The 72,089-nt window shown below is 44.7% G+C and overlaps 2 protein-coding genes across 2 annotated transcripts; both read right to left on the bottom strand.

The window, feature by feature from the left end:
• Positions 1-22,632: 22,632 nt before the first annotated feature.
• Positions 22,633-37,479, bottom strand: LOC125125547 (cytochrome P450 4F3-like). The gene is made up of 13 exons (XM_047776725.1): positions 37,353-37,479; positions 36,885-37,083; positions 33,092-33,236; positions 31,983-32,036; positions 31,764-31,891; positions 29,527-29,648; positions 28,466-28,736; positions 27,712-27,778; positions 27,400-27,529; positions 24,162-24,295; positions 24,018-24,082; positions 23,778-23,860; positions 22,633-23,364 (listed from the first exon to the last, which is right to left on the bottom strand). The coding sequence occupies exons 1-13, from the start codon at positions 37,367-37,369 to the stop codon at positions 23,187-23,189; spliced, it is 1,593 nt and encodes a 530-aa protein (XP_047632681.1). The 5' UTR covers positions 37,370-37,479; the 3' UTR covers positions 22,633-23,186.
• A 9,813-nt stretch (positions 37,480-47,292) lies between these two features.
• Positions 47,293-70,245, bottom strand: LOC125125546 (cytochrome P450 4F6-like). The gene is given in 14 exon segments (XM_047776724.1): positions 47,293-47,932; positions 48,142-48,224; positions 48,346-48,410; positions 48,491-48,624; positions 57,198-57,327; positions 57,538-57,604; positions 57,947-58,217; positions 58,963-59,045; positions 59,047-59,085; positions 62,216-62,343; positions 62,437-62,490; positions 64,092-64,236; positions 69,654-69,852; positions 70,143-70,245. Coding segments are annotated over 13 exon segments (1,575 nt in total). The 5' UTR covers position 69,852; positions 70,143-70,245; the 3' UTR covers positions 47,293-47,754.
• Between the last annotated feature and the right edge of the window lie 1,844 nt (positions 70,246-72,089).

The following is a 72,089-nucleotide window of genomic DNA, read 5'->3' on the forward strand; positions in this document are numbered from 1 at the left end:
GCACCTTCTGTCAGGAGCACCTTGTCCCACACAACTTCCCTCCTTTCCTCCTGGAAACTCTTTGCCACTGGCCCCTGACCTAAGGGAAGTTAGCAGGGGCCAGGCTAAGCCAGCCAATCCCCACAGCCTCTTTACCTCCTCCCCACCTGGCCGCTACCCAAATAGAGGGGGAAGGGGAGCCAACTGTTTTATGAGAGAGGGCTGTAAACTAGCTCAGGGTCACACAGTCTGGACACACGATCCTCAGAACACAACACCTCCCAGGTAGACAAGTTGGGGGCAGGCAGAGGTGACTCTGAGCCTGTAAGTTTACAGACACCCCTGCCCTTCCAAGGTCAGGATGCAGCAGGTAAACTTATGAATGTTCAGGTTCAAGATGAGCAGGACAAACATCTCTGGGGCTCTTCTGCACACATGGGCCAGAAGGGTGGCATGCACCATTTCTTGGCACAGAGTCAGGCCAGAGGAAAAAAAGCCTCTGGCTTCCAGGGCACACTGTCTGGCAGGAGTTCAATCCCTACCTCCAGGCCACCCAGAGCTTGGGTTTAGACATAACTGCTGAGAACAGGAATTGAGAAACCAGTCTTACTGGGGATTATGCACATCAGATTCAGTGGGTAAAGAGCGCAGTTGGAAGAGGGCATATGGAGGCATGAAGAGTAAGCCTGCGAGGGGCCCAGAGAAAACAGCGTCCTGACAGAGGAGGAAATCCTGACCACCCTCACTCTTACTATGGGCTGTTCCATCAAATTCGGGAAATGAGATGTTGGATGAGACATTGAGACAGGGACAGAGGAGGAATCCACAGGAAGATAGGAAGGGTCAGGAGACCCACATATGATAGAGTGAAGGGAAAGAGCTGTCAGTTAGTACCTGTGCTACTGTGTACCAGTACGCAGAACAAAGTGAACCTACTCTGTGCAGAGAACTGCATGGAAAGAGTGCCTACTCTGTGCTGACTCCCACAAAAAGCATGCCTACAGTGTGTCAGAAACTACATAAAGCATGCCTACATGAAGGGTACCTACTATGTTCCAAGTGTTCTATATAAAGTGAATTTACTGTGTGCTAGGTAGATGCATAAATCCTGGCTACCATCTGCTGGGTACTGTCCACAAGGCGTGCATACTAAGTGCCAGATGTTTTACATAAAACACACCTACTATTTGCTGGCACTCTATGTAAAGCATACTTATTATGTGTTGGGTGGTCTGTGTACACTATGCCTACAGTGTGCCAGGGGCCCTGCATAAGCGCACCTATTGTGTATCAGGTGCTCAACATAAAATAAACCTTCCCTGAGCAATGTTCATTATGCTGGGTGCTCTACACAAATCCTATCTACTGTATTACAGATTTCTACATATAGCAGGCCTACTGAGTGTCAAACATACCACACAGGGAGCGTCTACAATATGCCAGGTACTCTACATGAAGCAACCTACTATGTGTCAGGTACTCTTTATGTGTGTTAGCTGATCTCCGTAAAGTAAACCCACTGTATGCCAGGAGTTTTGCCAGCAAGATAATACATCACACACTCCCCCAGTGCTCTGGGCCTGCACCCTGGGATCAGGCAGAGAGACCCAAGTGATGGAAGGAGGGAAGAGGCCTGTTTCATAGAAGAGCAAACTGAGGCCCAAAGAGGGCAAGCCTCTAGCTAAGTTGCAGAGCTGGAAGCAACCCACATCTGTCATGCCACCAAGCCCAAGCCTTTTCCTTATGCCACGCTCCTTCATCTGCATTCATAAGGGATGATGCCCTATCAATCCAGGGATAATTCTCATGGTGGAATCTCAGGCAATACGGTGACCCTAGTAGGAAGATATCTTGACCCCCTGTAGCACCACATGGACCATCCTCCCACATCCAGGATACACCACCCAAAGCATCTAGAGCTCCCATCTTGGCCCTCTCTTGAACTTGTCCAGATGTGCCCTGAGGAGAGGTCTCAGGTGACAGAGAACTTGAAGGATGGGACTCCTAGAAGAACTACTGAGCAGGAGACTTGGAGGAACACAGTCTACCTGACACCGGTAGGATATTAGGAAGACCCCTAAACTCCCTCCCCCAAAACTGGCTGGAAGTATCAGGTGGAGGATCCCAAAGCCCTCAGTGGGGTAGGATGCATTCTACCCCCAGAATCTCTTCCCCCTCCACAGGGGTAGACTTTGCCTCCTGGCAGATGCATCCACCTCAGGGCCAGGGGACAAGGCAGACTATGAAAAACCAGGAGAAGTCCTAGGACACAGAGAAAAAACAGCCTCCAGTGCCCAGAGAGGTTCAGCTCACCGCAGACCTACCATGTGCCAGGAATAGGCAGGCAGCCTAGAGCAGGAAGAGCAGCCACCACACCAGCATTTCCCAACATAAGCCAGCTGAGCTGTTTTAAGCACTCTATGTAGATTAACCCCTGTTTTCTCCATTTTACAGATGAAGAAACTGAGAATGAAAACTATGTGAGTGACTTTCTCAAAGTCACACAGCTGGTGGGGCCAGGCTTCACACTTGGTATCCTGAACCACTAAAGTCTCTGCTCCTTCCATATATGTAAAGGGGCATTTCATTAGCACTACCCCCTAAGATGATGGGAATCATTAAAAGAAACAATGCTTACAAAACAATAGGACAGAGGAAGGGCTCAAAAACAAAAAGAAAATTATTATTACTACTGTTGTCATTGTTTTTGTTGTAATCATCAAACAGCTCTGCAAGATAAAATTCATGTGCCCATTTTTACAGAAGAGGTGCTGGAGATTCAGAGAAGTGAAGAACTTGCTCCAGCTCACATACAACACACCCACAGACACCAGGAAAATCAGGTAAATATGACAGGATAGGTGACAGCAAAGATTGGCACATAGTAGATGCTCTTTAAATATTTGAGGAAGAGAAAAAAGTTTTCAACAGTGAATACTAACTCTTGGGCACTAAAAATACGGTCCTCAACATTCCACCATCCCACCATGAGCATCACCTGAGAGACTGCAATAAAAGCAGAATCTCATACCCTTGCCCAGATATATGACTCAGCATTGCATTTAAATAGATCCATGTGGTAGAGAGAAGATGGTAGAGGAGTAGGATATGAGGCTCACCTACTCCCACAAATATTGAAAATCCATCTACATGTGGAACTATTACCTAGAAAATTTGCCAAACACTGAGAAAAGACCTCAGAATTCTGATAGAGCAAGAAAAAATTCACAAACTTGAGCAGGACAGAAGAAAGAAAAAAAGAGAAAATGAAAAAGGAAGCAAGATGGTACTGCACCCCTAAAAGGGAGATGGGAATAGGAAAAGCTCAGAGTGGGGTCAAGATGGTGGAGGAGTATGATGTGGCATTCAACTTCTCCAACAAACACATTAAAAAAAATCTACATGTAGAACGACTCACACAGAACTTCTACTAAACATTGGCAGAGAACTTAAACCTCCAAAAAGGGCAAGATAACCTCTACATAATTAGATAGAACAAAAGGGGAAAAAATAGAGGAGAAAATTAAGGAATCATGATGGGACCAGCACTCCTGAGAGGGAGCTGTGAAAGAGAAAGGAATCCACACCCTGGGAGGACACCTAGATGATGGGGAGATCAACCAAGATGGAGAGGGAAACTCAAAGCCTCGGAGAAAAGCACACCAGCCAGATAAGGGCAAATCAGAGAGACAGTTGCACAAACCATCAGTACCACTACCCCCAGACACCATGGCCTGAGATGCTTGGGTGGGGGCTGGGCACTGAGACTCAGGCTCCAGAGGTAAGTTCCAAGGAGAGGATTAGGATGTGTGAAGACAGCCTGGGGGGCTAGGGATCAGGCTGCCATGGGCTTGGGAGTGGAGTGCTACAGCAGAGGGAAGCTGGGAGGAGGGCTGGGCCCACGGGAGAAGCAAGACGCCATTGTTGGGGAGGGTGAGAGGGGAATAGGCAGGACCACCATAGGAATATCTTTGTCTGTGCATGTGCAGGCTCTCAGTGGCAGAGCACCTCTTGCATGGGCTACAGGTGGCAAGGGCAAACCAATGCAGCCATCTCAGACTCCAGAGGTAGGCATGGCCTGCCACCACTAGCGATCTGTGAACAGGCACCACCTGCGGCCCCAGTCACCTCAATGGTCAGTACAGTGTTTTTGCCCTCTCTCCCCTGGGAATGCACACATCCTGCTGCTGCCACTGCCAAATGTTCTGGGTGCCCCCTACTCCTGCCTGAGAGTCACTGCCACTTCCCATGGCCCTGCAACAAGAAGAAGCCTATACCACCTCCCCACAGGTCCTTGCCACTGTCAAGAGCCCAGCAACAAGGCCCTGGCTAATAGCCCTGCCCATTGCCTCCATCTCCCTGGAAGTAACAGCAGACCATACACCAGCGTACCCCATATCAAAGGGATAACAGCCTGCACACACTGAAGAAAAAGAATAGGGGGTTAAAAATATATGTGAAATGTGTTTAAAAGATACAGAACGCATCCAAACTAAAAGAATCCCTCACACACACACACACACACACACACACACGTAAGCCCTCACAAACTACCCAGGGGCACTCTTGCATATAAATAGCCCTCCAAGACTACAGTAGTTGTTTTCCCTAAACTCATAGAATAGGAAAGATATAAGCAAAATTAAGAAGCTTGGGAATGGTTCACAGTTAAAAGAACAAGAGATTTCCCCTGAAGGGGCAAACAATAGAACAGAACTCTGCAGTCTAACAGACACCGACTTCAAAAAGGAGATAGTGAAAATACTGAAGGAATTAAGAGTGAAGATGAAGGAATTAGGAGCAGATATGAACATTAATAGATTACTTTAGAAAGGAACTAGAAAATATAAGGAGGAACCAAGAAACATTAGAAAATTCATCTGCAGAAACACAACCTGTGTTAAAGGCACTAAAGAGCAGAATGAATAATGCAGAAGAAAGAATTAGTGGCTTGGAAGATAAAATAATGGTGATCACCCAATCAGGACAGCAGACAGAAAACCAAATGAAAAAACATGAAAGCAATATAGGAGATCTATGGGATAACATAAAGCAGGCCAATCTATGCATAATAGGGATTCCAAAAGAAGAAAAAGAAAAGGGGATTGAAAACATATTTCAAGAAACTATGTCTGAAAACTTTCAAAATCTAAAGGAAACAGATATCAAGATACAGGAAGCACCGAGGGCCCCAAACAAGTTGAACACAAACAGGTCCACACCAAGATATATTATAATAAACATGCCAAAATTTAAAGATAAAGAGAGAATTTTAAGGGCAGCAAGAGAAAAACAAACATTAATTATAAGGGAACCTCCATAAGGCTATCAGCTGATTTTTCTACGGAAACACTACAGGCCAGAAGAGAGTGGCAAGATATATTCAAAGTTCTAAAGCAGAAAAATTTGCAACCTAGAATACTCTAGCCATCAAGAATATCATCTAAAATAAGAACATGAGCTCCCATCGTGGTGTAGCAGAAACGAATCTGACTAGGAACCTTGAGGTTGCAGGTTCAATCCCTGGCCTCGCTCAGTGGGTTAAGGATCTGGCATTGCCGTGAGCTGTGGTGTAGGTCACAGATGTGGCTCAGATCTGGCATTGCTGTGGCTCTGGCATAGGCCAGCAGCAACAGTTCTGATTAGACCCCTATCCTGGGAACCTCCATATGCCACAAGTGTGGCCCTAAAAAAAGACCACTAAAATAAAGTAAAATAGAAGGAGAAATAAAGAATTTCCCCAACAAACATCAATGCTAAACCTGTTCTAAAAGAAATACTGAAATGTCTCCTCTAAATAGGAAAGAAATAAGGATGGAGGAAATCACAATTGGAAACCAAGCACTTAAATAAGCAAGCATACAGATAGGAAAGGAAAAAAAAAACCTATTTGTAAAAGAGATGATAAACAAAAGGAAGAGCAAAAAGGTAAACATGAAGATGTTGAAAAAGGACATCAAAATCATAAAATGTGGGGAAGGAAAGTAAGAAAATCTAGACTCTTTGTTTTTTAGAATGTGTTTGGGCCCATACAATTATCAGGCTAGAGCAAGAAGATATAGGAAGGGATTAACGTACTTGAAAAACAGAGCAACCACAAATCAAACCCAAAGAGTACATTCCCAAAACTACACAGGACACAAGCATAAAATAAGAGGAAATCATCCAACCAAAAAATAGAAAGGAACAAAGCAGAAGCATAGAATAAACTGTGTAACAATGTTTAAAACAGCAATAAATACATGTTTATCAATAATTACCTTGAATGTTTGGGGTTTTTGTTTTTGGGGGGTTTTCTTGTTTTGGGGTTTTTGTTTGTTTGTTTGTTTGTTTGCTTTTGCTTTTTCAGACCCATGGCATATGGAGTTTCCCAGGCTAGGAGTCAAATCGGAGCTACAGCTTCTGGCCTACACCACAGCCACAGCAATGCCAGATCTGAACCACATCTGTGACCTACACCACAGCTCACGGCAACTCTGGATCCTGAACCCAATGAGCAAGGCCAGGGATCAAACCCTCAACCTCATGGTTCCTAGTCATATTTGTTACCGCCGCACCACAACAGGAACTCCAATAATTACCTTGAATGTCAATGGACTGAATGCTACAATCTAAAGACACAGAGTGGCAGGCAGACTGGATTTAAAAAATAGCCTACAATATGCTGGCTACAAGAGACTCAAACCTTGGGCAAAGGACACATATAAATTGAAAGTGAGGGGATGGAAAAAGATATTTCATGTGAATGGAAAACACAGGAAAGCAGGAGTGGCAGTACTCATATCATACAAAATAGATGTTAAAACAAAGGCCATAAAGAAGACAAAGGACACTGTTTAATGATAAAAAGATCCATTCAAGAAGAGGATATTGTCAGAGCCTCCTTGCCTGCCCGCTTGCATCTCTCACAAGCGTCCTACCTTAATAAATCTATTTCCCGCCTAAAAAAAAAAAAAAAGAAGAAGAGGATATTACACTCATAAATACATCAATACATATGCCCTTAATATAGTGGCACCCAAGTACATACAACAAAGACTATCAGATGGAAAAGGAGAAATTGATAGGAATACAATAACAGTAAGAGATTTTAACACCCCACCCACATCAATAGAGAGATACTCTAGACAGAAAATCATTAAGGCAACAGAGACCCTAAATGACACAATAGAACAGTTAGACTTCATTGATATTTTCTGGACATTACATCCAAAAAAAAAAAAAAACAGAATATACATTCTTTTCAAGTACATATGGAAGATTCTCGAGGATTGACCACATATTGGGGCACAAAACTAACCTCAACAAATTTAAGAGTATAGAAATTATTTCAGGCACCTTCTCCAAACACAGTGGCATGAAATTAGAAATCAGCCACAGGGGAAAAAAATGAGAACAAAAACTGGCTTCATGGAGACTAAAAAACTGGCTGAATGGAGACTGAAAAAAAAAGTAGAAGAGGGAAAAATGGCAACAGAGGAGTAAGATGTGAGGCTCACCTACTCCCAAAAATACATTGAAAATCCATCTATATGTGGAACTATTCACACAAAAAATTTGCAGAATGCAACAGAAGACCCCAGGACTTCAACAGAGCAAGAAAAATGTCACAAAACTGTGTAGGAAGAAAGAAAAAAGAAGAAAAGCAGAGAAAACAGAGAAATTAAGCTAGTCAGGACTTGTGCCCCTAGGAGGGAGCTGGAAAGAGGAAAAACTCCTGCACCCTGGAAAGTTGCCCACACCAGCAAAGAGACAAGCCAAGGTAGAGAAGGATATTTTGAGCATTGGAGGAGAACACAGCAATTAGTGTAAAGCAGTTGAAATGAAAACGGTCCTCTGCAAAAGGTCAGTCTCAATGCCCTGTACTTCCCAAACATAGGTTAATGCACTCAGGGGCCAGGAACTGAAACTCCAGCTTCAGAGATCAGACTCAGAGAGAGCTGGGGCTGGCTATGTGGGGAAAAACTAGGATTGGTAGCACAGGCACAGCCTGAATGGACTAGAGTCTGGTAGGACCACATTTGAGGCTGGAAGCTAAGGAAGCCCACTTGGGCTTGGAAGTTATATGCCATTGTCAGGGTGGTGCTGGAGGAAAGGGGCGGTATAGCCTTAAGCCCTGCCAGCTCTCTCAGGTTGCAAGACATCAACTATTCCAGCTATAGGATCTACCCTCCAGCAGTGGCTGCTTAGAAACAATTGGGGAGCTCTTAAGGCTACAGAGAAAGTGGAACAAGCAGAGGGAATCTTTAGAGCAGGTGGAGGGAACTTAGGAATAGCATGGGACCTGTGACCCCAAGCAGTGCCATATGGGGGAACACTTAAGCCATTGATATAATAGCACAAACAATCCTGGGAATTGGAAGAGGCCTCCTAAGTGGACAGAAAACTGTCATTTGTCTAGGAGGTGGAAGGTGAATGTGCAAACAGTGGGGATGGTGCAGGAGTCTGCATGGGGGCCCCTTTGGTGGGCAGAGAGCCTCAATTTACCTAGGGGGTGGGAAAAAAAAGTTCCTGAAATAGCACAAACAATCCTGGGTGTTGAAGGGGCCTCCTAGGTGGGCAGAAAGGCACCATTAATCTAGGAAGTGAAAGGTGAATCTGCAAGAGGAGGAGTCTGGAGGCCCCAAGGGTTGGCAGAGAGACTTGATTTGCATAGGAGTGGAAAAAGTTATTTCTGAAACAGCGCAAATGATTCTGGGAATTGGAAGGACATCCTGGGTGGGTGGAAAGAGGAAATTTGTCTAGGGTGTGGAAGGTGAATTTGGAAATAGCATGGAATGTGCAGGAATCCACACAGGGCCCCCTGGGTGTACAGAGAGCCTTGATTTACCTAGGGCATGGAGAAAATTATTTCTGAAACAGCACAAACAATCCTGGGAGTCAGAAGGGGCCTCCTATGCAGGTGGAAAGCCACAATGTGTCTAGGGGGTGAAAGATGAATTTGGAAACAGCCCAGATGGTCCAGGAGTCTGCAGGGGCCCCCCTGGGCAGGCAGAGAGACTAGATTTGCCTAGGGGGGTGGGAAAGTTATTTCTGAGCACAAAGGATCCTCAAGAATAGCACAAGCCCAGTGATCCCAGCCAACAATCAAGTAGTGTACCATTGCATGGCTAGGCAAAGGAGTCTAGAGGGTCCTTCTGGCACATGTTTTACTTTTCAGTGGCTACAGGGAGCACTCTTCCATTGGCCGGGTAGCAGGAGAGACCACCAGAATGGTGCAAGGCTTATAGCAAACAAGCGAGCCTTTTAACAACAGCTAGGGAGCATCCCATGCCCTTGGGGCTACAGACTACGCTCCCTAGTCTGGCCAAAGGAAGTGACTAAGAAGGTCACCTGCTCCTGCAGCTTCAGAGAGCAAACCCAAGAGTCTCCCTGACAAAAGGAGGGACTGCAGGAGCAGCAGATGATGTTGCCAACTGCAGGAAGTTATCCTGAGAGCTACCTGAAAGCAAAAGGTATGTTTCAGGAAGCTGTGCTGCTCCCTGCCGCAAAAGCAATCCTATGAACCATGAACCACTGCCAACTCACAGACCCCATTCCTAGCAGCCACCCAGCTCCAAGGGAGGTAGCATAACACCACAGCTCCCATCACAAGCTCTGGGTATAGGGAGCTGCTATCAACCCTGAGAATTCCAAGACTAGGAACCAGTGGCTATAACTACATACTGGCTGTCAAAAGAACAATAAACATAGAAAGTTAGACATTATAAGAGAATTCAGCACCTCCAAACCAGCTCTACAACAACTACTAAAGGAACTTCTCTAGGAAGAAAAGAAAAAGCCACAATTAGAAACAAAAAAAAAATTTCAGATGAGAAAACTCACAAGTAAAGATGAAGATAATATAAGTGTATAACATCACCTATTGGCAAATATGCTATAAAAACTAGGAAACATGTGAAGACAAATGCAGAACATTGAAATTAGTTCTGAAAATAAGAGAGCTGCAAATCAAAACAATTCTGTACACATATAGTTGGTTATATTCAAATCCCATGGGAACTACAAACCAAAGACTTATAATGGACCAAAACAATTAACAAAATGGAAATAAATACACACTTATCCATAACTACACTGAATGTAAATGGATACAATGTTCTGACCAAAAGACACAGACTGGCTGAATGGATAAAAAAACAAGAACTATATATATATTCTGTTTACAGGATACCCACTTCAGTCCTAAGGACACATACAGACTGAAAGTGAGGGGATGGAAGAAAATATTACATGCAAATGGAAGTCAAAGGAATATGGAAGTAGCAATACTCATATCAGACAAAACAGTCTTTAAAATAAGGTCACAAGAGACAAAGCACACTTAATGACCAAAGCCTCTATCCAAGAAGAAGATATAACAATTGTAAATGTACACCTAACATAGGAGCACCTCAACATATAAGGCAACTGCTGACAGCAATAAAAGGAGAACTCAATAGCAGCACAATAATAGTGGGAGATGTTAACACCCCACTTACATCATTGGATAAATCATCCAGACAGAAAATCAACAAGGAAACACAAGCTTTATTTTATTTTATTTTATTTTATTTTATTTTATTTTATTTTATTTTATTTTATTTTATTTTTGTCTTTTTGCTATTTCTTTGGGCCGCTCCCACGGCATATGGAGGTTCCCAGGCTAGGGGTCGAATCGGAGCTGTAGCCCCTGGCCTACACCAGAGCCACAGCAATGCGGGATCCGAGCTGTGTCTGCAACCTACACCGCGGCTCACGGCAATGCTGGATCATTAACCCACTGAGCAAGGCCAGGGACCGAACCCGAAACCTCATAGTTCCTAGTTGGATTCGTTAACCACTGCGCCACGATGGGAAGTCCCAGGAAACACAGGCTTTAAATGGCACCATAGACCAAATAGATCTAACAGATATTTATGGAACATTCCATCAAAAAGCAGCAGAATATGCATTATTCTAAAGTGCACATGGAGGAGTTCCCGTCGTGGCGCAGTGGTTAACGAATCTAACTAGGAACCATGAGGTTGCGGGTTCGGTCCCTGCCCTTGCTCAGTGGGTTAATGATCCGGTGTTGCCCTGAGCTTCGGTGTAGGTTGCAGACACAGCTCGGATCCCGCATTGCTGTGGCTCTGGTGTAGGACGGTGGCTACAGCTCTGATTCGACCCCTAGCCTGGGAACCTCCATATGCCATGGGAGTGGCCCAAGAAATAGCGAAAAGACCAAAAATAAAATAAAGTGCACATGGAACATTCTCTAGGAGAGAGCACATCTTGGGCCAGAGATCAAGCCTTGGTAAATTTTTAAAACTTGAAATTATTTCAAGCATTTTCTCTGACCACAATGCTATGAGACTAGAAATCGACTACAAGAAATCACATGCAAGGAAAAAGATGTCAATTCATACTTCACATCTTATACAAAATTTAACTTAATATGGACTATAGAAGTAACTGATATGAAAGTGTAAAATTTTTGGAAGAAAATAAGAGAAATTTGTGGACTTAGATGAGACAAAGGGCTCATATATAACACAGCATAATAAGCATTCTCATAAAAAGAAAAATGATCAATTATACTTTATAAAAAAAGATTAAAATTTTGCTCCATGAAAGATAACTAAGATATTATGAATATCAGTCACACAGTAGGAAAAAAGACTCACAAGTCATTTATCTGATAAAGGACTTGTAGGAAAAATATATAAAGAACTCTTATAAATCCAAAAATCAAAAGGCAAACAATTCAAAGAAAATTAATGGGCAGAAGATTTGAGCAGGTACTTTACCAAAGAAGATGTATAAATTGCAAAATGGCATGAGAAAAAATGCTCAATTTACATAGTAATTAGGATATGCAAACTAAAATCATAGTGATGTATCATTGTACGTGCACAAGAGTGGCTGTGGGTAATTGACAGCACCAGATGCCAGTGAGTATAGAGAGCAACTAGAACTCTTATACAGTAATGATAGGAATATTAAATGACACAGACAACTATGAAAAACAGTATGGAGGTTCTTCAAAAAATTAAAAATAAAACTTATCCAGCAATATCACCTCTCGGTATACATCCAAAGGAATAGAAATTGGGATCTTGTAGAGAAATCTACATTCCCACGTACACTGTAGCATTATTTACAATAGTCAATATATGGAAACAACCTAATTGTCCATCAGTTAATGAAAGGATGAAGAAGACATAGTATATAAAACAATGGAATATTTTTCAGCCACAAGAAAGAAGGAAACTTGTCCATCTTTGACAACATCTTAAATGTTCTCACCACAAAAAAAAATTGTGTGAAGGTGGTAAGCTAACATTATAATGCTCATCATATCCTAATTTTATAAATATATCAAATCAACCTGTTGTACGCCTTAAAATTACACAAAGTTTTGTGTCAATTATATTTCAGTGAAGCTGGAAAAACTAGTTAAATTTAAAATTTTTAATTTTTAAATGGCGGACACTTTGGAAATAATTTGCTTGTTTTTTTTCTAATTTAAACATAAACATATATGACTAAGCCATCTCGCTTCAAGAGAAATGAATACTTGTACACAAATATTCATAGTACCTTTATTCATAACATCAAAAAACTGAAAACAATCCTCCAACTGATAAAGAAAATATGTCCCATCCACACTATGGAATATTACTTAGTGAAAAAAAAAGAAACAAAGAATTGGAGTTCCCGTCGTGGCTCAGTGGTTAACGAATCCAACTAGGAACCATGAGGTTGCGGATTGGATCCCTGGCCTCACTCAGTGGGTTAAGGATCTGGCATTGCCATGAGCTGTGGTGTAGTTTCCAGACACAGCTTGGATTCTGCATTACTGCGACTCTGGCATGGGCTGGCAGCTACAGCTCCAATTAGACCCCTAGCCTGGGAACCTCCATATGCCATGGGTGTGGCCATAGAAAAGACAAAAAGACAAAAACAAAAAACAAAGTATTAATGCATGCTGCATGAATGAATTGTAACAGCATTGTTAGGTGAAAGAAGTCAGACTATAGGGTTGGAGAATAGATCAGTCTTTGGCAGGAGTTGGGCTGAAAAGGTTTTTTTGACTACTAAGGGTGATTATGTTAGCAGTGATTACACCACACTAGGCATTTATCAAACTTCATAACTGTACACCAAATAGAGCAAATGTTACTTTGTATAAATTTTGTAAAATGACATACAATTTTAAGATGAGGCAGAGGGTAACTAAGCACATATATTACTTACATAAATATTCCATGAAATAATACACAAAAAGTAAAGTGTTTACTTAAAGACAAGAAAATGTGGAAAACAAAGGAATATGGAAGACCAATATTTGTCACTGAGCATTTATTTTTTACCTGAGTGAATGTATTTCCTGTCAAAATTATTACATTTAAAAATTAAGGGGAGGAAAACAACAAAATTAAAACCAACTGCTAAACAATCATCAACAAAATAAACTGGAAACTACCAAAAAAGAAATCTCACACCAAAAAAAAAAAAAAAAAAGAAGCCAAATCAAGGTGGTAGGAGGGTGGCTATGTCATATAAGCAATCTTATACCCACTGGATGGGCAACCCACAGACTGAAAAGGCTCACCCACAGGAGTAAGAGTTCCAAGCCCATAACAGGTTCCCGCACCCTGGGAGTCTGGCATTGATAGGAGGATTCCCACGAGTATTTGGCACTGAAGATCAGCAAGGCTTGTGCTCAAGAGCTCCACAGGATGGAGGAAACAGAGTCCACTCTTGAAGGGTGCACACAGGATTTCATGTGCACTGGCTCCCAGAGAAAAGCAGAGACTGAATAAGAATCTGGATCAGAGCTACCTGCAGATCTGGGAGGATCTCCTGGGAAAACAGGGCGTGACTGTGACTCATTGCAGGGAAAGGGCAGTGGAGACAAATTTCTTGGGAATAATCATCAGTGTGAACACACCTAGAGGTTGCCATTTTGGGAAAATCTTGCCCCATCCATCAGGATTGACAGGCCCCAGGCCAAACAACAAACCAGGTGGGAACACAGCCCCACCCATAAGCAAAGAGGCTGCTTAAAGACCTCCACACAGCCACCTCTAACCACAACCAGAGACAAAGCCCCACACTCCAGAGGAATAAGAATCAACCATTGGACAGGCACCAGTCCCTTCCATCGGGAAGTTTGCAGCAAGCCCCTGTACCAATTTCAGCCACAAGGGGGAGGACATCAGAAGCAAGAGAGGTTATAACCCTATTGCCTGTGATAAGGAAATCACACCCTCCAAAAATATTCTATACAAAATGAAAAGGCAGACAATTAAAACACAGATAAACAAGGGGGAAAAAAACAGAAAACCAGCTAAGTGATCTGGAGATCAGCAACTTCCATGAAAAGACTTTAGATTAATGATAGTAAAGATGATTCAGATCTTGGAAATAAACTGGAAGCAAAGATTGATAAATTACAGGAAGCACTGAACAAAGAAATAGAAGACTTAAAGATTAAGCAATGCAAAATAAATAACTGAAAGAAATGTAAAATAAAATAAATTATAAAGTCACCAGAAGGAACAAACAGCAGAATAGAGGAGGCAGAAGAACGAATAAGTGATGTGGAAGACAGACTGGTAGAAATCAATGACATGTAACAGAAAAGGGGAAAAAGTTTGAGACATTCTAAGGGAACTCTGGGACAACTTTAAATGTACAAACATCTGCATTATAGGGGTGCCAGAAGGAGAAGAGAGAAAGAAAGGACCAAAGAAAATATTTGAAGAGATAATAGCTGAAAACTTCCCTAAGGAAGGAATGGAATGGGAAAAGAATTGCTCACGCAAATCCAGGAAGCACAATGAGTACCATATAAAATAAACCCAAGGAGGAACACCCCAAGACACATATTAATCAAACTGACCAAAATTAAAGACAAAGAGAAAATACTGAAAGCAGCTAGGGAAAAGAAATAAATAATATACAAGGGAACCTCAATAAAGTTATCAGCTGATTTTTCAGAAGAAACTCTGCAGGCCATAAGGGAATGGCACAATACACTTAAAGTGAGGAAATAAAAAAACCTCCAACCAAGATTGCCCAGCAAGGCTCTCATTCTGATTTGAAGGAGAAATCAAAAGCTTTACAAATAAGTGAAAGCAAGTGATTTGAGTACCACTAAACCAGCTTTACAACAAACACTAAGGGAACTTCTCTAGGTGGAAAAGAAAAGGCCACTACTAGGAACAAAAAAAAAATACAAATGACAAAGCTCACCAGTAAAGGAGTCTATATAGTAAAGGTAGTAAATCATCCACATGCAAATATGCTGCAGGAATTGCAAAACACTGGAGATGCATTTTCAATTAATAACCTGCAACTTTTTTTAAAAAAATCTTATCTATATATAGACTCCTATATCAAAATTTCATGGTAACCACAAACCAAAAATCTACAATAGATACACACACAAATAAAAGAAGTAATCCAAACACAACACTAAAAATAGTCATCAAAACACAAGAGAGCAAGAGAAGAAGGGAAGAAAAAATACCTATAAAAACAAATCCAAAGCAATTATTATTATTATTATTTTGTCTTTTTGTATTTTCTAGGGCCACACCCATGGCAAATGGAGGTTCCCAGGCTAGGGGTCCAATCAGAGCTGTAGCCACTGGCCTACACCAGAGCCACAGCAACACAGGATCCAAGCCACATATGTGACCTATACCACATCTTATGGTAACACCAAATCCTTAACTTACTGAGCAAGGCCAGGGATCGAACCCACAACCTCATGGTTTCTAGTCAGATTCTTAACCACTGTGCCATGACATGAACTCCAAATCCAAAACAGATTAACAAAATGGCAATAAGAGCATACATCTCAATAATAACCTTAAATGTCAATGGACTAAGTGCCTCAACCAAAAAACACAGACTGGCTGAATGGATACAAAAATAAGATCCTTATATATGCTGTCTTCAAGAGACCCACTTCAGTTCTGGGCACACATATAAACTGAAAGTGAGAGGATGGAAGAAAATATCCCATACAAATGGAAATCAAAAGAAAGAGGAGTAGCAGTACTCATATCAGACAAAATAGACCTTAAAATAAAGAATGTTACGAGAGACAAAGAAGGACGTTACATAATGATCAATGGGTCAATCCAAGAAGAAGATATAAAAATTGTAAACATATATGCACCCAACATAGGAGCACCTCAATATATAAGGAAACTGTGAACAACCTTAAAAGGAGAAATCAACAATAACACAATAACAGTAACACAATAATAACACCCCACTTACAGCAATAGGCAGATCATATAGACAGAAAATCAACAAGGAAACACAAGCCTTAAATGATGCATTAGACCAAATAGACTTAGAAGATATTTATAGATTATTCCATTCAAAAGCGTCAGAATACACATTCTTCTCAAGTGCACATGGAACATTCTCTATGATAGATCACATTTTACACCACAAATCAAGCCTCAATAAATTTAAGCAAATTGAAATCCTATCAGGCATCTTTTCCAACCACATTGCTATAAGACAGGAAATCAACAAGAAAAATATCACACAAAAACATGCAAACATGTGGAAATTAAACAACATGCTACTAAACAATCAATGGATCACTGAAGAAATCAAAGAGGAAATTTTAAAATACCAGGAAGTAAATGACAACCAAGACACAAAAATCCAAAATCTATGGGAAACAGCAAAAGAGTTCTAAAAGGGACATTTACAGCAATACAATCTTATGTCCAGAAACAAGAAAAATCTCAAATAACCAACTTTACACGTAAAGCAACTAGAGAAATAAGAACAGGCAAAACCCAAAGTTAGCAGAAGGAAAGAAATTATAAAGATCAAAGTAGAAATAAATGAAATAGAAGCAAATAAAACCATAGAAAATATAAATGAAACTAAAAGCTGATTCTTTGAGAAGATCAACAAAACTGATAAGCCCTTAGTGAGACATCAAGTAAAAGAGAGGGAGGACTCAAATGAATAAATCAATAAATTTAGAAATGAAAAAGTTACAACGCATGTCACAGAAATGCAAAGGATCATAAAAGGCTACTATAAGCAACTATATACCAATAAAAGTGACAACCTAGAAGAAATGGACAAATTCTTAGAAAAGCACAATCTTCCAAGGTGGAACCAAGAAGAAATGGAAAAAAATGAATGGACCAATCACAAGCACTGAAATTGAAACTGTGATTAAAATACTTCCAACAGGGAACCCTTCTGCACTGTTGGTGGGAATGTAAGCTGGTACAGCCACTATGGAGAACAGTTTGGAGATACCTTAGAAATTTATACAGAGAACAAACATATGACCCAGCAATCCCACTCTTGGGCATCTATCCAGACAAAACTTTCCTTAAAAAAGACACATGCACCTGCATGTTCATTGTAGCACTATTCACAATAGCCAAGACGTGGAAACAACCCAAATGTCCAGCAACAGATGATTGGATTAGGAAGATGTGGTATATATACACAATGGAATACTACTCAGCCATAAAAAGGACAAAATAATGGCATTTGCAGCAACATGAATGGAACTAGAGACTCTCATACTGAGTGAAATGCATCAGAAAGAGAAAGACAAATACCATATGATATCACTTAGAACTGGAATCTAATATACAGCACAAATGAACATTTCCACAGAAAAGCAAATCATAGACTTGGAGAAGAGACTTGTGGCTGCCGAGGGGGAGAGGGGGAGAGTAGGAGGGATTGGGAGCTTGGGGTTAATGGATGCAAACTATTGCTCTTGGAATGGATTTACAATGAGATCCTGCTGTGTAGCATTGAAAACTATGTCTAGATACTTACATCACAACACAACAATGGGAGGAAAAAGTATGTATACATGTATGTGTAACTTGGTCCCCATGCTGTACAGCAGAAAAAAATTAAAATAAATAAATAAATAAATAAATAAATAAATAAATAAATAAATAATTAAATCTTCCAACAAACAAAGTTCAGGACCAGACGGCTTCACAGGAGAATTCTACCAAACATTTAGAGAAGAACTAACACCTATCCTTCTGAAACTATTCCAAAAAAAATTGCAGAGGAAGGGACACTCCCAAACTCATCCTACGAGGCCACCATCACCCTGATACCAAAACCAGACAAAAAAAGAAAATTACAGGCCAATTTCACTGATGAAAACAAATGCAAGAATCCTCAACAAAATGTCAGCAAACTGAATCTAACAATACATTAAAAGGATTGTACATCATGATCAAGTGGGATTTATCCCAAAGATGCAAGGATTCTTCAATATCCACAAATCAATGTGATACACCACCTTAACAAAGTGAAGAATACAAATCATATGATCCTCTCAATAGATGCAGAAAAAGCCTTTGATAAAATCCAACACCCATTTCTGATAAAAACCCTTCAGAAAGTGGGCATAGAGGGAACCTACCTCAACATAATAAAGGCCATATATGACAAACCCAGAGTTAATATCATTCTCAATGGTGAAAAGATGAAAGCATTTCCACTAAGATTAGGAGCAAGAAAAGGATGACCGCTTTTGCCACTTCTATACAAGATAGTTTTGGAAGTCCTAGCCATGGCAATCAGGGAAGAAAAAGAAATAAAAGGAATCCAAATTGGAAAGAAAGAAGTAAAACTATCACTGCTGGCATATGACATGATACTATACATAGAAAATCCTTAAGATGCTGCCAGAAAAGCATTAGAGCTCACCAATGAACTTGGTAAAGTTGCAGAATACAAAATTAATACACAGAAATCAACTGCATTTCTATACACTAACAATAAAAGATCAGAAGAGAAATTAGGGAAATAATCCTACTTACCATCGCATCAAAAAAAAAAAACAATATACCTAAAGAGAAACCTACCTAAATAGAAATAAACCTACCTAAAGAGGAAAAGACCTGTACTCTGAAAACTATTAGATGCTAAGGAAAGAAGTCAAAGATGACACAAACAGATGGAAATACATATGATGCTCTTGGATTGGAAGAGTCAAAATTATCAAAATGACTATACTGCCCAAGGCAATCTACAGATTCAATGCAACCCCTATCAAATTACCAAGGACATTTTTCACAGGACTAGAACAAAATATTTTAAAGCTTGTTTGGAAGTACAAAAGACCCAGAATAGCCAAAGTAATCACGGCAAAAACAAAGATAAAGGAATCAGGCTCCTGACTTCAGACAGCACTCTTTTCAATAGCCAACACATGGAAACAACCTAAATGCCCAAATAGACAGAAGAGCAGATAAAGAAGAGGTGGTACATATACACAATGGAATATTACTCAGCCATTAAAAGGAAAGAAATAATAGCATTTGTAGCAACATGGATGGACCTAGAAGTTATCATGCTAAGTGAAGTCAGTCAGAGAGTGAGACACCAACAGTAAATGTTATCACTTACATGTGAAATCTTTAAAAATAAAAAAAGGACACAATTAACTTCTTTACGGAACAGATACTGACTCACAGACTTTGAAAAACTTATGGTTTCCAAATGAGACAGGTTGGGCGGTGGGGGATGTGCTGGGGGTTTGGGATGGAAATGCTATAAAATTTGGTTGTGATGATCATTGTACAACTATAAATGTAATACAATTCATCAAGTAATAAAAAAAATTGGGGTGCCCCTCATCAAAAAGTCTCACATAGGAGTTGCCATAGTGGTGCAGTGGTTAACAAATCCAACTAGGAACTATGAGGTTGCGGGTTGGATCCCTGGCCTTGCTCAGTGGGTTAAAGTTCCGGCATTGCTGTGAGCTGTGGTGTAGGTCACAGACGCACCTTAGATCCCACGTTGCTGTGGCTCTGGTGTAGGCCGGCAGCTATAGCTCTGATTAGACCCCTAGCCTGGGGACCTCCATATGACACAAGAAGCCGCCCTAGAAAAAGCAAAAAGACAAAAAAAAAAGTCTCACATAATAACACTGCAGGGATTCTCTAGGTGATCTGATGCACCTGGGTCTGAGACACAACTTGAAAATCACTTCCTTGGAAGGGAAGGCATGACCTCTGCAGTCATGCTGACAAAACTTATCCCAACTCGACCACTCATCAACTGAGTACCCAATGAGCTAATCTCCCCAATCCAAAAGACTTGTATAAGGATGAAGTCAGTGCTTGCCTAAAGCAGCTGAAGTGTCATTACCTTCTTCTTTTAGCTGTCTACTTCTATTAGGATCAAAAACATCAGTGTCTGTGGAATCACCAAGCATTATGTGTTGTATGAAAAGTGTTTAACAGCACCCACATCTTACATGAATGTATCTGTATCTATTGCTATGAAAATGAAATTTCTACACCAAATGTTATGTGCTAAAGAATAACTCAATTTAAAACAGAATAATTCGGAGTTCCCGTCGTGGCGCAGTGGTTAACGAATCCGACTAGGAACCGTGAGGTTGCGGGTTCGTTCCCTGCCCTTGCTCAGTGGGTTAACCATCCGGCGTTGCCGTGAGCTGTGGTGTAGGTTGCAGACGCGGCTCGGATCCCGCGTTGCTGTGGCTCTGGCGTAGGCCGATGGCTACAGCTCCGATTCAACCCCTAGCCTGGGAACCTCCATATGCCGTGGGAGCGGCCCAAGAAATAGCAACAACAACAACAACAACAATAACAACAAGAAAAGACAAAAAAAATTCAATTTATAATTGGTAGTGATGTCTCAAACAACCAAAGTGCATAAAGAAAATTCTTCAAAGTGAGACAATGTAATTATTTTCAAACATAATTGAAAAAAATAAGAATGCCTGGAATGCTTAACACTTAAAGATTTGAAAGTCCCCCAAGATGATGATTTTATGTTGTGGAAAAATGTTCACAATATAGCATTATAGGAAAACCCAGAGTAACAAGACAAATACATGATAAAATAGCATTTGGGGGGTTGAGGTACAACTCACATAACATAAAATTCACAATTTGGACTATTATAGAGTGTTCAATTCTATGCATCTAGCACATTCACAATGTTTTGCAACCACTAGCTCTATCTACTTCCAAGATATTTTCATCACCTGAAAAGAAAACCTCATACCTATGAGCAGTCACCTTCTATTTCCCCCTCTATCCTCCAGTTCCTGGATCTATTCTCTATAGGTTTATCTATTTCATTTAAATGGAATCACACAATATGTGACATTTTGTGCCTGGCTCCTTTCACCTAACACAACATTTTCAACATTCATTCACATTGTAAGATGTAACAGTGCTTTATTTCTTTATATGGCCCAGTGGTTTTTCTTGTTATGAATGTACCAAGCTCTATTTTACATCCATCTGTTAATGGATATTTGGATTGTTTCCCAAAGATCCAACTTTTGGCAAAATGTGTGTTGTGCCACTATAAACAGTTGTATACAGATTTTTGCTTGAACCCCCGTTTTCAATTCTTTGGGGCACGTACATAGGTGAGAGATGTCTAGGTTATAAGGTAATCTGAGGTTTCACTTACTGAGGAAATAGCAGGCTATTTTCCACAGTGGCTGCACCATTTATATATATTTCCAGAAGTAACATGTGAAGATTCCGATTACCCTACATCTTCACAAACACTTGTTAGTTTCCATTTCTTATATCCTTACCATCCTAGTGGGTGTGAAGTAGTATCACACTGTGGCATTGATTTGCATTTCCATAATGACTAATGATGTTAGAATCTTTTCAGGTGCTTGTTAGTCAGAAAAATAGCATTTTTAAAAGGGGATTACATATAAAAGTAATATATTTAGACGTAAATTCACATTTCTACTTGTTTTATAATTACATATAAACAAAATTTGGCAGCGTGTGTGAGAGAATATGAATGGTGATTAGTTTGACATGTTTGGGTTATGGATATAATTTTTATTTCTTTTTGTTACATGCATTTTCTTCCATGGCAAGGTGGCATTTGGGGGAATGATAAATGAAACAAAATAGAAAATGAAAAACATTTTAAATAAGGTGAAGAAAAACAAATGTGATTTTCAGCTAGAATATATTATTCATTACTCATTTCATGTCACAGGATTTCTTTCTTATTTAGTACCCAGTAAGTCCTCTGGCCCCCAACTTCTGGGCCCCTCAAAGGTTCTGAGACTAGGACTCTATACAGGACACCCTATGCACTGAATGGGGCAAGGCTTGGGGCAGCCACTGTCGTAGGTTCTGAAGGAGCAGCCCCACTCCTGCCCTCTCACTATTCCTCTCACTATTGTAGACCCACTTGACGCCCATTGCCTAGAACACCTAGGTGAAAATGAAGTACTGGCTCATGCCTCTCTGAGGGAAAAATTTTGTTTCAGTTTCTAGCTTCAGGCCATCTTCACATCAAAGCCCCTAACTATGTAACTATGGAGATTTTGAAGTTACTAAATCTTCTAAAGAGAGTTTTTTTCAATAGCAGGTTTCTACATTTCCCGAAACTTATACATAACTTTGAGGTATTTAAAACATTAAGAGTTTGAAAAAGCATGGAGTTCCCATCATGGCTCAGTGGTTAATGAATCTGATTAGGAACCATGAGGTTGTAGGTTCAATCCCTGGCCTTGCTCAGTGAGTTGAGGATCCGGCATTGCTGTGAGCTGTGGTGTAGTTTGCAGGTGCGGCTTGGATCCCACGTTGCTGTGGCTCTGACATAGGATGGTGGCTACAGCTCCGATTAGACCCCTAGCCTGGGAATCTCCATATGCCACAGGAATGGCCCTAGAAAAGGCAAAAAGACAGAAAAAAAAAGGAAGGGAGGAAATTCACCTCTATTGAGTACTGATGCTTACCAGATGTTGAGTCAGTGGTTTTACATGTGCTTGCTTTTTCAATCTCAGCAACAGCAGAAGAATAGCATGGAACTGAAGCTTAGAGACATAAAAGATTTTCTCCAAGTGAAACAGCTAGTAAATGGCAGACTGGGATGGGGACCTTGATAACACAATGGCAAGGAGTGGTGGATCCAGGGTCACCTGACCTTGAGTGCATCTAGCTCTCTGATCCACCTTCCCTAAAGAGTGGTCTTCTCCTCCTGATCCAAGATGGAGCTCCAGCTACCATATCAATATTCCCCCTCTGTCACAGTCCTCCACACTCACAGCTACATCCATCTGCCTGGCCAAAGCACCCCCCACTGGTTGTCTTTGGGTTCAGGCAGGGGGGCAGCACAATTTTATTCTTAGGATTCTGCTAAGTGAGGTGTGTAGGGTCAGGATGGATCCCAGGCCAGGAGGTGGTAGGTCATTGCTGGCCAGTGCTCAGAGGCTCCAGTTGCAGCCAAAGTCCACCCTCCGCCCGCAGGATCAGCTCTGGTTTCCTGCGTGGCTCCTCCTTGTCTGGCAGGACACGGAAACGCAGCAGCGTGAGTGCCAGGACCACCTTCATCTCAGTCATGGCGAACGTCTGCCCAATGCAGTTCCTGTGGCCAGGAGTGGGGTATGACTGCAACTGGGAGCCTTATCCCAGCCCCACTCACCCATAAAATTGTCCACAATCCCCATTCCCACCTAGAGTGATAGAGAAGGCTCACCGCTTCTCAGACTCTCACATGGGCTTGCATAGCCCCTGAGTCTGGCCCAGACTCCAGTCCCCAACTCAGACCTTCAGACAGGGGAACAGGGGATCTCAGCATACTGAGGACCCCTCTGTGGGCCCACCCCTATTCCCTAGACCCTTACCCATAACCCTCAGAGAGAGAAGAGGGGAGGACAGCCAGAACTTTGACCACCTTCAATTTTCTCTCTTCCCTGCCCCCACAGTCATGCTTGGAATCTCTGTCCCAGATCCCCGTCCCACTACCCCATCTCCACCTCAGATGCTTACTTCCCTCACCTGGGCCCTGCTGAGAAGGGGATAAAAGCCAGAGGTGATCTCCCCTTGATGTTTTCTGGGTCGAAGCGGAAGGGATCATAGACCTGAGGGCAAAGCCAAGACACTAGCTGGCCTTGGAGAGGCAGAGATGTTTATCGTGGGTGGAGGTGATGTCTGATATGCCAAATCAGAACCCTATGCCCCCCCCACCAGGTCCCCTAAAGGGAGTGGACAAGGATTGGGGCGGGGGGAGAGAAACACCTCAGGATCTGGCCACACTGATGGATTGTGGTGGGTCCCAAAAATACTGATGAGGCAGATAACACCTGTGGGAGAGGAGGGGCCAGTCAGGACTAGTTCCTCCTTGCCTGTTCAGCCCCTCTTTCTGACCAGCATGTTGTGCACCTTTGGGGATGATCCGGCCATCTGGGAGCACAGTGTCCTGGGTACAGCGACGGGAGATGACAGTGACTGGAGGATGCAACCGCAGACTCTCCTTGATGCACATGGTCAGGAAGGGCAGCTGTGCCAGGTCATCCCTGAGGAAACCCCATAACAATTATCCAGGGAGTAAAAACACATACACACACACCCAACCCTCCTCTTACCCATAAGACCCTCTCTCCCTGTAATGAAAACATAGATCAAATATCTCCAAATTCATTAAGCCTTATACATTAAATTTGCACAGCTTTTTCTTTATCTATCATACCTCAATAAAATGGCTCTTTAAATGAAATAAAGAAAAGCAATAGGACACAGCACCAGACAAAATTTAGCCAGATATTTTTGAAGCTTTTCTGAGCAAAACAAGCCAAAGACAACCATTAAAATGTTTACAATGGACTCGGAAACAGACACGGTTGCCAAGGGGTGGGGGAGGGAGTGGAATGGACTGGGAATTTGGGGTTAATAGATGCAAACTATTGCCTTTGGAATGGATAAGCAATGAGATCCTGCTGTATAGCACTGGGAACTATGTCTAGTCATTTAGGATGGAGCATGATAATGGGAGAAAAAGGAATGTATATGTGTATATGTGACTGGGTCACCTTGCTATACAGTAGAAAAGTGACAAAACACTGTAAATCAGCTATAATGGAAAAAAATTAAAATCATTAAATAAAAAATAAATTTTAAAATGTTTACAAACTTACATAAAAATAAAATATTCTTTATAGTGAGACAGTACAATCAAAAGGCAAATGAGGAGTTCCTGTCGTGGTGCAGTGGTTAACGAATCCGACTAGGAACCATGAGGTTGCGGGTTCGGTCCCTGCCCTTGCTCGGTGGGTTAACGATCCGGCGTTGCCGTGAGCTGTGGTGTAGGTTGCAGATGCGGCTCAGATCCCACGTTGCTGTGGCTCTGGTGTAGGCCGGTGGCTACAGCTCTGATTCGACCCCTAGCCTGGGAATCTCCACATGCCGCGGGAGCGGCCCAAGAAATAGCAAAAAGACCAAAAAATAAAAAAATAAAAATAAATAAAAAAATTTAAAAAAAGGCAAATGAGTAAGAAAAAAATAGATTCAGTGTTCACTCTTATTTATTATGGCACTAGATATAACTAGCTAAGGCAATTAGATGGAGGAGGAAAGTAATGTCCTTTGTTTTTGGTTTTGGGGGTTTTCTTGGGTTTTCATTTTTGTTCTTGTTTTTGGCTCTGCTTTCAGTATAAAAAAGATCCCCAGCCCAGGGCTTGAACTCTCACCACAGCAGAGACCCCAGCCACTGAAGTAACAATGCCAGATCTTTAACCCACTGTGCCACCAGAGAACTCCAAGAGTAGAGTTCTTTGAATTGTGGGGGTAAATGTGTCATTTTTGGCAGATTGCGATTTTGTACTTAGAAAAGAAGAGAATTCCCTGGGAAACGTTTATAAACGTTGAAAATAAGATGCTTTAAGGGTGCTGAATTCTTTTCCTTAAATATCCTTTTTGTGTGATGATTTAAATTTGTTATAGCTGATACAGTTAACTAGGTCAAAATTGGAACACAAATTTTTATAAAACACTACCACTATGGCCCAATAGCACTCACATACTCTTCTCAGAGTTTGCCTTGTGATTATTCATTATGTATCCTTCTAGAGATAATTTTTTGAAGTAAAAATTTATATTTAGCATTATATATACTATATACACTATTCTGTATCTTTTTTCATGTAACGATGTATCAATATCTTGTATATCTCCTGAGACTGTGTCAAGACTAGCCCCTTCACTACACTGGTGCTATAAAGTCATTTCCCATGATTTCCTCCAGAGCCTTTAAGACTCCTTAATTTTTTATTAAATCTTTGACTCGTGTGGGTATTATTTTCTTAGAATACATGAGAAGCGGGTTGAATTAACCTTTTCCCTCTATTTCCCCAGTTGTTCCAAGAGCATTTATTAAGCAATCTTTATTTTTCCTGTTAATGTGAGACTGCATATTTAGCATTTACTATGTTCGCTGGGCAAGAAATTTACAACCGTAAATTATTAGGTTTTTTGGTTAGAGATAACAATCCATAAGGATGATAAAATAAAAACTGATGATGATGATATAAAATACTTGGATTAAAATTAGCAAGAAACGTGAACATCTATATACAAATGAACTTATAAATGTTTCCCAAACCAGATAGAATACATCACTCGGCATAGCAAAAAACAGTACCTAAGAGTTAATTTTTAAAATGTGCATAAGAATGCTACACTAAAATTTGAGACTCTATTAAAAACCTAAAGATGATTTTAATGTCCAAAATTGGATATCCATTCAACACACTGTGATAGTGCATGTTAAAATATGAAGTAGTCTGTGTTCCACAAGCCAATCATATATTCAAGTCAATCTCCTCCCTCCTCTCTCTCTCTCTCTCCCTCTCCCTGCCCCCTCTCCCCCATCTCTTCATTTTTACCCAGATGTCTTCTAGATCTAACCACACCTCAAATGCACCCAAATATCCACTGATTATCATTCACAGTCTCAGCTGAGGCATTTTTTTCCACCCTTGACACTCTCTCTTCCTCCAAACCCCATCCCTGCCCATGTACACTGGTTGTATGTACCCTGGAACTATTCAGGCTGGAAGCTCCTGGAAGGCCAAGGCTAAGTCCAAGTCCTTCCTGAGTCTCTGGGACACAAAATGGGTCTGGGAAGAATTGGAGATGGCATAAAATTGGGGATAGGAAGAGAGTGTGGCTGTGTTTCCTGAAAAGGGACAGTATGGATGGAGCTGCAGGTGTTTCAGGAAAGGAGTTGAATGACTTTAATCCCCATGTATTCCCTGTGAGTCCTGGATAAATAATTTGAGGAACTAGGAGGAAGGAGATGAGCAAACACTTGAGGAGTGAAGATGTTTGAAAATGTGAATTCAGAGAGAAAAGCAACAGAGTTGAAGGGAAGTTCACTTACTGAATATGTGCTGAGTAGCAGCACCTACCTTTGAATTGTCACTAATTCTCTCAAAAGTCCAGGTCTTTCTGTCCCAAAGGCCTGCAAATTTCCCTTGCTATCTATGCTGGGTACAAGACCCTGCCTCTGGGCTCTACTCTTATTCCCACTAAGCAATAATGACAGAATTAAAAAAAAAAGATTTTCTTTCTTCCCCAGCCAATGAGAAGGGCTTAGCAAAAGGTCACGAGGACCTGTACTCACCATTCAATCTCTTTAGGCTCACGGTCCCTCAGGAGCTCATGCACCTCCTGCCGGCAGTGCTCCTGGTATTCTGGGTGCTTTGCCAAGTTGTACAGGACCCAGGAGAGGCCACTGGCTGTGGTGTCATGGCCTGAGAAGCAGCGAGACAGGCTTAGGTCTCTGGGCTACTTCAGCACCAGAGGGTGGACAGCATCCTCCCAGTAAGGCCCATGGGTAGGAACAGAAGGGATGGACTGGTCCAGGGCCTACTTGCCACATCCCTGGGATGAAGAGACCCTTGTGCTCTCTATAGTCGCACACTGGGACCCTTACCCCCAAACATGATAGTGTCAGCTTCAGCTCGGATATCTTCATCTGACAATCTCTTCCCATCTTCATCCTGGAAAGAAAGCAAGATCCCCAGAATCACATCAACTCTGAGAGCCCTCGAGCCTAAACTAAGACAATCTCTGAAGCTCCATTATCCATCCAGAAATCCAAGCCCACCCTAAATTCCTAGACCTCCCTTGCTCACTACCATCAAAAGGCCCCACTCCACAGGCCAACTCCATGACCTCCTTGCCTCCTATGTTGTCTCTGGTGAAAGGAATTCATGGCCCATAAATATTTGCATGTGTCTACATAATGAGGGATTTCTGAGAAAAAATGTGCTGGCAATCTGGGTTACAGGATAACTGGATGGCAACTTGCTTTGGAAGCTAAAGATTGAGCATTGCCCCAAAGACATTTGCTCACAGAGTAGGAGAGCAAATCCAGAGATTCCTTAGCTTAATAAGTGGGCTGTTCTGATACAGGGTCCCAGATATATACACACAGGTATATACAGTCTACCTCCGTGTTAAACTTATTAACTTGTACATACAACCTCAGGCCCTCCAAAGTTTCAGACTTAGCAGTCTCCTTCAGGCTGCATTCCACTCATCTATCTCTAGAACTTATCCCAGACCCATCTCTCCCTTCCCCAAATACCTTCCATGGCTCCTAATACCCTCTGCATCAAGTCCAAGCTCTTTGATAAGGTCACAGTCCATTCTACCTCCTGATCTCAGATCCCAAAGAAGCCCACCTTGGTCAGCAGGAGCACATCAATGAAGTCCAAAGTTTTAGCCTTAGCCTTGGCCTTGAGGAAGTCATCAATACCCTCTTTGGGGAGGGTGCGGCGTCGCTCCTGGATGACGGCATCTGTGAAGTCGTGCACTAGGTGGCAGGCCTTATGGAAGCGCCACCCATCAGGGGTGAGGTAGTACAGGAAGTCCAGGTGCAGGAAGATCTGCTGGTGCCGTTTTGCCACAAGGGCACTGAGCTCCAAGATGGCAGCAATATAGTGACTGGGCTTCCTGCAGGATGAGATCATGAAGGGTAGGAACAACTAAAACACCTGAAGCCCAAAGCCAGGAGCTACCTCCCATCAGGAAACTGAGTGCCTAAGAACACATGGCCCAGATACACATTTGAGATGAGCCAGGAGATGTGATTTTCCAGACACTTCTCTCCTTAAATTCCATCTCTGTGAGCTGCCTCCATGCCCCATGTACCCAGAGCACCTCTTAGATATCATGCTTCTCTCCTCCCTCTCTTTTACACTCTGTATCTGCCCCTTCTCCTTCCCAAAATAGTCCTCTTAGCTCAGACCTTATCCTCTCTCAACTAGTCCATGAGTCTAGCCTCTTCCTGAGTCTCATTACACCCAATGTTAACACTAATCAATGTCTATATAACAGTTGAACTTGTCTCAAGTCAGATACACAAGCTCAGTGTTGACCAAGTCCCTCATCTACTCAAACATCTCCCATAGCTCTCTGGAAAACTCAGGATAAAGTTCATATGCTCTTTGTCTGGCTTCAGAGTGTCCTTAAGAATAACGCTGGCCACTCCTCCAAACTTATTGCCAATGCATCTCCTCACTATTGCACCCATTTTTCTCACATATAGCCTCCTGGCCTTTATCAAACTGTTCTACCTACCTGAAAGGATTTCTCCTTCTCTTTCCTCTTCCTGTATTTCAGTATCAAGCTCTGACTCACTTCTTCCAGGAAGGCCATTCAGATTGCCCTCCTCAGTCCTACCTCCTCCAGTTACAGCCTTGGTTTTATGACTCACGTTTCCAGGCCCTAGGCTGAGACTTACTCCTGGCAATTGCTGTGAAAACTGAAGACACATTTCAGTAGACTGTCTAGGGTCATGAGGCTGATGTGTTCAAACATGTCCAGACGGGTGTGGCCCTCTGTGACCAGGTGCTGCCACTTGGCCTGAATAGAGAAGAGTCAGAGCTGGGGATTAGTACTGCCTCCCCTGAGCCCCTCCCCAAACCCAAACACCAAGACACGCCCCCAAGAACCTGTCTCCAGGCACCCAGGGAGGACCAGCCTTGGATGGGAATGAACTCTTGTTACTATTAGGACAGGAAGTCCCCATGGCTGGGAGCCAGAAGATTTAAATCTTTGTTCTGCCTCCTACATTCTGTGTATCCTTGGTCAACTTGTTGCCTAAAGTAAGGGCACAACAAATACTAGCTTTCATCATCTTCATTGTTATAAACTGATTAGAAAAATATTCCTTATGTTGAGAGAGATAGTCCTCCATGGGCCCTGAGTACCCTTGCACTTTTTGCAGGGTATGCAGAAAAAATTGCAAGGTCCTGGTATTCCTTCAATGGTCCATTTCTCAGAGCTATGTTTGCAGCAAAGAACCGTGAGGAGGGATAAGGATGTTATATCTCCCCCTAGACAAATATCAGGCTTGCTTCTAGTTGAGATAAAAGACATAATGTCCTTTAACCTAGTAATTCCCACAATGTAGTACAACATACTGCATGAGCAGCATCTATCAAGGCCCATCTATGATATCATCATGGGATTTTGTGACTTGGAGGAAGAATGCAAACCAACAAGAAGCACATGCTGTTTACAATGCCAAGAGTAATAAACTGTCCTTTTCTGACCCAGGAGTTTCATGTCTTCTCACAGAATCCACAAAACAGTAACAAGACCCTTGTAGGCTTGTGAGTACGGAAAAATCCCAGCCCCTTCACAAAGTCCTTACCTCCAAATCTTCCCTTCCCTATATATATATATATATATATCCAAATCCTATGCACTGTGATTTTTTGCAACTTCTATTAGGAAACGGAGCCTATTTCATCAACTCTTGATTCTGAGCTGGGCTTGGACTTGATTTGGCCACTAGAGTGGTCAATCTAGATAGAGTGAAAATGATAAGGTGATCATCCCAAACCTGGATCCCAAGAGGTGTTGCAGGTTCCTCTCAGTCTGTTGGAACTGAGCCTTGCCATGTGAACAAGCCTGAGATGACTTCTGGAGGAAAGGAAGTCCCAGGCCCCGGCTGAGGCCATGCTAGATCAGGTGCAGCCATCTAAGCCCAAAACTATTAAGAGTACTGACCCTAACACAGCAAAACTTCCTATTTGTGTGATCAGGCCACCCAAGATGGCTGTCCTCTTACTCTCTGTACCTCCCCTGTTTGACCGGTTCCTGTTTCACCTACACCCTATTCATGTCCTATTCACATGACTGAACTTTCATCTTAATTATAGAGCCTAATCAGTAAATGCCTATGTACTTGCCCCCAGCCCAGATAGTGAGAGTTCTAATCTTCAGATCAGAACATCCCTACCATGATAGCTTATCAAAGGAGTAGTGAGGGGCAAACTCCTCATCCAGTTTCTCTGGTGACCAATGACCCAGTCTCCCTCCCCCGTAACTGGTAAACTCACTCTCCTACCCCAAACCCCCAGTAGTAAAAACTTCCTCCATATCCTGCCCACCCTCTGCTTGGTGGGGTGTGGTGTTGCTCCAGGATCTTCAAACAGAAAAAAATCCCCCCTGTCCTTTAAACAACTGATGTCTCGGTTCCTGATTCTAGGCTCTTTCTTCTGGATTGAGGGTTGCCAGCCTGTGTGGTGCAGCCCAATGCTATCCAAACACAGCTGATCATAGATATGAGTGACCCCATCCATATCCAGTAGAACCACCAACTCATTCTAGACTTGTTGTCAATATTAAACCCTTATTGTTTTGAAGTGATTTGTTACTCAGGAATAACTACTACACAGTGTTCATCATCATCATCATCAACTGTTTCACAAGATTCCAAGGCTTCTGTGAGGAAAATGTAGAAACTAATACTTTCTGAGCACCTACTATGGGCCAGAGATATGACCCCATTATATCATCTTGTCTGTCCTACAAAGCAGGGATCACATTATCCTCATTATACAGCCCAGAAAACTGAGGCTCACAAAGGAAGAGCAATGGCCTCAAGACACCCAGATTTCCAGACAACATGTCTCTGAGTCCTCCTCGTCCCCAAGGCTCCAGCTGGGACTCTGGGTTCAAGAGACTCACATGCATGACATTCACGCTGTCACTGAAATTCTTCGTATAGAGCTTCAGGATGTTGAAGTGGAAGGCAGGTGTCAGCATGCGACGGTGGCTGCTCCACTTGTCACCAGCACTCAGCAGGAGCCCATCTCCTGAAGAGACAGCCATGAGGAGTAGTCAAGAGCTGCGCTTCCCCTGGGCCCCCAAGGTTGTCCTCAATCCCCTTCATTCCCAGTTACTCACCCAGCCAGGGCTTCAGAAAGTCATAGAAGACTGAGGCCTTGGGTGCAATGGCAGCTGACATGAATGAGGGCCATCAGGGCCAAGGAGATGAAGAGGGGAGGACTTTTGGTGGAGGGTGGGGGCTTCCAGCCAGGAATCTGCATTCCCCCTCCAAGCCCAGCATGGCAGGCATGGGGCCAAGAGCAAAGAAAGGTGAGAAGAAGAGGGAATTGAGGGTGGGGGGAGAACCAGACAAGGCTGCACACAGAATAGAGCCCATAGACATAACCCTATGCGCTTAGACTCACCCAGCATGACACAGCAGACCACAACATGCCTTGGAATGGCTCCTACACAATCCAACACGTTCTAAATCCCCAAGCATAGTGCAGCACTGTACAAAATGCTTCTGCAAGGACCTAGGACACTGCATATGCCCCAGGACTCAAACATCTCCTGAGACATCTCATTGACCAAATGTGTTTTGTCCTGACAAGGTCCCAACATGCATGACAAAACCTTACATGACACGAGATTCTCTGGCATGGACTTGAAGGCAATCTAACATGACCTCAGGGTGCCCCAGATGGGCCTCAGACAGGACTTCAATACACAAACATGAACCAGGTACGACCCAGAGATACTCTAAGGCCTGAATCAGGTAAGACTCACATAATGTCCCAGGCATTTCTCAGAGTCACACTGAGTGCCACACCTCAGTGACCAAACATGGCCTAGACATGACCAGCAGAAAAAGAAGACAATTTCAATGGCATCTCAGATAAGAACTAGACAGACACTGACATGCCTCAAACACACACAGCTGATGCCCGGACATAACTGAGACCATCTCCATTTGATCCCAGGTGTAAATATATGTCAGGGGTCACCAGGTATAACATATAAGAGGAATAACCAGAATCCAGGTAGAAATATAAACTTGACCAGATATGACCACACAACAGACATCACACAGACATGACTAGAGGTAAGGCAGGTGAGAGTCAACATGAGAGAGAAGCAGGAACATCTCTGCCACAGTCCCCCTCTGCCTGCACCCTGGTCACTTGCCCAGCTGGAGGCAGCACAGAGACCATGGAAGCAGGCAACCTCGGCCATGGGGTGCCTACCTGGAGCAAAGAGCACAGGCTTGATGCAGGTGGGGTGGAAGATGCGGATGACTGCATGCCAGGGTCCCACCCACCAGCAGCACACATCCCCATAGGTGCTGGCCAGCTCCTGTGTATACAGGAGACCCTCCTCTGAGCTCTGAATCTGGAGAGGAACAAAAAGGACCCAGGTGACACTCTTCTAGGCTGCCAGAGAAAAGGACTGGCATGAAGTGATCCAGACCTGACCCATGAATTACCCACAACAAGCTGCTTTCTGTCTTCAGCCTCCTTCTGGGCCACCTTCCCTCACCCTCCATACACAACAATTTGGGTCCCTTGGTTACAAGGATAGAAAAGGGTCTCTCCCTGTTTGGATCCTAAACACCATGTTCTCCTGACTTTTTTTCCATCCCCATATTCCAAATAAGGAAACTGAGGCTCTGGATGATGAAGTCACTTGTCCACTATCTCCCACATAAGCAAGCCTAAGACATGAGCCCAGGTCTGTATGAATCCAGGGCCTGAGTTCTTAACAATCAAACTACTCTGAGCCCTCAAACAACAGCTCTGATGACCCTATGCTTGCTGAGACTGGGCACTCAGATTCTCAGAGACTCGGGAAACAGTCCAGTGACCCAGGTGAGGCAAATGAAAAGGAATCCAGCAACTCTTACTGGAACTTTTGTGAATGAGCTCACTTTTCCATGGGGGTCAATCTTCTAGGATTCATCTTTACGGGGATAAGAGTGAAGCTATCACAGATTAACACGGAACTGAAAAACAATGACTAATTTCTGATGACTGGTTGTTTGAGACCTGGATCCAGCTGTGCCTAGAGACAAAATTCCTTGGACCGGACAGTCAATCAATCCCCTTTCTTCCTTAGACCACACAGGGTTGCATTTCCACCATTAACAGCTGAAAGAGACTTCAGCAGACAGAGAGCGCCAGAAACCTTCCCAGAGGCATCCAACATTTTGGTGTTGGAGCCAAGATCTCTGATAGATGCTGCCCACTCCTCTGCTTTCCTGGTTTGTCTGGGAATTGGAGGGAAAAGGAGGGGAGCCAGGATGGGGTGGAGTCTCCTCAGGGAGATTCCTGAGGCTTGGAAGAAGAGGGCACTGAACTAGAAGTGGTTGAGCCACAGGATATGGTAAAAGAAGTCGACCCCTCAGAGAGGTGGATGTCATGAAAATAGCAGCCCAGACCCTCCACCAGCCACAAGCCTTTCTTGCTCTGTGCCTGGGGGATGGGTGGGACTGAGGGCATGCCTGATAGGGGGCCTGGAATGCTGTCAATTACTCTACCCTCTGATTTAAAAAATTTTTGTTCATTATTCCAGACCCAATTCCACCAATTCCTCCTCTAGGAAGCCTTCTAGCATACCATAGCAGATAAAGTTGCTTCAGTCTGATTTGCCACATCTCATCTTCTTCTGGCCAATTTCTGACCACACTAGGGCAGGGATCTCTCTATCCACCTTTGTCTCTTCAAGACGGGGGGGGGAGGAAGTCTTTCACCCAGGACACCAGGTTATAGTGCAGACAGGAGTGGAGTGAGAAAAGGGAAATGAAACAGGGGTTGAATACATGAGAAAGATGGCTGAAAGAGAAGAGGTGAAGAGGGGCTGTATGAGTCCTGGAGGGGCCAGATAGAAGTGTCAGGGAGGGGCTGGAAGCCATCAGATGTGCTGCTGCACTCACCACCACAAGTTCTGCATGGGTACCTGAGGTATTGTCCATAGTCTGGATCAAGTCAGGGTGGCACAAAATGATGAGGGGGTGATGGGGCCCATCCAGATCATAAATCACTCAGGGTAGTTGGCCACCAGCTGAGTTAAGCTCCTCAGGCCTTGCTCTGGCTGGTGTGGGGGGGCTTGTAAGCAAGACAAGGGCCACAACTCCCCAGAAGGATTCCCTACAGTGGACAGAGTGTAGGAATCTGCACAAGTGGAGGGAAAATCTCTGCTTTCTCCTGCTCCTTCCCTTGGGGGAAGGGAGGATCCTGGAGCCTCTCCAAGTCCCAAAAGTGCATCGCAGGGTACAGGGAGAAGAAACCCTCTCTGCCCACAGTGAAGCTGACCTTGGCTGAAGAAGACAGATTTTTCTCCTCCAGGGAGTGGTTCATGCCCCTGGGGCATCCCAGGGAGGAAATCCCTATGAGGGAAGTTTGTGGAGTTTGTGGGTAAGATGGTTGCTCTGGACTTGTCCCTGGGTTTTGTCCCCAAATCCTGTCTTTTTCTGGTCACTCCACACAACTAGAACATGCATGCTCAAGGTTCTGCAGACCTGGGACCTTCCAGTCCCAGCAGACCCCAAGGGGCATAGTGAAGTATGCCCATCAATCAGGACAGCAACTCTGACACATGAACTCCCTCTGCTGGCCAGGTTCTGTGCAGATACATCTTGTCTATTAATTGCTCCATAACCTATGGACCTGTCACTCAGTTGTGCATTCACAAATGAAGAAACTGAAGCTATAGTCCCCAAAAGTGAGAGGAGGGAAGGTCCCCTCCTGGTGAAACATTCTCCCCCTCTTAATACCCCATTCAAGCCTGACAAATACTCCCAGGTGCTCTGGGAAGCTGAATATAAGTCATATTCACCTTTGTGACTCAGTCCCCTCTCCCCAAGGACACCAAGGTGAGGATTCAAAGCATTTGATGAGATTGGTCCAGAGAGGGAGAGTGAGTCAGCTGAGGTCACACAGCAAGAGGAGCTGGGGGGAGGAAAACTTCCAAGACCAGTCCCCTCAGGCAAGCCCTTGGAGAGGAAGGCAGAACAACAGCAAATTTGTAACTTTCCTGCTGCCTACAAGGCTCACTGAGGCCATTTCAAGACCCTGAGTCTCAGGAAGTCTTCACAGTGAGTTCAGCATGCCCCCATTCTGAACTTTGCAGTAACAAACACGAAAATTGCAGTAAGTCCTTTCCCAAGTTGTAGTTCTCCTCCCAGGCAGGAAAGGAAAGCTGTGCTCCTCTCTCAACAGCACTGGGAGATGGGAGGAGCTGGAAACCCATTCCTTTGACCTTGACGGAGGGAGGTGATAGCAAGTTCATTACCTAGGTCATGAATCATTTATTTTGAGTGCCTACCATACACCAGCCCTGGACTGGACACTGTACTGTCTGCTCCCCAGAACTATCCTCAAATGGGAAAGACGGTCAATAAGTCATTGGACAGTTAGCTATTTATTTAATCATGAGCAGGGCCAAGTCCAAGGTCAAGGTCTGGGGCACAAGGCCCACGGGGGTAAGAGGGGGTGGCAGAAGGTCTAAGGAAACTTCTGAAAGGGGAAGTGAGGGGCCAACTTCACCCAGATTGGGCAATGGGCCCGTTGGGACATCTAGGGGGAAGGGGAGTAAGAGAAGAGGAAGGGGCTCAGGATGGGGAGGGAGTAGGGAGCTATGACCCTATAGACAGCTGGCTAATTCCTGTGGGGAAGCTGTAGCCCAGAATGAGAAGACCCAAGGAAAAGGGCTGCTTGCAGAAGGCACCCTGGACACTGCCCTTGAGGAGGACTCAAGGCCATCATGGAGACTGGAAAGGCTGGGGGACTAGGCTCTGTGCAGCCTGGCCTCAGATATGTGTGGAACAGGCAGGAAATAGACCTAGAAACAGACTAGGGGTGAAAGGACAGGATGTGGGAAAAGCCTGGGATGGTAGAGCAGAGGAATAAATGAGTGAAACAAGAGGGAGCTCTTTGGCCTCCCTCATTCTCTGCTGTACCAGACCCCAGCCCAACTCCTGGGATTCATTCTTGAAGTCCATCCACCCTGACCCCACAGAAAAATCCTGCTGCCCACACTCACCAGGCCCAGGTGACCCAAGAACCAGTTCCGTTTTGGAGGCTGCGGGAAACCTCGGAGGCGGCGAGCATTGTCATAGGAGGTGTAGGTCCAGACCAGGACTTGGACCAGGAGCCAGGAGGCCCCAACCAGCAGCAGGAGAAGCCATGGTGAGGCTGCCATGAGCCACATTCCCATCTTGTACAGACTCAGCTGTAGCATCCTGCAGGGCAAACAGGATGCAGGATGGAGAGTGAGTTCCTGAGACCTGAGCAAAGGGCCTTGAGGGTGAGCTCTGAGGCAGAGACAGATAGAAGGAGAGGAGCAAGGGGATGAGGTGGGGGGATGGTGCTGGGCATGGAGCAAGAAGCGCTCAGAGATGGGAAAACATGGGTTCAGAGAGGGGAGGTAGACCCAGGGAAATCCAGAGGCAAAGGGAGAAAAAGACAGAGAGACAGAGACAGAAAGGGACAGAGAGGGAGACTTAGTTACCCATGGTGTCCACTCATCTCCTAGGCCAGCTCATTCCCTGGAGCCACCCTGCCTTGGGCAGTGTCCTCCCCTAGCCTAGGCCAGGACCCCAAGCCCCTTGACCCCCAGCCTGTCACCTTCTGTCAAGAGTGGCTTGTCCCACACAACTTCTTTCCCCTCCTCCTGGAAAGTCTGCCCCTGTCCTCTGACCTAGGGGAAGCTACCAGGGGCCCAGACAAGTCAGCCAATCCCCACAGCCCCATTAACTCCTCCCTACCTGGAAGTTGCCCAAATGGGGTGGGGGAGGCAACAGTGTCACTGAGAGAGAACTAGAGCAGGAACAGCAGCCACCACACCAGCATGTCCCAACATAAGTCACTGAAGCTTTTTAAGCCCTTTAAGTACATTAACCCCTTTTTTCTCCATTTTACAGATAAGGAAATTGAGACTGAAGAGTGACTCACCCAAAGTCACACAGCTGTGCCCCATGCTTCACACTGGGTACTCTGAACCCCTAAGCTCTTCTCCTTCCATATCTATAAAGAGACATTTAATTAGTACTACCTCTCAATGGTGGGAATCATTAAAAGAGACAATGCTTCTAAAACACATAGGACAGAGGAAGGGCTCTAAAAATGCAAGTCATTGTATTACTGTTGTTATTGCTGTTATTGTAATCATCCAACAGCTCTGTGAGATGAAATTCATGAACCCATTTTTACAGAAGAGGAGCCAGAAATTCTGAAAATTGAAGCAATTTTCTCCAGCCCCCCAGAAAATTAGATAAATATGTCAGGACAGGTGACAGCAAAGCCTGGCACATTGTAGATGCTCTTTCAATATCTGAGGGAGAGATAAACATTTGCCGCAGTGAGTTCTAAGGCTCAGCTGCTAAAATTGTGGCCCACAACACTCCACCATCCCACCATCTTTATCACCTGAGAGATGGCAGTAAATGCCGAATCTCATACCCTTGCCCAGAAATACAGAGTCAGCACTGCATTTCAAAAGATCCACAGGGGAACTGTGGACACTCCTTCAAGTTTTTAGGAAGTGTTGCTTTAAGACTTCTGAGTCTGGATTCTGCAGGGCATGTGGGGAACACAGTACCTTCATGCCTCTGATTCTCGGAGGGTTTTTTTTTTTTCAGTTATAAAGTAAGGAAAAAATCTATATATCCTGGGCTGCTCATACAATCATATAATTATTGAACCTAAATTATGTGATGGGCACTATTTTAGGCACTAGGGATGCAGCAGTGAGCACTGCAGTCCCTGCTGTCAAGGGGCTCACACTTTGTGGTGACATGGGTGATGATGAACTACATAATCAAGGACATGCCAGGCAGTGGTGAGTGATGTGTCTGGGGAAGGGTCCTACCTTCATCCAGGATCAGGGTGGGCAGAGATATGGATGATAAGGGAGAGCCTCCAAGAGCAGGAACTGAGTGGAACACAGGCTACACAAGAAAGCAAGTTTTCTTTTTTTTTTTTTTTCCTTCTACCTCTGGGCTTGCATATGGATTTCCTGATGTTGTCTCTGTGAGGATGTGGGTTCAATCCCGGGCCTCTCTCAGTGGGTTAAGAATCCAGCATTGCTATTATCTGCAGCGTAGTTCATGGATTCAATTTGGATCTGGTATTGCTGTGGCTGGTATAGACATTCAGCTGAAGTTCTGATCCTACCACTGGCCCTGGACCTTAGACATGCCACAAGCAAAGCATTCAAAAGAAAGGGAAAAAAAACACCTGGACTAGCATGTGAGATCATGCAACTAATCCTTTGGATAGACAACCGTGGCAGTAAATTTTGGCCCCATATGGAATCTATAAGCAGATGTGGAATTTCCATTAGCCATGACCAGTACTCAAACCCCCACAGGTCTCTGCTCTAATCAGAAGGGCAGGATCTGGACCTGCAATCAGAAGGGCCTGGCTCCCTGGATTCCTGGGTCAGGTGGTAGAAGGAGAAAGGGAGCCAGCACTGGAGGCAAGAAGCCTCAGGTGGGGACCTTTTGTTCATCTTTGGGGATGTTCAGGAGCATCCCCGATGGTTTTTCTGCAGACAAGGAGCATCTCAGCTGCCAAATCACCCAAGCCTGGCTTATGGAAGATTGCCAGCCAGTGTTGGAAGGAGTGGAGCCAATCACCACCCTGCTTCTTCTCCTGGGTCCCTTCCCCCGCCCCCCCCCCCAATCCAGAGCCAGGCAACAGGCAAGCCTGTGTCAGACCCGAGGTGGTGGTCACTGTGAGTCACCAGCCTTGGGCACGTCCTGTCACCTCTCTGAACTCAGTCTTTATATCAGTAAAATGGGCTGATAAAACCTCACAGAGAGTTGCAAGTATCCTGTCAGACACAGGTAGAAGGCCTTGCCTTGTGGTTAAGCATCTGGCATTGCAACTGCCACAGCTCTGGTCACTGCTATGGTGCAGGCTCTATCCTTTGCCTGAAACCTCCCCATGCCATAGGTGTGCCAAAAAAAAAAAAAAGCAGGTAGAGAGAGGAGAGGAATGTATGTTTCAAAATAGTATGTGGGTAAAGGTTCCATTGATAAATAAAACTTACAAATGTGTGTGTGTGCACATGTTTGTATAACACTGGGAAAAAATCAGGAAGAATCCACACAACACAGAAGAATTGGAGGAAGTAGAATTGTAGTCTCTAGTGCATTTCATCCACACTGAGCTGCTGTAACTTTTATTACCAAAACTCAGTTCTGAAAAGAAATAAAGATCTGGCACAATGAGGGGCACAAAGCTTGTACACAAAACAGATGCACAATTCTTATTTAGTTACCATAACAATACACCTCCCTGGAATCAGCTGGGTTCTCTCTTGAACAAGTATGTATAGCTGCCTGTTGGCTGCAGATACACCTTTCATTTCCTCAGCTGTTGGGAAAAATCAAGTCCTGGATTCATCAGAACTGAGTTCAAATCCTAGCTCTGCCACTCACTGCCTGTGTGGCCTTGGGCAAGTCAGTTACCCTCTCTGAGCTTCAGGTCTTCCTCTGTAAATGGAAAAGTGGATTTATACCTCCCAGGTAGTTCATTCCTTAACAACAAATTGTATTGATCCCCTACTCTGTAGCAGGCACATTGGCGGGACCCAGGACTTGAGATGAACAAGACAGTCTCTGGATCATGGTGGTCATGTCTGATGGAAGAAGCCAACAGGAAATCAAACCAGTCAGACTGTGGCAGTAATGAGGGAAATTAACAGAGTGAGATGTGCTAGAAAGCAACTGAGGGGGATGCTCTGGATGGTGTCATCAGAGAAGGTCTTCTTGAGGAGGTGGCCTTGTTACTGAATTCAAGTTTATACTGCTCACTGCATGACAGGCCAATAACTGGAGACACAAGGTGTTGGGGAATGGTGACTTTATTTGGATGGCCAACAGGCCAAAAAGATGGTGGACTAGTGTTCCAAAGAACAATCTCACCTAAGTTGAAATTCAGACATCTTCTATACTAAAAGTGGGGGGTCGGGGTGACTAGTTGTTGCAAGCTTCTTGGTACCAGATTCCTATGCTCCTACACGTGTACACAAGGTCCAGTCATAATGTTCCTGCAAACCTCTGATAAGACAAATGTTATTCTCTGTGCTACAACTTTTTGTCTCTGTATAAATGAAAAGCATTACACCTTTATAGGTCAAGCCTGGGAGGCAAAGCCTTGAAAATGGGCTCTCATGCATATTTCAGGCTATAGACAACATTCTTTTAGGAAAGTTCAGAGCCAGCATGACTAAGCAAAAACAAACAAACAAACAAACAAACAAACAAAACAAAACAAAAAAAACAAAAAACAGAGCCCAAAGAGATAAAGGAATGGACCCAATATGGAGTCAAGTTTTTGTTTTCAATGTTAGAACCTTTGAGCAGAAACCTGAATGACAGGGAGAAGTGGGTAGTGGCTAAAGATCACCCCCACCCCTGAAGTCTTGCTAGGACTGTAAAGACCCAGCACTAGGTTTTTGTTTTCAATGTTAGAACCTTTGAGCAGAAACCTGAATGACAGGGATAAGTGGGTAGTGGCTAATTGATCACCCCCACCCCTGAAGTCTTGCTAGGACTGTAAAGACCCAGCACTAGGTGGGGCAATCACATGGGCTAAAAAGTGTGTCATTCTTGCTTCCTTCCTCAAAGGTGATGAGATAAATAGTGAGGCAATTTCACTCCATGTCCATCTGTGGGTGAAGCAGAAACTGTGCTGGAAACACATTAATGGTGAAATTTGGCCAAACTCTCAAGTAGCAAGTGGTTGCTGCCTTTCAATCACCATAATTAAGGTCAAGAAATCTAACCAGGGTGTTTACTTAGTGGCTCAGTGGTTAATGAACCTGACTAGGATCTATGAGGACTCAGGTTTGATCCCTGGGCTTGTGCAGTAGGTTAAGGATCTGGCATTGCTGTGAGCTGTGGTGTAGGTCTGACAGGGCTCAGATCCTGTATTGCTGGGGCTGAGGTGCAGGCCAGCAGCTGTAGCTACAATTCGACCTCAAGCCTGGAAAATTCCCTATGCTGCAGATGTGGCCCTAAAAAGCAAAAAGAAAGAAGGAAGGAAGGGAGGAGGAGAGGGTGGAAGAAATCTAACCAGCCCCTTGAAGACTGAACCAGACCAGATCTGTAAGCTGGGGCTGTCAATCTTGGCAGAGATAACCAGAAGAACAAATGAGCCAGATTCCAAAAAAATAAAGCACAGAAAAACAAGTCCAAAAGACAAACGATAGTTGGTATCAACTTGCTCTGGATGGGACTGATTGGGTGATACCCATTCTGAAAATTAGCCTGACCACTCCCACTACCAAGAAATGAGGGTACTCAGGAAGGATCAACAGAACATCCCTATGTAGAGGAAAAGGGTGTTTCTCATCCAAAAACTGATGGACGCTGGCCCCAAGAACATTGCTCAAAAGAAGACCAAAGAGCCTACAAGGAGAGAGGCAGAATTTTTCTTCCCATTCAGGTATCTGTTTGGTCAGTGGTCCAGAGGCTGCCCAGGTATAGAGGAGCTGAGTGACTGCCTGTCTGCAGGGACATATAGAGCTGACATTGACCCGGGTTGAGAAAATGGGCTACCACAGTGTTACCAAGTCCATGCTTATACTGGTTGATGTACAACAAGCCAACAAATCAAGAGACTATGGAGAGGTATTAGGGAAAGGAAAAGTACTTTATACAGAAAACCAGCACATTGAGTAGATGGTGACCTATGGTGACCTATTTTCCCAAAGAATCATCTTACTTGAATTTCAATTCAGAATTATTTATACTAAAAGGGAAGGAGTGTAGTTGGTTGTTGCAGACCTCTTGGTGCTGGTCAGATGCTGGAGGGGATGTTGATAATCCTTTGGTCTTGCAGCAGTCCACATGAGTCTAGTCACCATGTTTCTGTAAACCTCCAACAAGAAAATGTTATTTTCTGTTCTGCAATTGTTTCTCTCTATATGAATGAAAAGCATTATGGTTTTATAAAGATTATGCTTGGAGGCAGAGCCTTGAGAAATGGATATTATGTATATTTCAGGGTACAGGCAACATTTGTCCACAAAGGTGCAGAGCCAGCATAACTAGGCACAGGCAACAAAACACAAAGATTAGAGCAAAAGAAATAGATCCAATACAGGATTAGGTTTGTTTTTCCCCTTTACAACAGGAGTCTTTTGTCACCAACCTGCAGCCTCTCTGAACCAAATAAAATATTGTGTAGTCAGTGGAAAGAACCTGGAGGCAATCAGAGGGGATTAGAAGATTGACATCTGTCCTCTGCCAAAGGTCGCTGTTGCTTTCAGCTTCAGCTAATCCCTCTGTGTTCCAAGAAGAACAAATCCCTGGCTTTAGGTTGATGCTTGCCCCAGAATGCTACACTAGCCTTGAGGGTTTCTCTTGATCCTGCTGTCAACTAAAATTAAAAAAACACATAATGTAAGAGAAGTGAGTTTCAGTTTTATTGCAGGACCATATTGAGGATTAGAGCCTGGGAGATGGCCTCTCAGATAGCTCTGAGGAACTGCTCTGAAGAAGTAAGAGGGAAGTCAGTATATATATGATTTTTGGCTAAGGGGTGTGTGCAATTCAATATACATCTTGGTAGATGGTCACTGATAGAAAATACCATATGATCCAGCAATCCCATTCCTAAGTATATATCTGGACAAAATTATAATTCAAAAAGATACATACACCCCTATGTTCATCGCAGCATTGTTCACAATGGCCAAGAACTGGAAACAGCCTAAATGTTCATCACCAAATGAATGGATTAAGATAATGTGATACGCACACACAGTGGAATACCACTCAGCCATAAAAAAGAATGAAATCATGCCATTTACAGCAACATGGACTCATATAGAAATTATCATACTAAGGGAAGTAAGTCAAGCAAAGACAAATACCATATTATATCATTTACATATGGAATCTAAAATACGGAATTAATGAACCGATGTACAAAAGACAAACAGACCCACTGACATTGAGAACAGACTTATAGTTGCCAAGGGAAGGGGGGAGGGGGAGGGATGGACTGGGAGTTGGGATTATTAGATACAAACTACTACATTTAAAAGGATAAACAACAAGGTCCTACTGTACAACACAGGGAGCTATATTTAATCTCCTGGGATAGACCATGATAAAAAATAATATTAAAAAGTGTTTATATATTGGAGGTCCCATTGTGGCACAGCAGAAACAAATCCAACAAGTATCCATGAGGATGTGGGTTTGATCCCTGCCCTTGCTCAATGGGTCGGGGATTTGGCATTGCCATGAGCTGTGGTATAGGTCATAGACATGGCTTGGATCCTGCATTTCTGTGACTGTGGCATAGGCCTCAACTTTAGGTCTGATTCGACCCCTAGCTTAGGAACATCCATATGCCATGGGTGTGGTTCTAAAAAGAAAAAGAAAGCATATGTACATAGATGTATACTTGAGTGATTTTGCTGTAGAGCAGAAATTGGCACAACATTGCAAATTGACTATGCTTTAATGTTTAAAAAAGGTAAAGAATCCAAGGGAAATTAATGGGCAAAAGATTTGAACAGGTACTTTACCAGAGAATACATATGGATGGCAAATAGGTACAAGAAAACATGTTCTACATCATTAATAATTAGGAAACAGTAGCTAAAATCCCAGTGATATATCATTGAACACCTGTAAGAATGGCTGGGGAGAAACTGACACTACCAGATGTTAATTTGTGTACAAATATACACAAATATGCAGAGCAGCTTTATCAGAAGAGAAAAAAACTGAGAACAATCCACATCTCTTACAATGGGCAAAGAAAATGTGACTCATCCATACTATGGAATATTAGTTATCAATAAAAGAAACTAACAATTGATACTTGCCACATGGATGAATTGTAAATGCACTGTTAAGTGAAAGAAGCCAGACTATGGGAATAGAGAATAGAACATTGTTTTGGCAAGAATTGGGCTGAGAGGGATTTTTGACTACTAAGGGTGACTATGGTGGTGGTAGTGACACAACTCTTGACTATTTTCGAAACTCAGAACACTACCCCAAAGAGAGAAAACTTTACTTCTGTAAATTTTGTAAATTTACATGCAGGTTTAAGACGAGGCAGAGTGTAACTAAACACATACATAATTTGCATAAATGTACTGTAAATCAATATATAAAAGTAAAGTGTCTGCCTAAGAAATGGGAAAACAAAGGACATGTGGAAGACCAATATTTGCCACTGAGGGTTTATTTTTTAAATGAGTGAATGTGTTCTCTGTCAAAATTATTATACTTAAAAATTTAGACACTTCTCATCAGAGAATCTCATCTAGTAAGCCTTCAGTTCTCCTCATGATCTGAGGCACCTGGGTTCTGAAACACCTCCTTGGAAGGTAAGAAATTATTTCTGAATCCAAGCTGACCAAACTCACCCCCACTCCACCACTCATCCACTGAGTGACCAGTGAGTCAATCTCTCCAATCCTGAAGATAGGGGAAAGGATGAAATCAGTGTTTGCCTGGGGGAGCTAAAGTGTCATCACCTTCTCCCTTCCAGTGGTCGACATCTGTTAACAGGACCAAAAACACCAGTGGAGTCACCAAGCCTTAAGTGTTGTAGGAAAAGTGTTTAACCACGCCCACATCTTCCATGGATGTATCTGTATCAATTTCTAAAAATGAAATTTCTACAGCAAAAGTTACTGTACTTAAGAATAACTCAATTTATAATTGGTAGTGATGTCTCAAGCAATCAAGTAGCATGAAGAGAATTCCTTTTTTTTCAAGGCCTCACCCACAGCATATGGAGATTGCCAGGCTAGGGGTTGAATTCAAGCTACAGCTGCCCGCCTACACCATAGCCACAACAACTCAGGATCCAATTCTTAGCCCACTAAGCAAGGCCAGGGATCGAACCCATGTCCTCATGGATACTAGCCCAGTTTGTTAACTGCTGAGCCACGATGGGAACTCTGAGAATTCTTGCAAAGTGAGAAAAACTAAATTATTTTACTAACATAATGCTATTTTAAAAAATAATGACTTGAATACTTAACACTGAAAGATGTTAAAGTGGATGGTTTTATGTTGTAGAAGGATGTTCATAACATAGCATTATGGTAAAACCCAGGTTAACAAGAAAAAATGTATGATGAAATAGCATTTTGGGGTTAAGGTACACCTCATATAACATAAATTCACCCTTTTGACCATTAGCAAGTGTTCGATTCCATGTATCCAGTACATTCACAATATTGTGCAACCACCAACTCTCTCTACTTCCACCCCTGTGGCAGTCCATGATGCCTGTGGGCTCCTTTTGAGTATCATATCTTTAAATCCATAAAATAAGCTTCATAAACTCTAAAGAAAACCAGTTACATTGAAATGCAACTCTCAAATTTTTTTTTCTTTTTTCAGCCCACTCACAGCATGTGGAGGTTCCCAGGCCAGAGGTCAAACCCGTGCTGCGCTTGTGCCCTGATCCACAGATATAGTGGCACTGGGTCGTTTAACCCACTGTGCTGACTGTATTTCAGTGGGTTGGGGACTGCATCTGCATTCTGGCACTGCAGACATACCACGGATCCCATCGTGCCAAAGTGGGAACTCCTCAAAATATTTTTAAAATTTGTTACATGGCAATATATGTTTCCAATGAATTTTTTAAATTATAAGAGCTAGCAGGATAAATTTGAAGTAGTGACGAGTGTAATGATATTTTAAGATATTTGCAATAACTAATGTGATGTGAAAATATCTGTGATTTCCATGGGCAATGATTCCACAGGTGCCACTAATATCACTGTGATTTATGGGGGCTGAATGGGGCAAGGCCTGGGGCAGCTGCTGTGCCAGGTTCTGAAGGAGCAGCCCCACACGTGCCCTCTCACTATTCCTCTCACTAGTGTGAACCCACGTGACCCCAACTGGCGAGAATACCTAGATCAGAATGAGGTCCAGGGCCATGCCTCTCTGAGGAGAAAAAAATAAAAATTTAGTTCCTAGCTTCTGGCCAGCTTCACATAAAAACCCCTGGAACTATGTCACAGATGCAACTGTGGAGGCTTTGAATTTATTGAATCTATCTTCTAAAGATAGATTTCTTCAACAGCAGGTTTCCACATTTTCCAAAATTTAAACACAAGTTTGAGGATTTTAAAACATTTTAGGGAGTTCCCGTCGTGGCGCAGTGGTTAACGAATCCGACTAGGAACCATGAGGTTGCGGGTTCGGTCTCTACCCTTGCTCAGTGGGTTAAGGATCCGGCGTTGCCGTGAGCTGTGGTGTAGGTTGCAGACGCGGCTCGGATCCCGCGTTGCTGTGGCTCTGGCGTAGACTGGTGGCTATGGCTCCGATTCGACCCCTAGCCTGGGAACCTCCATATGCCGCAGGGGCGGCCCAAGAAATAGCAAAAAGACAAAAAAAAAAATTTTAATTTGAGAAAGCGATGCAAGAAATAGGAAGGAAATTCACCCCTACTGAGTACTGACATTTATCAGATATTGACTCAGTCGTTTGAGACAGGCTTGCTTATTCAATCCCAACAGCAGTGCAAGAAGGTGGCTACCATTCTGTAATAAAGGAACTAAGCCTTAGAAAGATAAACAATTTCCCCAAGCAAAACAGCTAGTAAATGGCAGACGGGGATGGTAACTTTGGTAGTCTAATGGCAAGGAGCGGTGGATCCAGGTCCTCTGCATCTAGCTCTCTGCTCCACCTTCCCTAAAGAGTAGTTCTGTCCTCCTGACCCCGCTCCCATATCAGTATTGCCCTCCATCCCAGTCCTCCACCTTCTCAGCTACACCCGCCCCCCTGGATCCTCATGAGACCCAAGAGCCCCCTGCTGGCTCTCTTGAGGTTCAGCACAGTTTTATTCCTGGGACTCCACAAAGTGAAGTGTGTAGGGTTAGGGTGGACCCCAGGCCAGGAGGTGGTGGGTCACTGCTGGCCTCCACGCAGAGGCTCCACCCGCAGCCAAAGGCCGCCCTCTGCCCGCAGGACTATCTCTGGCTTCCTGCGCGGCTCCTCCTCATCTGGCAGGACGCGGAAGCACAGCAGTGTGAGTGCCAGGACCACCTTCATCTCTGTCATGGCAAACGTCTGCCCAATGCAGTTCCTGCGGGGTGAGAGTAGGGACTCTGACTGCACCCAGGTCCCCATCGGGCCCCATCAGGCCCAGAAACTACCTGGGACACCTATCCCCTCCCGCAGGGATAGAGAAGGAGGCTAACCATGCCTGAGACCACCCCAACCTGGGCTTGCATGTCCCCTGTACCCCACCCCTCTCTTCACACCATGCCCGCTTCACACACCCACCAGCCTTACCTCGGCCCTGCCGAAAAGGGAATAAAAGCCAGAGGTGACCTCTTCTGGGGACTTTCTGGATCAAAGCGGAAGGGATTGTATACCTGGGGCAGAGAGGACAGGCCTGCTGGGTGGGGTTTCTCGGGACACCCGGACACCCCCAGAAAAGACAGATGTAGATAGAGTAGAGGGGAAGTGTCTGATTTCCCCAAGTGGGGGCAGCACCTCAGGGTCTGGCCAGACGGATGGGTTGTGATGAATCCCAAAGATACTGATGACACAGATGTTCCCTGTGGGGAAGGAGGAGGCAGTCAGGACGAGGGCTCAGCTGACAGGACCACCTCCCTCCTCCCTCTGAAATTTTGGGCACCTTTGGGGATGACCCGGCCATCTGGGAGCACAACATCCTGGGCACAGCAACGGGAGATGCCAGTGACTGGGGGATGCAGCCGCAGACTCTCCTTGATGCACATGGTCAGGAAGGGCAACTGAGCCAGTTCATCCCTAAGGAGCCCCCCCAAAACAATTATCCAAGGAGCAAAAACAGAGACACCCCTGGGCCCTGATGCTGTCCTGTGAGACACTCTCACCACCCCCACTGACCCTCACTCCTATAATAAAATAAATTCAAGGGAGTTCCCCATGAGGCTAAGAAGTAATGAACCCAACTATTATCCATAAGGACACAGGTTTGATCCCTATCATTGCTCAGCATTGCCATGAGCTCTAGTGTAGGTTGCAGATGGGGCTCGGATTCTGCATTGTTTTGGCTGTGGTGTAGGTCGGCCGCCGAGCTCTAATTCGACCCATAGCCTGGAAACTTCCATATGCTGCATGTGGGGTCCAACAAAAAAAGAAACCTGCTAAAAATAAAATAAAATAAATTCAATATGGCCAAAAAATTTAAGCATTAGATCATCAAAATCACAAAAGTCACTAGAAGAAAACAGACCTTAGAAGCATTTCTGAGCAAAAACACAACAGTTACTGGTATCCTTAAAAGTATTAATATAGTTGCATTTAAAAGTTTTTTGAATTATATAATTAGCTTAAAAAGCAAAAACAATTCTCTATAATGAATTTATGGGTTTACATGAATAAGATCTACTCCACTCTCTGGGGTAAGATGACCTAATATTATTAAGGTGCCAATTCTTTCTAAATCAGTCAATATAATCAATGTAATCCAATAAAAATCGAGTTTTGGAGGAAGATGGAAAGGAATTTGGTAGTCTTATTCAATTTGAAAGAATTAAAGATCACCTAAAGCTAAGTCAATTTGTAATTTCTGTTGTGGCTCAGCAGGTTAAGAACTCAACTGGTATGCATGAGGAGGCAGGTTCCATCCCTGGCCTCAGTCAGTTGGTTAAGGATCCCACATTGTCATAACCTGTGGTATAGGTCACAGAGGCAGCGTGAATTTGGTGTTACTGTGGCTGTGGTGTTGGCCGGCAGCTGCTGCTCTGATGCAACCCCTAGCCGGGCAATTTCCCTATGCCACAGGTATGGCCCTAAAAAGAAACACACACACACACACACACACACACACACACACACACACAAACCCTAAGACAAATACATAATAATCACTAAATTCTGTTGGGACAATTAGTTAGCTATTTAGAGAAAAAAATAAATTCCTACCTCAATACTTAGACCAATATAGATTTCATATGGAATACAGGATTAAATAAAAAAATAATAACAAAAATATGAAATAAACTAAAATTATATATAAAATACTTTTTGATGTCTTTTTAGGACCATACCTGCAGCATATGGAGGTTCCCAAGCTATGGGTCAAAGTAGCGCTGCAGCTGCTGGCCTACAATGCAGGTAAAGCATCACCAGATCCAACCACCTTTCAGCTCACCACAGCTCAAGGCAACACCAGATCCTTTAACCTACTGAGTGAGGCCAGGGATCAAACCCACATCCTCATGGATATTTTGATTCTTAATATCATGATCCAACAGGAGGTCCAATAAAAGATTTTTGAGTAGATTAAATCCATTAGAGAAAAACAAAGAGTTTTACATTTTAGTCTCAAAGTATGAAAGGCTTTTCTAAGCAAGATTTTTTTTCTTTTTTCTTTTTTTCTTTTTTTTTTTTTTCCTTTTTAGGGCCGCACGTGTGGCATATGGAAGATCCTGGGCTAGGGGTGGAATCAGAAATACAGCTGGCAACCATAACCACAGCCACAGCAACAGCAGGATTAAAACAACGTCTGTGACCTGCAGCACAGCTCAGGACAATGCCGGATCCTTAACCCACTGAGCAAGGCCAAGGATGGAACATGCATTCTCTTGGATGTTAGTCGGGCTTGTTACCACTGAGGCAAAGCAGGGACTTGTTTCTTTTTTAAGTACAGCGGCTGTAAAGGAAAAAATGTTGGAGTTCCCATCGTGGCTCAGTGGTTAATGAATCCGACTAGGAACCATGAGGTTGCGGGTTGGATCCCTGGCCTCACTCAGTGGGTTAAGGATCTGGTGGTGTAGGTCACAGACTCGGCTTGGATCCCACATTGCTGTGCCTCTGGCATAAGCTGGTGGTTACAGCTCTGATTAGACCCCTAGCCTGGGAACCTCCATATGCCACTGGTGGGGTCCTAGAAAAGGAAAAAAGATAAAAAGAAGAAAAAGAGGAAAAAAGTTAATAAATTTGACTACAAATAAATGAAACCAAACCAAAATAAAGTCAAACAACAATCTTGCATAAGAAAAAATAATGAATTTTCTTTACATTTAAAGAGTTGTTATAAATCAATAAGGAAAAATTACTAGGAAAAACTCAAAATGTAAAGGAAAAAATATGAAAACTGAAACTCTACAGAAAAAGAAATATACATGGTTGGTCAAAATATACAAAGAGAAACTTATACCCATCCTCCTTAAACTTTTTCTAAAGGTTGAAGAAGGAACACTCACAACAACATTCTGTGACGTCACCGTCACCCTAATTCCAAAACCAGACAAAGATACCACTGAAAAAGAAAACTATAGGCCAATATCTTTGATGAATATAGATGCAAAAATTCCTAACAAAATTTTAACCAACTGAATCCAACAACTTATAAAAAACATCATACATCATGACCAAGTGGGATTATTCCAGGTTCACAAGGATGGTTTGCAACATATGCAAATCAGCCAACATCATACACCACATTAACAAAAGAAAAGTCCAAAACTACATGATCATCTCAATAGATGCAGAAAAAGCATTTGACAAAGTCCAACATCCATATATGATCAAGACTCTTACCAAAGTGGGTAGAGAGGAAACATACCTTAGCATAATCAAAGCCATTTATGACAAACCCACAGCAAAGATAATACTCAGTGGAGAAAAGATGAAAGCCTTCCCACTAAAATCTGGAACAAGACAAGCACGCCCACCATCAACACTTGTATCCAACAGAGTACTGGAAGTCCTAGCCACAGCAATCAGACAAACAAAAGAAATAAAACGTATCCAAAATGGAAGAGAAGAGGTAAAATTGTCACTCTATGCAGATGACATGATGCTATACATAGAAAACCCTAAGGACTCAACCCAAAATCTACTCGAACTGATCAACAGATTCAGCAAAGGAGCAGGATATAAGATTAACATTCAGCAAACGGTCACATTTCTGTACACTAACAAGGAACTGTTAGAAAAGGGATACAAAAGTTCAATACCTTTTAAAAGTGCACCCCAAAAAATCAAATACCTGCAATAAACAGGACAAAGGAGGTGAAAGACTTATGTGCTGAGAACTATAAAATATTAATCAAGGAAATTAAAGAACATGTAAAGTAACGGAAAGATATTCCATGCTCCTGAGTTGGAAGAATTAGTATTGTTAAAATGGCCATACTGCCCAAAGCAATCTACAGAGTCAATGCAATCCCCATCAAATGACCCATGACATTTTTCACAGAACTAGAACAAACCATCCAAAAACTTATATGGAACCACAAAAGACCCAGAATTGCCAAAGCAATTCCGAGGAACAAAAGCCAAGCAGGAGGCATAATTCTCCCAGGCTTCAAAAAATATGACAAAGCCACAGTCATCAAGACAGTGTGAGGAGTTCCCGTCGTGGCGCAGTGGTTAACGAATCCGACTAGGAACCAGGAGGTTGCAGGTTCGGTCCCTGCCCTTGCTCAGTGGGTTAACGATCCAGCGTTGCCGTGAGCTGTGGTGTAGGTTGCAGACGCGGCTCGGGTCCAGCGTTGCTGTGGCTCTGGTGTAGGCTGGTGGCGGCAGCTCCGATTCAACCCCTAGCCTGGGAACCTCCATATGCCAAGGGAGCGGCCCAAGAAATAGCAAAAAAAAAAAAAAAAAAGACAGTGTGGTACTGGTACCAAAACAGACATACGGAACAATGGAACAGAATAGAGAACACAGAAAGAAGCCCAGACACCTATGGTCAATTAATCTTTGACAAAGGAGGCAAGAACATAAAATGGGAAAAAAACAGTTTTTTCAGCACGTATTGCTTGGAAACCTGGACAGCTGCATGCCAATCAATGAAATTAGAACACACCCTCACACCATGCATGAAAATAAACTGAAAATGGCTTGAAGATTTAACTATAAGACAAGACACCATCAAACTCCTGGAAGAGAACAGAGGCAAAACATTCTCTGACATAAACTTTATGAATGTTTTCTTGGGTCAGTCTCCCAAAGCAACAGAAATAAAAGCAAAAATAAACTAATAGGACTTAATCAAACTGACAAACTTCTGCACAGCAAAGAAAACCAAAAATAAAACAAAAAGACAACTTACAGAATGAGAGAAAATAGTTTCAAATGATGCAACTGACAAGGGCCTAATCTCTAAAATAGACAAACAATTTATACAACTCAACAGCAAAAAAGCCAACAACCTGATGGAAAAATGGGCAAAAGACCTGAATAGACATTTCTCCAAGGAATATATACACATGCACATGAAAAAATGTTCCTGCAATCCCACTCTTGGGCATATATCCGGACAAAACTTTCCTTGAAAAAGACACATGCACCTGCATGTTCATTGCAGCACTATTCACAATAGCCAAGACATGGAAACAACACAAATGTCCATCGACAGATGAATGGATTAAGAAAACGTGGTATATATACAATGGAATACTACTCAGCCATAAACAAGAACAAACTAATGCCATTTGCAGCAACATAGATGGAACTAGAGACTCTCATACTGAGTGAAGTACGTCAGAAAGAGAAAGACAAATACTATATGATGACACTTATAACTGGAATCTAATATATAGCACAAATGAACCTTTCCACAGAAAAGAAAATCATGGACTTGGAGAATGGACTTGTGGTTGCCAAAGGGGATGGGGAGGGAGTAGGATGGATAGGGAGCTTGGGGTTAATAGATATAAACTGTTGCCTTTGGAATGGATAAGCAATGAGATCCTGCTGCGTAGCACTGGGAACTATGTCAAGTCACTTCTGATAGAGCATGATAATGTGAGAAAAAAGAATGTATACATATATGTGTAACTGGGTCACCATGCTGTACCATAGAAAAAAAAATGTATTGGGGAAATAACAATTGACTACAATTTTTAAAATAATAATAAAATAAAATAAGTATGAAAACAGTGCTCAACTTTACCTGTATTTAAAGAGATATTCACTGAAATAATAAAGTATATTTCACCTAAGAGAATGGCAAATTTTTAAATTTTATAATGCACACTGTTGGTGAGGATATGAGGACACTGCCACTCTTAAAATCTGTTTGTAGAAACGAATTTGCTAATTAAATTGAAAAACTCAAATGGTCTTTGTTCCAGGAACACCACTTCTAGAATTAGTCCAAGAAAAACATTCACGCATATAAGCAAAGTGGATGTTCATTGCCTCAGGTTTATTATAGCAAAAGGCTTGGAAAAGATACAAATTGATGGGGAAACATTTAGATAAATTATGGTACATACATATAATAGAATACTATATAGCTATCAAGAAGAATAATACAGGGATTAACTAGTCCTGTCCCACTGTGCAGAGTAAATTAGTACAGAGATGCTGAAAGGCAACTTGACAAAATTTATTATAACTGAAAATGTCTACATAAATGTCTCCAACAGAAGCAGCTTGAGTAAGAAATGCTATGCAGCACTCAGAGAGAAGGAGCTCTAAGATGCATTACTGACTGAAAAGAACAAATGACCAAATGTGTGTGTCTGTTTATATTAAACTCTAATAACCTAATCTTATCAGGATGCTTCATTGGGTGCAAAAAAAAAAAAAAAAAACCTACTCTCATTATTGACTTTTCAACTTAAAGTTAATTTTCCAAAACTTAATAAATGAAAGGATCTTGAAGCTATATTGCCAAGGATCATGCCTGGAAGCTCTGTACATACTCTGTGCTGTAGAGACATAAGATAGAATGAATAAGGCAGGAGAGACTGTGAACAGATTAATGTAGGGACAGACTGAACAATGTCTGGAAGGACACAGGAAACCATAGAAGGAAGGAATGGGATTGGGATGCTGGCATCTGACAGAGGCTTATGGGAGGTGATGGATGTATTAAATAACCTTATTGTAATTATTTTGCAATATATACCTATATCAAATCATCATGTTGTACACCTTAAGCTTACATAATGTTATAAAACAATTATATCTCAATAAACCTGGAAGGGTGGATGGGAAGCTTATATTGTAAACCCTTTCATACTGTTTAGATTTTACCAAGGGACTAATTTTTTTGAAGTTGGAAGAAGCACAAAAACATTTTTCCACCTCAAGGACTGCTGTGCTGAGCAAAGCCTTCAAGGTGAGGGTACTACCTTCAAAATGTTTCTCCAGTCCAACACTTATTCTCTGTCCTTTAGTCCTTGGCCCAGAATCTTCCCCCTTGTCCCCCAGACTGCATCGCATTCACCTCCAGTTTGCCCCTGCAGCTAAAAGGAGATATTTCTCTTTTTTTTTTGGGGTCTTTTTTTGTCTTTTTAGGGCCACACCTGCAGCATATAGAGATTCCTAGGCTAGGCGTCTAATCGGAGCTGTCGCTGCCAGCCTACACCAGAGCCACAGCAATGCCAGATCCCAGACGTGTCTGCGACCTACACCACAGCTCACGGCAACGCTGGATCCTTTACCCACTGAGTGAGGCCAGGGATCGAACTCACAATCTCATGGTTAGTAATCAGATTCATTTCCGCTGCGCCATGATGGGAGCTCCAAAGAGATATTTTTAATACCCATATCTGAACTGCTCCCACCCATGTTCAAACATCTTCCATGGATTCCCAGTGCTCTCCATGTTGGTCATAGATCTCCCTTCAAGAAAAAATTTCCTGCTCAGCAGTAACAAACACTACTAGTATACTTGAGGATGAGGGTTTTATCCCTGGCTCCGCTCAGTGGGTTAAGGATCCAGCATTGCCGTGAGCTGTTGTGTAGGTCACATGTCTCGGACCCTGAGCTGCAATGGCTGTGGCAAAGGCTGACTGCTACAGCTCAGACTCAACCCATAGCCTGGAAACTTCCATATGACATGGGTTTGGCCCTAAAAAGAAAAAAGAAAGAATGGAACAAAGGCAGGAAGGAAGGAAAGGAAGGAAAGAGAGATAAAGGAAGGTAGAAGAAAGAAGAGAGAAAGAGGAGTTCCCGTAGTGGCTCAGTGGTTAGCGAATCTGACTAGGAACCATGAAGTTATGGGTTCGATCCCTGGCCTTGCTCAGTGGGTTAAGGATCTGGCGTTGCTGTGAGCTGTGGTGTGGGTCACAGATGTGGCTCGGATCCCGTGTTGCTGTGGCTCTGGCATAGGCCGGTGGCTGCAGCTCCGATTTGACCCCTAGCCTGGGAACCACCATATGCCACGGGAGTGGCCCAAGAAATGACAAAAAGGCAAAAAAAAGAGAGAGAGAGAGAGAGAGAAAGAAAGGAAGGAAGGAAGGGAAAGAAAGTAAGGAAAGAAAAGAAAGAAAGGACCTTGATGTACAACTTCAAGGAGTGCTGTTACCTGACAGCCTCCAGCTATAGGATCCCTGGGCTCTGCTGCAAAATTCATAGCAAGGCCACACTTTCCCAGGCAGCCTACAGCCAATGACTGAGCACAGTGGGCCACTACTGCCTGAGCATTTCTGCCCCATGTGACACTTCCCTAATGGTGCCCATTTGTATCTTTTATCCGATATTAGATTCCCAAACACTTGAAAACGCTTGATGTGCTTTCCAAAGCAGTCCAACAAGGGCTTCCATTACCAGATCCAGCTTTAACAAGAACCTCTCTGATCCTCACACTGCAGATTTTACAAGGGGCCAACCACCTTTATCTCCTCCCAGACATCCCAGGCTCACTCTTGCATGCTTCCATCCTGGCCTTTGCACAAGTTACCCCCATGGCTTGCAGCACCATCCAATAACCACATCCAGGTGGCAAATCGATATTCACTTCTTCACCATGAAGCCTCACCTCCTTTCATCTCTGCCCCAGGCTGGACCAAGTAGGACTCAAATGGGACTAGACTCTGAACTGAAAAAGGGGAAGTGTAGATATGTTTCCTGAGCAAAGAGATGGACCCCCGAGAGATTTCCTGGGAACCCCTGGGATAGAGTATTAGGTGGGTATTAGAAAGAAAAAAACTGTCAGGGCAACGGGGGTCTTTGGAGAAACAATGCAACTTCAAGCAGAAGAGCAAGGGAGGAGAGAAGATGTTAATATATTGAACATGTACTGTGCTGCATCTGTTCTGCATTGTCACAATTCTCCAAGTAGCACCTGTGGAGGGGAGATTCCTCACCCCACCCCCAAATTCATAGAGGAGAAAACACTATTCAGAAAAAGGGGACTGATTTTCTTGAGTCACATAGCCAGTTAGTGGGGCATTAATGAAGACACTCAGATCTTCTCATCCCCAAAGCCTCAGCTGTTCACACTGGGCACCACACTTTGCCTCTGGGCTCTGCTCCTATTCCCACTAAGCAATAATGACAGAATAATAAATATATATATATATATATATATATATATTTGTTTCCCCTTTCCCAGCTGGGGACTAGAGCCAATAAGAAGGGTTCAGGAAGACACCATGTGGACATGCACTCACCATTCAATCTCCTTAGGCTCACGGTCCCTCAGGAGCTCTTGCACCTCCTGCCGGCAGCGCTCCTGGTACTCCGGATGCTTTGCCAGGTTGTACAGGACCCAGGAGAGGCCACTGGCAGTGGTGTCATGGCCTGAAGGGCAGCCAAACAGGCTTGGGTCTCTGGGATACTTCAGCACCAAAGGGTGGACAGCACCCTCATGGTAAGACGCCCCCCACCCCACCCCCACCACCTCAAATAACATGGGAAAGATGGCCAAAAGGGGTGATCCAGGGCCACCAGCCAAGTCCCTCACATGAAGAGACCCCTGCCTCTTCTGTAGTCCCACACCGGGACCCTCACCCGCAAACATGAAGGTGTCAGCCTCGGCTCGGATGTCCTCATCTGACAGTCCTTTCCCGTCTTCACCCTGGAGAGAAAGCACCCCCCAAATCACATCAGCTCAGAGGACACCTGAGCCTAACCTGAAATTGTCCCTGAAGCTCCATCATCCTAACAGGATCATCCCCTCGTCAGCTCCAGAGCCCGCCCCACAGCCCTCCTCCTTGGTCTCCTGCCTCCTCTTTACTCCTTCCAGGCAGCCTTCTACACAGCCACGTCTGAAACTGCTCGCCGACCGGTCCCTCCCTTCCTCAAGCACCCTCTGTGACTCCCTAGCCCCCTCTCGATCAAGTCCATGTTCTTTGCTCTGACATGTGAAATCAAGATCCAGTCTACCTACCTCTTGAATTTAGATCCCAGAGAAGCCTACCTTGGCCAGCAGGAGCACATCAATGAAGTCCAAAGTCTTGGCCTTAGCCTTGGCCCTAAGGAAGTCTTGGGAACCCTGACTAATGAGGGTGCGACGCCGCTCCTGGATGACGGCATCTGTGAAGTCGTGCACCAGGCGGCAGGCCTTGCGGAAGCGCCTCCCTTCGGGGGTGAGGTAGTACAGGAAGTCCTTGTGCAGGAAGATCTGCTCATTCCGTTTTGTCACCAGGGCACTGAGCTCGGAGATTGCAGCAATGTATTCACTGGGTTTCCTACACAGTCACACCAGAGAGAGCCTTGAGAAGCAGCTTCTTGACACACAGGAAACCCTGGGAGCCCTTCCAGTCAGGAACCCAGGACCACATCCCAGCCAGAAAAGAGTGCCCTCCAATCAGGTTTCTCTCGCTGCCTCCCATCTCTGTCAACTGCCTCATGTCCTAGATCTCAGGGCGGAGCTTGGGGATCACGCTCATCTCTCCTCGCTCTTACACAATATCTGCCCCTGCCATCCTTCCTCAGCTTCTCCCAAATCTGCCCCATTTTCCCCACCAACGTCAAGCTTCCTCCTCTCTGGGGTCTCCTTCCATCCCGTCCGTCCACACCGACAGCCAGGCTTTGCCCAAGTCAGATGTCCAAACTCTGCTTTGACCACGACCCGCATCTGCTTGAGCACCTTCCCTGGCTCCCTGGAAACCTCAGCAAAAAGTTCATATCCTCTTTGTCTGGCTTTGGAATGTCCTTAAGCTATAGCCCCTGCCCACTCCTCCAACCTTATTTCCAATGTCTCTCCTCACTCTTACACCCACTTGGCTCACACTAGCTTCCTGGCCTCTATCAAGCAGTTCTGCCTGACCAAGAGGATCTCACCTTCTCTTTCCCCTTCCTGACCTTCAGTGTCCACCCCTCACCCACCTCCTCCAGGAAGGCCCTTCTGATCACCCTGCTCAGTCCTCCCCCTACCCCATCCACTCCCTTGGGTCTATGGCTCATGGTTCCAGGCCCTGGGACAAGACTCACTCCTGGCAGTTGCTGTCAAAACTGAAGACACATTTCTGCAGACTGTCCAGAGTCATGAGGCTGATGTGTTCAAACATGTCCAGACTGGGTGTGGCCCTCTGAGACCAAGCGCTGCCACTTGGCCTGGACAGAGAAGAGGGCAGAGCTGGGGCTGGGTATTGCCTCCCCAGAGCCCCTCTCCAACCCCAAACACCAAGATGCACTCCCCCAGACCCTGTCTCTTGGTCTCTGCCCTTGTCCTGCTTTACTTTACCCCATATTCCTGCTTGAAAAACAGTCACAGTGCTGACAAATGACTTAAGCTTAAGAACAAAGATCTAAAGGCATAAGTGATTCATGTGGTCAGCTGAATGAGGACATAATGCCAGACCTGTGCAGATTGGCATGCCATTTCCACAGCATGATATGTCCTGTTAAAATAAGAGAAAGAGGAACCTCATGGTCCCAAGTTGTTTATGAGCAGTCGTTAGCAAAATATGCATTAGCAAGGAGAACAAGGTGCAAACCTAGGCATGTCAGGTTGCCTCAGATAGGCAAGCCATTTGTGGAAGCACAATGATGATTCTCTAGATGATATGCATAGACAGCTAATGCCAAGTTTCCTCAAATGCTAATGATTGTTAAATGCCTAAATGTCAGAATAAAAGCTTAACCATCTACCAGCTATGTGATTTTTAAAATAATAAAAGAACTTTTAAAATTAAAAAAGTTCTTTAAAAAAAAACAAACCTGTATCCTGTACCTACAACCCCCTCTTCACTTGAGGTAATCCTAAAGAGCACAATAAAAGCATTGTCATTTCTTGAGGCAGCGCTCTTGGTCCCTGAGACCTTGAGTCCCCCGGTTCCCACCTTTAATTAAGATAAATGTCCCTGTGTCATGTTTTACATTAACTTTTTCTTAAGTTCCACAGCACCCATTCTTTGGCCCTCACCTGCTGAGCTGGTCCCAGCACCCTTGGTCAATTCATTGCTTTCCACTGGGCTTTTCCAGTGTCAAATATTTAGTAACACTTCAGATGACTTGCTTTGGTATTGGACAAACCAAGTTAGAGTTGCTGTGCCACCACACATAGCATCCTTCCTAGTGTGTGCTCCTTGGCAAGGCCCTAACCTCACTGGCCTCCCATTTCATCCTCTATAGTGTGGCAATTATATCATCTCTACTTCATAGGAATGTGAAAATAAATTAGACACCACATGCCAAAGAATTGGCACATGGTTTGGGATTTCCAATGTGTTAAATAACTGTTATTTCAGTAGCGTCTGAAGTTACGAAAACCTATCTTTTTAGGAAAACATTAGTTATTGTCATTTAATTTAGTGGTACACATAGGCTCATATTTTTATGAATAATAATGAGGAGATCCCTGTGACTAGTGTTGTCACTGCTATTTCTCTGGTTATAGCTATGGCATGGGTTCATTCCCTGGCCCGGAACTTCCGCATGCTGTGGATATGGCCAGCATCATCATCATCATCATCATCATAAAAGCAATGTTAGCGTCTCTGACCAATAAATCTAGTATAGAAAACAAGATGTTCAAACTACAGTAATTGGATTTTTTGAGAAATTAAAGCCTTTGCATCATCTAGAATAGTGCTAGAATTGCTAAAATTGTCATAAAATCAAGATTAAGTTATATGATCATACCAGACTAATTTCCAAGAATTCATTTTAACTAGAACTACCACTTTGTGTTTTCCCTTTAGGGTAATATTCCAATTATTAAACTACTTAAGTTGCTTTAAAAAAATAACTATTAACTACCATATCATCTTCATCATTACCATAGTGGTAGACAACTACAAAAAAGTCACCATTTCTTTGTCTCTCCCTATCTTTGCAATAAGACTGTGTGGCTCTTCCATTAGGAGATGGAACCTCTTTCTTCATCCCCTGAGTCTGAGCTGAGTATGCAACTTGCTTCGATCAGCGAACAGAAAACCATGGTGTGCTAGTTCTGAAACTAGGCTTCAAAAGGTGTCACATGTTTTTTCAGGCACCCCCGGGGCATATGGAAGTCCTAGATAGGAATTAAATACAACCTAAGCCACAGCTGCAGCAATGCTGCACCCTTAATCTACTAGGCTGGGCCAGGGATCAAACTGGCACCTCCACAGAGACAAACCAGATTATTAACCCACTGCACCACATTGAGAACTCTAGTACTACATGTTTCTAATTGTTCTCTTGGAAAAGTCTCCACCATGTAATCAAGCCCAGGCTAGCCTACTGGAGGATGAGGGACAAAAGCAAGAGTCCGCTTCCCCACCAAGGCTATCCTAGACCAGCCGATAGCTACCCAAGCTCCAAATATGCAACAGAGCTGAACCTGGGTCAGCAGAGCTGTCTGCCAAACCCACACATGACCACAGACACAGGAGTCATTCCAGCTAAGATAAAAAGAGCAAAACAGGAGTTCCCATCGTGGCACAGCAGAAAGGAATCCAACTAAGAAACATGATGTTGTGGCTTTGATCCCTGGCCTTGCTCAGTGGGTTAAGGATCTGGTGTTGCTGTGAGCTGTGGTATAGGTTACAGATGAACCTTTGATCTGGTGTTGCTGTGGCTGTGGTGTAGGCCAGCAGCTATACCTCTGATTTGAGCAAAACAACTGACACAGCATCTCATGAACGATAATAAACCCTAACTCAAGCAAGGGAATTTAAGGTGGTATGTAAAGCATAAGGAATTACAGTGCAGAAATTACCATTCTGGCTCAGCAGGAACTAATATCCATGAGTTTAATCCCTGGCCTCTCTCAGCGGGTTAACCATCCAGCGTTATCATCAGCTGTGGTTTAGGTCTCAGACACCGGTCAGATCTGGTGTTGCAGTGGCTGTGGAGTGGATTGGCAGCTGCGGCTCAGATTCGACACCTAGCCCAGGAATCTCCATATGCTACAGGTGCAACTATAAAAAGGAAAAGAAAGAACTTGCAATCTTTATTATTTCTATCTTGAAATTACAGAGCTTGCATGAGGCACACGAGAAACTAAGGCCATCTGATTATCTACTATGGGCTGGGAACATGATTCCTTTACATCATCTTGACCACCCTTTCAGAAGGGATTATTATCCCGACTTTAAAGATGAGAAAACTGAGGCTTCGAGAGGAAAATCAGTGATGCCACCCCCCACACACACACACAAAAAGCCATTCAGCAGAGCAGGATTCCAGACTATTTGTGTCCGAGGCCACTCCGCCTTTCCCAAGGCTCCAGCTGGGAACCTGGGTTCAAGAAACTCACATGCATGATGTCTGCACTCTTGTTGAAAATCTTCACATATGACTTCAAGATATCAAAGTGGAAGGCAGGTGTCAGCAGGCGGCGCTGGCGGCTCCACTTCTCACCAGCACTCAGCAGGAGCCCAACCCCTAGCAGGGGCAGCCATGGGGAGTGAGCAAGGGCAGCACCTTCCCCCAGACCCCCAAGGTTGTCCCCAACCTCCTTCACTCCCGGTTACTCACCCAGCCAGGGCTTCAGGAAGCTGTAGAAAAGCATATCCTTGGGTATGATGGTGGCTGACATGAGAGATGGAACATCAGGGACCATGGAGAGGAGGAAGGGAGGGACTTTTGCTCTACACTCCCCCTCCAATCCCAGCATGGCAGGAATGGGACCAAGGGCAGGGGAAACAGGGAGGAGGGGGGAGGTAAGAGCGGACAAGACCAGGCTGCAGCACAGAGTAGAACAAAGGCAGAGCCAACACACACACTCCTACATACTTAGATGCAATCCAACATGGCACAACAGGTCTCGGCACACCTTGACACGGTTCCTAGGAGGACTAATATGTTCTACACACCCAAGCACAGGAACCTATCAGGAACCTAGTACACCACATTTGCCCCATCACTCTCTGACATCTCCTAGAACATCCAACATCACCCCAATATGTATTAGCATGCCTTAACATGAAACAGCATACATGATATGTCCTGACATGGCATAGCCCTGACCTGGGCCTGAGGCAACATGACACAATCTTAGCATGCCCCACAGAGAGGCCCCAGATGGGACTTAAATACTGTCCCATTAAGGGCACAGACAGAGTCTGGGCGTGACCTAGACTTCCTCAGTATCCTCCTTCACCCTACCCTTAGCGTCAGGTGCTTAGGCTCAAGGGGACCCTCTGTGCTGAAAGGGACCAGAAGATGCTGTCCCACTCAGATACTGAGCTCCACCCACCATGAAGAGCTCTCCCTGTCCCCTTAAGCCTCCAGAGGCCCCCAGGACCAATCAGACACAGTGGGCCAACCTGAGGTCGCGTGGTATCCCTGCCCCACACACACAGTACTCTGGCCATCTCCCTACCCCCACACCGCCTTCTGGCTTAGGGTTCCTTCCATCAGAGGCAGCTCAGGCAGCAGAGAATACACAGAACTAGGAGGCAAGCTTCACATGCTACGTGGCCTTGAGAAGTTACTATGCTTCCCTGAACCTCTTTTTCCCCACCCTGGAAATGCCCACCTAGCAGGGTGGCTGGTGGATGAATATCTGCAGTATCTGCCTGTCCAATGTCTATCTCCTTTTCCTGGAACCAGCACCCCATACTGCCTCCACCGTCAACCCAAGTAGTTATGAGGGCAGCTGTGCCACCCCACCCCCTGCTCCAGAGCCGACCATATGACACTCAGCCTCACCAATTCAGCTGCAGTTATTAGGTGATGAAGTGGTCCCTGTGACCCAGGCCACTCCACTTTAAGGGAATTCTGCAACTTTTCCTGGGTCTGTGCGGCGTGAGCTCACTTGTCAGTGGGGATTGACCTTCTGGGATTCATCTTTACCAGCATGAAGAAGAAGAACCCACAACTTTGAGATGAAGACAGAGTCCCAATGACACTGCTTGAAAACCTAGATCCAGCCATGCCTGAAGGCAATGCTCCCTGAGCTTTTCACTCAAGAGATCCCCTTTCTTAGACCAACAGGGTTGAGTTTCCACCACCACCCAAAACTGGAAGGGATTTTGGCAACCAGAGAGAGCCAAGGACCTTCCCAGAGGAACCAGCAGGTCTCTGTCGATGCTGCCCATTCCCCTGCTCAACCTGGTCTGTGCAGGAGTGGGAAGGGCTTGGAGCAGGGGCAGGGGAAGCCTGGGGTAGGGAGGGCTACCGGGAGATACCTGGGGCCTGGAGCAGGGGAGCAACAAAGTTGGGGTGGACAAGCCGCAGGATGGGGTACAAGGGCCCTAGCCACCAGAGGTAGACGTCGTGGAAGTAGTGGCCCACATCTTCCATCAGCTGCAAGCCCTCTTCATTGCTCTTCGCCTGGGAAAGGATGGGGATGAGGCCTCAGAAACTACAACTGCCAACTCTATCCCCCAACCCACCACACCCACTCACCCTCTTCTCCCCTACTACCTGGGTTATTTTTCTATACTTCCCTCCATCTCACCAAGTCAGATTCTCTCTGTTGGTCTCTTTTTTCATACCTACCTATGTGCCTCTCTCTGTCCATTATTCTGTTCGTATCTGAATTGCAAACTGAAAAAAACACAGGGGGTGGGGAAGAGGAAGAGATAATAGATGGATGGGTAGATAGATATTTTTGGAAAGATGGATAGATAGATAGTAGATAAATGGATGGATGGATGGATAGGAAAATGATTTGATGATGGGCGGACAGATGGGTGGATTGAAAGAGGGACGGATAGATGAATGGATGGATGGATATATGATAGATGATGACTAGATAAATAAATTATAGATGGATTGATAACTAGATGGATATAGATGAGAGGTGGAGAGATGAGTGGAAAATGGATGGATAGATGGATAGACAGATAGATAGGTAACATATATACACCCGTGTATGTAAGTTTCTTTTCCTTCACTTATGTATCTCTGCATGTCCTCTCTCTCTCCCTTACTCTTTCTGTATCTCTCTCTGCCCCGATTTCTCTGACAACTCCTCAACTCTTCAACTCAACATCTCTGTTTCCCTTCATCTCAACACCTTCCACAGCTCCCCATCACTCTCAGAATCAATCTCCTGCCCCTACTTGGTCTTCAAGTCCTGCGCATGCTACACCCCTCTCCACCTTTTCCCTGCCTCTCACCTCCATCATCCTAGCAGCATGGAACTTCTTCTGATTGCTCAGAAGCCAGGAGTACACTCTCTCACCTCCAGACCTTTGAGTGCACTAGTCCTCTCCACAGAATACACTTTGCTTTCTTTGCTAAAAAAAAAAAAAAATGCCTGCTATTTATTCCAGACCCACTTGCATCAACTCTTCCTCCAAGAAGCCTTTCAGCCTGCCTGAATGGCAGAAGCCTTGCTTCCTCTAGGTTTTCCCAGCCAACCTCTCCCTCAGACCTACGCTGACCACACAGGACTGGGGTGTCTCTAATTCTGTGTATAAGATTGGGGTTCCTCCAGGGCAGAGTCTGGGGCTATCCCCCCAAGAATCTTCAAACAGTGTCCAGAATGGGGGGTTGGCAAATAAATGAAAGCAAGAAAGATATGACCATGGGAGCCCAAGAGAAGAAGGGGCTGTGGGACCTGAGAGGCTGTGCAGAAGCATGGTGGGTAAGGGCTCGCAGCACTCAGATGCTGACACAGCACCCACCTGTGGTGTCAGTGACAGACCAGGCAATGTCACAGTGGCAGAGAGAATGAGGAAGATGGTGCTGCCCAGTCAGATCCTCTATCCCTGGGGGTAGTTGGACACCAGCTGAGTTAAGTCCCTCAAGCCCTGCTCCATGGGGGCACCTGCAACCAAGGCAAGGACCATCACCCCAGAAGAAGCCCCTGCAGTAGACACTGTGTCAGAATGTTCACAGACAGAGAGAATCTCAGCTTCCTCCTGCTCCTTCTCTCCAGGGGACGGAGCATCTTGGAACATCTCCAGGTCCCAAGGGTACATCCCAGGGCACAGGGAGAAGACACACTCTCTGCCCACAGGGAAGCTGACCTTGGCTGGAGAAGATAGATTTTTCACATCCTGGGAGTGGTTCCAGCCCTAAGAGTGGCCACAGGAATAGATCCCTATGGGGGAGATTTGTGGGTGGTACAGTGACAAAAGGACTTGTCCCTGGGTTTGGGTCCCACATCCTTCCATATGGCTTCTATGTCCTTGGATGGTGAAGGGTCTGAAGTTCTGGGACCTTCCAGCCCTGGAAGACGTCACAGGACAGATGTGAACTCTACCTATCAACTAGGGCAGCTCTCCCACCTATGAGTCTGTTCTACTGCCTAGGCTCTGTGCACAGTGCATTCTGTCTGACAGTCTATCTATCTATCTGTCTATCTAGCTATCTATCTACCTAGCTAGCTAGCTAGCTAGCTAAAACATCCTGTCTATCCATCTATTTATCATAGTATCTCCCAGCAAGCCAGCCATCTCTCCTGAACCTATGGACACTCCCATAAATCATGCCATTTACAAATGAGGAAGCTGAAACCACATACCCCACAAGAGGAAGAAGCATGGGTCCCCTCCTGGTCAAGCATTCTCACACTCCTGAGGACCCAATCAAGCCTGACAAATAGTCCCAGGTGCTCCAGTCAAGGGAATATAAGTCTTATTCGCCTTTGTCACCCACTCCCTGCTCCCTGCTGACCCTGAGACACTTGATGAGATCAGTCCAGACAGGGAGAGGGACTCAGCCAAGATCACACAGGAAGAAACACGGAAGGAGAGAAGAGCGGTCAACACAAGCCTCCAATGCCAAGCCCTTGGATGGGGAGCCAGAACTGCAGTAACTCTGTAACATTCCTGCTGCCTCAGGGGCTGGCTGAGACATGTAACCTAGGGAAACCTTTACAATGAGCTTGGGACATCCTGTTCTATGACAAGCTGGTCTGGGGGAGGAGAGGAGAGGAGCTGGACAATCAGGATTTTGGCCATGGATAACAAAGGGAGGTGATGGCAAGCTACCCAGGCCTCCTCCATCACATTAGCAAACATTTATTAAGTGCCTACTGTATATCAGCCCCTGGGCTGGGCCACTGTAGACCTAATCTGTGCCTCCCAGACCTACCATCTACTCAGTAGAGATTGGGTAAAAAGCAAATGATTGGACAATTAACTGTGTAAGCAAGAGCCAGGCCAAGTAAGAGGTCAAGGGTTGGGTGGGAGGAGTTATTAGGGAGGCTTTTAGAAATTAGTTATATTTGAGCTAAATGGGAGAACAAGGAGGAATCCACTGGGTAACTGCAGGAAGGGAAGAGCCTCCAGGCAAAAGAACAGCACAAGCAAAAGCCCTGTGGTGAGAAGGGCTTGGTTCACTGAGGAACCAAGAAGCTCAGAGTGACTATGACATGCATGAGGCTGAGGAGGACACCAGGGCCTGGCCAAGAAACACTTAGCTTTTATTTTCAGAGGAATAAGCAGGCATTGAACAGTATTCATCCGAGAAGTTGCATGGTCTAAACTGAATTTCAGAAAAATCTCTCCAGGGCCAAAGAGACAGTGGAGGAGAGGGGAAAACAGTGGCAATGAAGAGACCAGAGAAGGGGGAGGGAGTGGGATGGATGGGGAATTAGGGGTTAGTAGGCAAAAACTATTATATGTAGAATGGAGAAGCAATGAGGCCCCACTGTACAGCCTAGGGAACTATATGCAATCTCCGTGTTACAACATGATGAAAGAGAGTAGGAGAAAAAGAATGGACATATATGCATGACTGGGTCACTTTTCTGTACTGCAGAAATTGACACTACATTGTAAATCAACTATAATTTTATTTTTTTTAAAAAAAAGAGGCCAGAGAGTAGATTAGGAGAGACTTCCTGGAGAAAGATGATGGTGGATGGGGCCAAGGGTGAGAGGAGATGCAGAGAGCACACAGATTAAGGGCAGATTATGGAGGCAGCACATTAGGGCCAGATGCACAGGTGAGAGAAAAAGGCAGGCTCAAGGGCCCCAAAATATGGGTTGAAAGGATGGACTAGACCAAGGGTGGGGGCAGGATTGGGGACGGAGCCAGGAGTTCAGATTCTGACCAAGGAATCTGGTGTTTAGGAGACACCCATGCCGTGAGAGGAGGAGGAAGGAGCTGGATAGGATGACCTTGGGCTCAGGAGAGATATGAACTCGGAAGTCACTTATGCAGGGAACTGACGGTCCACTTAGGAGCTGGAACCCTGGGGTAAGGAGGTGGTCTTAAGAGAGAATGAAGAAAGAGTTAGGATGCTGGGGTTTCTGCACATGGAAGGGTGGAGCAAAGGAAGAGCCAAGTGGAGACAGAAGGGCCATGAGGAGGTATAGGAGATACCAAGGAAGGAGGGTGGCCTAGAACCAAGAGGAAAAGAGGTCCAGGAGGACAAGGGGATCCACAAGCTCAAAGAGCTATGAGCAGGTGGATGAGGTGGGGCTGGATGGAGTCCATGGGATTTGGAGTCCTAGAGCTCACAGTAATCTTGTGGGAGCATGGTGGGGGTGGGAACCACACTGGAGCAGGTGAGAGCAAGCAGAGAAATAGAGGCAATGCGTGAAAACAGCTCTGTGTACAAAGAGAGAGCAGAATGAGCCCCGTTGGAAACAGGCAGGTAGGGATGTACATGTCACCCCTCTGTCCTGTTTTGTGACCTTCCTTAGCATCACCATAGAGGAGAGATCAGAGGGTGGGGGCGTCGGGGTTTGAGCTCACACAAGGCCAAAGTCTTCCAAAGAGCCATGAGGGAAAGCCCAGGTGGTAAGAGACTTCAGCCCATGTGCAAAGGATGAGAATCTAAGCTTGATGTACCCAAGGAAATGAGATTGAAAAGAAGCTGTTGGACTAGGGCACAGAGGTGACTGGACAGCCTGGCAAGGTCTAGGATGAGAGATGAAGAAAAAAAAGAAGCTAGAAGGAAAGGAAGTTGTGGTCAGAGAATGCAATCTGGAATCAGTGGTTTTGGACATTGTGCCTTTGCTAGTGATGACAAAGTCCTTATTGGGATTAGGGCCAAAGGAAGCTGACACAGCACAGAGGAAGGGGCTCTGGGGATGAGGCTAGGAAGGTGGGTCAGGAGCCCCCTCCCACCCTCCCAGGAAATTTGGCCATTAGGTCCGAGTGATTCCTTCTGAAAGAGGGAAGGGTCCACTTTTATCCAAGTTGAGCAGAGAGGCCCACTGATATATCCTGAGGGTGGAAGACAAGTTTGGAAGAGACAGATGCCAGAGGAAGGGGAGGAGGAGGAGAGACTGACCACACATCTCCTCAGCTCCTGCAGTACCCCCGTAGGGGCATAAGAGGGGTGGAAGTCATAGCTAATTCCTCTGGGAAGCAGAAGCCCAGAGAGGAGCAGACACTGACCTGAAACCTACAGAGATGGGCCAGGCAGGGACAGACCCTGGACAGTGGCCCTGAGGAGGCCTCAAGACCAGCAGTGGACACCACGGGGTCACTAGGGGACCCAGCTCTCTGCAGCCCATTCTGTCACTAGGGGACCCAGCTCTCTCCAGCCCATTCTGAGAGCTCCTCAGATGTGCACCAGTGTAGAGAAGACGGGCAGGAACATAACCCCAAACTGGCCTTGGGTGAGGAAGGCTATGAACCATGAAAATATTGGGGCATAGAGTGGACAGAGAGGAGAGGGTTCGACCCAGTGGGGAAGTGAGGAAAGTGGTCTCCCTTGCTTCTCTGCTGCCCTAGACCCCAGCTCAACCTCAGACCCAAGCTCCCAGAGCCTGATCCCCGACCCCTCGGGAAGTCCGCACACCATCATTCCCCAGACCCATCCTGTTGCCCACACTCACCAGGTCCCGGTGACCCCAAAACCAGTTCCGTTTTGGGGGTTGCGGGAAACACCGGAGGCGGCAGCAGTTGTCATAGAAGTCATAGATCCAGGACAGGATTCGGGACAGGAACCAGGTAGCACCGACCAGCTGCAGAAGCAGCCATGGGGAGGCTGACACAGGCCCCAGTCCCAGCCAGGACAGGCTCAGCTGCAACATCCTGCAGGGCAGATGGGGTAGAGAGTGAGCTCCTGAGACTCAGCAAAGGGACAGTGAGGGTGAGCTCTGAGGCAGAGACAAATAGACAAACAAATACAGGGAGAGGAACAAGGGGGTGAGTGCTGGGGAAGGAAGGGCTCAGAGATGGGCAGACAGAGACTCAGAGAGGGGTGGAGACCCAGGAAAATCCAGAGGAAGAGAGAGAGACAGGGAGAGGGCGAGAGAGAAGAGAATGAAGAAATGCCCACTTGGAATCAGTGGAAAGTTGCCTTGGGCAGTGCCCCTCCCTACCCTGGACCAGAACTTTCAGCCCCGCCAACGCCAGTACTGCACCTTCTGTCTGGACAACTAGCCTCACACAACTTCTTCTGTCCTCTTCCTGGGGAGACTTCTTCCCTGTCTTGACCTCTGAAAGCAGAGAGTCGGGCTTTGAGTGGGTCAGCCAATCCCTGCTCCCCTGGCTGCCTCCTCCCCACCTGGAGTCTGCCCAAGACTTGGAAACCGGAGTAGCTGGCTCCAGATTTGCAACAGCTCAGATTCACGTGGTGCAGATGCTGGCTTTCAGGACTCAGCACCTGCCACTCAGCTCGTTGGAATGTAGACAAAGGTGACTCTGTGCCCCTATGTTTACCACTGCCCTTGCCCTTCCAAGGCCAGGGTGTAGCAGGTAAGAAATTATGAATGTCCGAGTGCCAACCATGTCCCAAAACATCTATGTGGCTCTCACCATGCGTGAGCCAGGAGGGCAGCATGCACCATTTCTTCGCACAGAATCAGGAAGCCCAGAGGCAAGAAACCTCTAGCCTCCGGGACACACAGCCTGGCAGGAGTTCAAGCCTAACCACAAAGCAACCCAGGCCTTGGGTTGAGATGGGAGTGCTGGGAGCAGGAACAGAACAGCCTGGCTGGGGATTACCACAGCAGATTCAGCAGGTCAAGGGCTCAGTCAACAGAGGGCACCTGAAGGCATGAAGGGGAAGGCTAGGAGGGGCCAAGAGAGAACAAGGTCCACGCAAGGGGGGGCTGAGCTGGGAGATCCTGAGTGGAGTTCGGCCCCGCCCCCACTCTGACGATGGGCTCTGCCAACCCTCTCTGGGCTCAGCCTTCCCATCTGGGAAATGGGATGTTGGATGAGACCCTGAGACAGGGACAGAGGAGGATTCCACAGGAACATGAGGCCCATCAGGAGACTCAAAAATGATGGAGTGCACGAAATGGGCTGCCAATAATACTTATGCTACTGTGTACCCATACACCAAACAAAGAAAACCTACTCTGTGCAGAGAACTGTGGGTAATTAGTGCCTGCTGTGTGCTGGGTGTCTCAAAAAGCATGCCTACTATATGGCAGCTGCTCTATATAAAGTATACCTACTATGTTCCAGGTGTGCTACCCAAAGTGCATCTAGCACTTCCCACTATGGCAGAACGGCATCATGCAACTTCTCCTTTGGAAGGCCACCCAGAGCAGTAAATTCTGGCCCCATATGGAATCTATAAGCAGATGTGGAATTTCCATTAGCCATGACCAATACTCAATTCCCCACAGGTCTCTGCTCTAATCAGAAGGGCAAGATCTGGGCCTGCAATCAGAAGGGCCTGGCTCCCCGGATTCCTGGGTCAGGTGGTAGAAGGAGAAAGGGAGCCAGCATTGAGGGCAAGAAGCCTCAGGGGGAGACTTTCTGTTCAGCTTTGGGGATGTTCAGGAGCATCCCCAGATGGTTTTTCAGCAAACAAGGAGCACCTCAGATGCCAAATCACCCAAGCCTGGCTTATGGAAGGTCTCCAGCCAGTGTTGGAAGGAGTGGAGCCACTCACCACCCTGCTCCTTCTCCTGAGTCCCTTCCCCCCCATCCAGAGCCAGGCAATAGGCAACAGGCAAGCCTGTGTCAGACTCATGGTGGTGGTCACTGTGAGTCACCAGCCTTGGGCACATGCCATCATCTCTCTGAACCTCAGTCTTTAATCAGCAAAATGGGCTGATAAGACCTCACAGAGAGTTGCAAGTATCCTGTCAGACACAGGTAGAGGGCCTTGCCTTGTGGTTAAGGAACTGGCATTGCCACTGCCACAGCTCTGGTCACTACTGTGGTGCAGGCTCCATCCTTGGCCTGAAACATCCCAATGCCATAGGCGTGTCCAAAAAAAAAAAAAAAAGATGCAGGTAGAGAGAGGAGAGGAATGTATGTTTCAAAATGGTATGTGAGTAAAGGTTCCATTGATAACTAAAACTTACAAA

The sequence above is a fragment of the Phacochoerus africanus genome, chromosome 4, assembly GCF_016906955.1.
Source record: "Phacochoerus africanus isolate WHEZ1 chromosome 4, ROS_Pafr_v1, whole genome shotgun sequence".
Classification (NCBI taxonomy): Eukaryota; Metazoa; Chordata; class Mammalia; order Artiodactyla; family Suidae; genus Phacochoerus; species Phacochoerus africanus.

Bases quoted from the DNA above. Each gene is read 5' to 3' on its own strand.
- LOC125125547 (XM_047776725.1), bottom strand. The intron at 24,083-24,161 runs GTGCACAACATG...CCTCTCCCACAG, and splicing joins TGGCCGGATCATCCCCAAAG to GTGTTATCTGCCTCATCAGT. The intron at 23,861-24,017 runs GTGTTTCTCTCC...CTTTGCCCTCAG, and splicing joins CAGTGTGGCCAGATCCTGAG to GTCTATGATCCCTTCCGCTT.